The sequence below is a fragment of the Lynx rufus genome, unplaced genomic scaffold (genome assembly GCF_022079265.1).
Source record: "Lynx rufus isolate CCGP_SWC_20201006 ecotype Redwood Valley unplaced genomic scaffold, mLynRuf1.p SCAF_6, whole genome shotgun sequence".
NCBI classification, from domain to species: Eukaryota; Metazoa; Chordata; class Mammalia; order Carnivora; family Felidae; genus Lynx; species Lynx rufus.
This window is the reverse complement of record NW_025814878.1, coordinates 74,158,524-74,212,842: the sequence shown is the minus strand read 5'-3', so window position 1 is coordinate 74,212,842 and position 54,319 is coordinate 74,158,524. Positions and strand designations below refer to the sequence as shown.

General features: G+C 35.9%; 1 protein-coding gene across 1 annotated transcript; it reads left to right on the top strand.

Annotated features, from left to right (window-relative positions):
• The first annotated feature begins 13,879 nt into the window (after positions 1-13,879).
• Positions 13,880-52,549, top strand: TTK (TTK protein kinase). The gene is made up of 22 exons (XM_047102311.1): positions 13,880-14,051; positions 14,274-14,414; positions 17,788-18,010; positions 18,367-18,473; positions 20,892-21,035; positions 22,162-22,276; positions 22,438-22,510; positions 22,605-22,696; positions 24,396-24,486; positions 25,466-25,586; positions 29,742-29,890; positions 34,245-34,381; positions 35,943-36,072; positions 38,608-38,700; positions 42,956-43,113; positions 43,480-43,631; positions 44,952-45,076; positions 46,422-46,502; positions 49,744-49,920; positions 50,265-50,349; positions 50,719-50,816; positions 52,015-52,549. The coding sequence occupies exons 2-22, from the start codon at positions 14,276-14,278 to the stop codon at positions 52,099-52,101; spliced, it is 2,577 nt and encodes an 858-aa protein (XP_046958267.1). The 5' UTR covers positions 13,880-14,051; positions 14,274-14,275; the 3' UTR covers positions 52,102-52,549.
• The last annotated feature ends 1,770 nt before the right edge of the window (positions 52,550-54,319 follow it).

Genomic DNA, 54,319 nt, shown 5'->3' with positions numbered 1-54,319 from the left:
GAAAATATATGTAACATAATCATAATTTTTATATTTATTTTAATTTTGCTGAAAATATATTCAAATTTTGTACTCAATATAGTTGCAACTAATTTTTAATCTTTTCGCTCTTTACTGTCAATAGAACACAAATAATGTAAAAATCTTAATTAGAGTAACATAGTGAGTTACCTTTTTCTAATGAAAGTAAGAAAAATAAATGTATGGAATGAGTCAACTTATAAATGATTTATAAATTATATAGCTTTATGTTATTATTAATATAAACATCTATGACCCATCAACAAAAAAAATCCCTAAAAGGTAGTGTAATAATTAAACTCAAATGTCTTTTATGTTTTGCCAACTGTCAGTAACACCAGCCATAGCTTTAAACATGTATTTTATTTTTGTTATTATGAGTGTACTGCTGTTTCAGTAGGAGAGAACATATTTCATCTTATAACTTGTTAGCCTGACCTATATATAACATTTAAGTATTTAGATATATGGTCATGTGGACCTCTATTTGTACTCTTGCTGTGGAGCTTGCAAATGTTAGGGGTGGACCTTTTCTGATCATCCCAGGGTAACCAAGAATTTCTAAGTAAGCACGATATTCTCCATGGAACCACATCATGTGAAGCTTCCATGGTTTCCAGGGAAGCTTTAGAGCTGAGAACATTCGTTTGGCCTTCTCAAGGTCTTTGTGACCCAAATAGGGTGTCCAGCCTAACTCATCTGCACATTTACGCCTGGGCCTAGGTGAAAGGGGTGAATCTAAGAAATTGGTGGGGAAGAGAATAAACCTAACGATGTCTTTGCATATGTGTCTTCCTACTTTTGCCTTTTCCAGACTAAGTTAAATAGCCTGGTTGGCAATTGCTGAGACAGGTTTAAAGCCAATTCAGTATTTCTGAAATATATGCAATATCATGGCCGTGGTGCCAACTTTGGTAGAAACTGGGTCAAAGGGTGGAGTAGGAGGAAGGGATGTTCTTCAAATGGAACACTCAGCCGTCTGCCAACTAAGCTATGATTGAAGAGTAAGGTTCTTGGAGAACACAAAGGAAAATTGTGAGTGGTGTTGTTTATTAAGTTGATTCACATATTATTTTAATAATACATGAGAAGGGACAACCACAAAATGCATCAATCCAATACGAATAGAACTATGAATTATATCTATCCCTGAACAAGCTTTACTCAACTTTGAAAATTAGTAACTATTTTCAGTAACAAAAACTGTAGAATTATGAGTGGTCATTACGGCAGGAGTAAAAATGGACTTGGAAGCGGAAATCCAGAGTCCTAGTCCTACTTTTGCTATTTTCCAGTCATATAACTGAGGGTAAGTCACTAAACTGATCTAATCTTCAATCTCCTACCTGAAAAATGATGAAAAATATGTTATGCCTCTTTCGTAAACTGATATGAGGATCAAAATGAGACACTTTGAAAACTGTAAAGTTATTTACAAACAGAAAACATCATTTTTTGTTTCACTCTTGATATTTCCTTCAGGAATTGGGACTGATTTCTATAATAGCTATTATCATTACATATTGATATGAGTTTATTTAATGTGATTATATTGTAGGATATATTTTTTCCCAAATGACTACAATTCAGAACTCTAAATCACCAATTATTTTTTTTTAACGTTTATTCATTTTTGAGAGACAGGGAGAGGCAGAGCGTGAGCGGGGGAGGGACAGAGAGTGAGGGAAACACAGAATCCGAGGCAGGCTCCAGGCTCTGAGCTGTCAGCACACAGCCTGACGCAGGCTCAAACCCACAAACCATGAGATCATGACCTGACCCGAAGTCGAACACTTAACCAACTAAGCCACCCAGGTGCCCCTAAGTCACCAATTATTAAATATCCAAACTTTATTAAAGTATTATTCCAAATAAACTTATTTTTTTAACTTCATCAATTTTGCTAAGAGTGCTATATTCCCCCTTGAATTCCTATTTCTCTTTCCCTCTTATTTCATTTAAAAAAATCAGATGACTTATTTCCTATAAGATACTTATGTTGTCAAAAAAAATTACCATTTACCAATGTCTGCTTTTCTTCTGTCTCTCCTTCCTGCACTCATCTACAGTTGATGGGGAAGGTGTCTCCTAATTTTCTCATCTTGAGTGTTTTTACAGAAAGGGACTCTTGTGGCTCTCTTCTTCACCCTTGAACCATCTGTGGGTTCCACTCTGACAGGACTAGTTGGGCTGTTGGACACTCCCTGTGCAATCTTGCCCTATCAGATAAATCAGGGAGTGAGCCTCTGACAGGTACTGCTGTCACTATCCCGGGTGTCCATGGCGCAAAGTGGCACTCTAATCAGACCCTGCGTACACATGGTTGTGCAAGAGGCTATGGGTGGGTGACTTTTTCCTCGCCCCAGATAAATGCCTCACTGATTCTGTGTGCTCAGAGTCCATGAAATCCTTTCTTAAGATTTGAAATAAAAGAGAATGTTATGAAAATATTAAGGCATTACTCCTATCACTAATAGATAATAGCATTTAATTATGTAAGAAAACTTCAGGCAACCAAATATTAGAATAAAATAACGTATTAAATTCTTTTATTAAATGAGGAAAGCTCTTGGTCACTTTATGTATTCAGGTAATAAGTTAATTCAGGCTCCTCCCAGGCAATTCAATTAGAAGATAATTTTAAATAGGATGGGTAGATAGATGGATAGATAAGAAAAGACTTTAACCACTCTGTGCCTAATATAATAATTTAAAATAAGTTATTTTAGAATTTCAGAATACTGCTTATAATGTTGATTGTCACAGCTCTGTGTTACATAGTTAATTATATGTGTTTTAGTTGTTATAAATGTTCTGTAGTAATTCATGTTGATGACTTTTTTGGAATTATTTATTCCAAATAGGTGACCAGTCCCTTAGTATTTTCTTGCCTCAGAGGCAAGAGGTAGCAAGATTTCTAGAGGACCTGGTGTCTCTCTGGGGATACACAGAATGCTGTATCTTCAGCACAGATCCTTTAAGCCTTGCTCATGATTCCAGGGCCGTGAATGTGGACCAAAGCAGCAGATTCCCTGAAAATGTCCCAGCACTTCTCCAGTAATCACTATGAGCAAATGATTGATGATGACTGGAGCCTCCCAGAATCTTGGTCATACATGAGACACAGGTACAGCCCAATTGTTGCTGAATTTCCCACCAGCCTGTAAGAATAGGACATGGAGTTGGATTTCAAGTGATTTATAGATTATGAACAAATATGATAGTTCTTGCACTTTTGAATTTGTGAACTACGATTCTGCAATTCCTATGTTATGGCTTTTAGCATACACATTCATGAACTGAACAAGGGATTAGAGAGAATTAATTATTAATTCCTGGTTTGAACAAGAAGTTATTGTTGTGTCGATGATCTTAGAGTAACTAGGCTTACAGATATATGACAGTAATCTTCACTTATTCTTTGGCCCTTTAATTGTGTAAACACAGTAACAAACTATAAAAGCCAAACTTTATTTTGAAAAAGCACCACAATTCCATCATGCAAATAAAGCAACTGTTTTAATGCTGTGTATATCCTTCCAGTCAATATACGTATATATTAACAAGTAACCTGTGTTTCCAATTTGAGGAGTATCATGGAAGAATTTCAGCAAAATTGTTGAAAGCCCAAATTCCTTCCTGCCCTTGATAGAATATCCTTTGGTGTGATTGGCCTTTGTGTTCCCTTTGGTGGCCTTTAAATTGCTCTTGCTGCGGCCTGTGGCCTCTGTTGCTGCTGGCTGCTTTCTTACCAAGAGTGTGGATGGCTTTATGTGATATGAAAGCTTGCCACTGCTGAGTTCATTTAAAGATCTTCTTGTGCATCAGGATAGCAAATCTGGCGTGCAGCTCCCATAGGCTTATACCTGTTTGAGCATGTCTGGGAAATTTGTGAGCAGCCTACTTTCCCAGGGCCTGAAAAGCCTATGGAAAAATCTTGAGTTTTGTCTCCTGCTTGGACTACTCGGCATTTGGGGTAAATTATGAGATCTCTGACAGAAGTCCAATTAAAAGGGGGCTATAGTTACCTGGAAAAGAATTCATCCTAAGGTTGGAAGGAGGGAGACCTAATGAACTCCCCAGCATCAAACCCTGAGTCAACAGAGTTAGAGATTTTGATTATAGCTTTGTGAATGTCACATCTGTTCTCAGCCCAGTCCCATACATTCATGTCTGGGTCCTAGGCCAAATGAGGACTGTAAGTAAAAACTGAAAGAACATTTCCTGAACACTTCATGAAACATGAAGGTGTACACACATATGTACTGCATTGTTTTTGACCCCTCAGACTGAACGTTACAAGTTGGAGACAGACAACCCCAATTTGCCACAGGTCACCAAATTTTAGTTCTGCGAACTTTTAGGAACTGCAGCATGTTGTAACATCCTTTGTGCTCAGTGGAGTAGCAACAGGGTTTGCTGAAGAAGGAGATGCTTGGAGGAACAGGATCTGGAAAAGAAGTGGTGGCCGTCGGAGGAGAAATGTGGTATCTAGTAAGGCTAGATTTGTTTCTGATCACAAGTAAGACATCACTTATGACTCTGAGAAATGCTAAAGGGAACATCTTAGGGGTTGAGAACCAGCATTATGCAACTAGGGGTAATCATATCTGAGATCTGAGTAGTCTTCAAGTGATGCTATATGCACCTGTAGGCTGGCGAGATCCCTTCGGAGCTAGATAGTGGATCACAGTAACCACAGACGGAAGGTGCTGCTACGTTTAACTATGATCTTGTCAAAATGGCATAGGCTCTTAGGTTTTTAAGGGTTCCCCTTGACTTAGTATTTTTCTTTCCTTTTTATTCAGCACATATTATTAAGTATATCTTTTGCATAGGGTGATATAGTACACCATGTGCAAAACATATTTTAATCCAGTCCTTACAGACCTTGTAGCCTAGTGAGCAACACAGATTCATGTGTTCATTCATAACAATCTTTTTGAACTACCTACAATATGCTAGATATCATTCAATGTTTTTGACATAATAATGAACAAGTAAGCAAGGAAGGATTTTCGTTTCAAAATGCTAACTTGGTAGGAGTAGATAATAAACAAAAGGGTAATAAATTATAAACACGAACATTAATGCAAGATAAGTAATTGCAGATAGGGTGAAGTACAGGGAAAGGAATAAGCATAGTGATATGATGACAAACAATTGAAAGGCCTCACTGCAGAAATAACATTTGAACAGGGACCTAAAAGATGGAAAAGAGTCCACCACTGACGATCTACAGATGAGTGTTCCAGGCAAAAGCAACAATAAAAGGCAGGGCCCTGGGGCGAGAAGAAAGTGTTTGTTCAAGGAACTGAGGTGAGCTGGAGCTTAGCGAGAGGAGAAATTATGATGAGATGATTTTGGAGAATTAGGAAGGGCCAAATAATGCAGGGCCTTTGACTTTGCTCAGGAGCACAACTCCTTGCTTTAGTTACTAGGAAGGCTATGAACGTTATAAGCAGGGGACAATCATGATCTTAGCAATTACGGTAACAAGTGCTGAGATTTTTCATTTCCATCTTCTCACAGTACTCTCCCTCAATTCTCAAGAAACTTAAATTCTTAAGAGCTGGTCCTGAGAAAATGTAAGCTGGCACTGTTCAGTGACTTGCCACCAAGCTCATTCTTCACACTAATGTGTGCTGTCTCTGCATTGACTCAAATATCTGAACTCCAGCTTACTCTGTGCGACATAAGATGGGACACTCCCTGAGACACCAGAGTGGCTTTGGTTTCTTCCTCCCTGCTGGAGGAGTTCCATAGCAAAATTAACTATCTAGCAACTACCTCTTCCAGGAGGTTCATGGAGGTCAAACTTTTTTAGGCCTACCTTTCACATTACAACAGCCCTGTGTTGAGAAATTTGGCAACATACACATAAAACTTGAGATTTAATAGTCTTGATAATAGTAATGTCAGAGACGTCCTGCAGACCTGATAGGACCTTGGGAAGAGTGACTGAAGCAGCCAAAGGAAGACAATTCAAATACTACATGGTAGCTGCCTGTTCTTATATATGAACACATGTGCAAAACCCAAGGGACTGTCAGAGATAGTGGAGGAACGTGGATTTTTCAAAGGAACAGTAGGCTGAATTAGCTAGTAGAAAAGAGGGAGTCACCAATAGGCTAAAATATGAAACACCACTCCATTTTCAAAATATCTCCTAAACATTTTCAAAATATTTGGGACTTCCTGATGGAATTACTCATTGATGTTTATTTTGCTTTCATCCATTCACCCACCATTAAAGGAATCTGTGTGTGTATGTGCGCACGTGTATTTGCATATATATAAATGTATGGTTGCACAATTATATATATATATACATATATATACATATGGTTTTATATATAGTTGTAACTATATTCGTCACCATGTATGCTAATGTGTATGTATTATATATGGAATGAATGTTTGTTTCCCCCTAAAATTCATACGTTAAAATAAAAAATGTATATGGTCATCACATTAGGACACCCCCAATGTGATATGTTCTTATAAGACGAGACTTGCCTCTCTCTCTCTCTTTCTCAATCTGTATCCCAAAGGAGACCATTTGAGGGCATACTGAGAAGGTGGCCATCTGCAAGCTAACAAAGGAGACCTTCCTGGAAACCAACACTGTTAGGGCCTTGATCTTGGACTTCTAGCCTCCAGAACTGTGGGGAAACAAATTTTTGTTGTTTAATCCACTCATTTTCCTGATTCTTTGAATAACTGGGAATGTTTTTAATTAGATGCAAGACATTGTGAATTTCTATACATATTCTCAAGCTTTGGGGATGCAGTTAAATCACGTGGAAACAATAGGATCCTTTTAAGGCTTGCTCTTAAGCCTTGTTAAGCTGGAGCAGTGCAGTCTTTAGTATAGGGCTAGTTTTGTTCCAGTACTAAGGCAATATATGTCCTTTGCCTGATGCTCTGTGAGCATGAACTATCCCTTGCTTTTTATAGGCTCTAAAGATTCTCACTGATATTTTCAGCTATTATTTTCCACTGGCCTTGGAGGAAAATAAGACACATGTACTCATTGGTATTGAGCCAGAGCCTCAAGAGGCCTCTCTGTAGATTTCCAGAATTCTCTTTCTGTCCTTCTCTCCTCTGCCCTGTGAATGTTAGCTGCCTTGGCCATCCCAAACTCCATCTCCTCATTTAATTTTTTTAATGTTTTTATTTTATTTTTGAGAGAGAGAGACAGAGACAGAGAGACAGAGGCTGAATGCGAGCTGGGGAGGGGCAGAGAGAGAGGGAGATACAGAATCTGAAGCAGGCTCCAGGCTCTGAGCTGTCGGCACAGAGCCCCACACAGGGCTTGAACTCATGAACGGTGAGATCATGACCTGAGCTGAAGATGGACACTTAACCGACTGAGACACCCAGCCCCCCCCCCCAAACTCCATTTCTTTAACTTATGGAGAATGCCAGGGAATACGTGGCTTTCCCCTTCTTATACTGCATCTTGGAAACTCTCTCCAGACACTAATGTACAGACAATGTCAGGACTCATTTGTTTGTTTCCTTGCCTTCATGGATCCTTGTCTGGTGCCGTCTGGTGTCTAACGCTTGAAAATGCTTACATTTACTTTATGCAGTTTTTGTTATTTCCAGAGAATAAATCTGGACAGTGTTTCTCCATCTTGGCTGGACTCAACTTTGTATTTCAGAATTTTATTTTTATAAATCTAAATGTGTGGTTTTACATTTATCCCTATAAATTTTGTATTGTTAATTTAGTCCCTTTTAATTCTCTTCTAACATTTTGTGGTTTTTTTGTTTTAATTAGTATGTGAAAAATTAATAATCATTATTTCTATATGCTTGTCACACAGATAAAATACATAGTTTAGATTAAGACCAGGATAGATTTCTGAGGCCTTCCACTAGGGATCAACCTGAAATTCTCCTCAAACCATTAGGCAGTATTCTTTGACAATAATGGTCCATATATGAGTTGCAGAATCATCTCATATATGTAAGCACGGAACTTACATACCCATCTCCTACCCACAAAAACAATGAGTCTTTATCACTTTCTTCGCAAAAGTTAAGGTATTCTATATTTACTGCGTTCCCTAAATTTAGAAACTATCACAATGAGAGTTTAGTTTATGCTCTATGACTTTTTTCTTAATGTATTCATGTTGGTATCTGCAGATCTCTACTTCCAAACAATTATATAATTTATTCCAGAATTGAGCTAAAAATCCACAAGATTAAGTAGACCTATAGCTTCCAAATTTTACCTTTTCTAAAAAAGAGCCATTTGTCCATTTCTCATTTCCTATCCTTGGTCTTGTTTATCACGACTTTTCAGAAACTGCCAAAAATATTTTTGGGAGTATAATGCAAATTTTTTTTCAATATTCTGCTGATAATCACCAGTATATTACTCAGCTATGTGAAGTTCCTTCTATATAGCAGAGATTGAAAACATATGGCTAAAATTTTTAAAACATGATTGTCAGAAAATTTTGATGACATTAAAATGCCTTTCTTTAAAAAAATTTTTTTTACATTTATTCATTTTTGAGAGACAGAGAGAGACAGAGCACAAGTGGGGGAGGGGCAGAGAGAGAGGGAGACACAGAATCCGAAGCAGGCTCCAGGCTCTGAGCTATCAGCACAGAGCCTGACACGGGGCTCGAACCCACGAACTGTGAGATCATGACCTAAGCTGAAGCCTGATGCTTAACCGACTGAGCCACCTAGGCACCCCTAAATGCCTTTCTTATGTAGCTTCACCTGATAAGAGTTCTGACCATATTTGTTTTTAAGGTGTCAGTTTGAACACTATTATCCATGATGGAGAAAAAAGAAAAATAGGAATCTTATTTTTCTTCTGTGATTTGTTAACATGACCTGTTGCCTGGATAACTAAATAGTACCTGATATTCAAGCAGTGATCCTAAACTGTGACTGCTGTTTTCCCTGTTAGAACATTATCTAAACTGTCATTGCCATTTTTCTTCATAACCATGAAACACTTTGTTGGCTGCCCTTGCCCCCCCCCTTTTTTTTCTTTTTCTTTTGGAAAAGGGTTGGTCCATTCTGTGATATGTAGCTTTCCTGCTGTTATTTGTACAGGTTCTCACCGTCCTTATAGCTTCACACCATTCCTATATGCACCCAAATCAGGTATACTAATGAGTTTTTATTCCAGAATAAATCACTGTAAAGCAGTTCATAACCGACTACGTTCTGTAAAAACTTACAATTGATTAGAAATTTAGCTTCTGCACATGCACAAAGTAAATCCAACTATGGGAAACGGTTTCTGGAACCAAAGTTTGGGACTTAGTGAACTAACTCATGTAACAATGACTTCAATAACTGAAAGAAAAAAAAGTCGCCAGGCTCTGCGCTAACAGCATGGGCCTGGAGCCTGCTTCTGAGTCTGTCTCCTTCTCTCTCTGCCCCTCTCCCACTCATGCGCGTGTGCGATCTCTCTCTCTCTCTAATGTAAACAATGAACATTAAAACAACAAATAAAAGGAACTGTGCTAACAGAAAATCATCAGATTAGCAGAAAAGTGACATGATGATAATGGCAAAGTTACGTGGTCCAAATTTTTATTTGTGTCAAAAAAAAACCAACAAAAAACTGAAGCTTTGCATCTTAAAGTCATAGCCTCTCGGTGAATTGTATTGTTTTGTGGAAGGCTTGACTCTGAAAATAAACAAGTTTATTCACTGTCAGATGAAGTTGGTTTTCAGACAAACTAGTGATTGTGGTATGTTATCTTGACTGGAAAAACCTCATTTCTTCACTCATCTTTGGAGGTGGCTCCTCATTGGTCTGTGATTCCAATGGATGAACAACAGTTAAGGATCAAAATTTATTTGGATACGTGAGTCAGAAACATTGAATCTGGGTAAGGTAGGAGAGCCACAGACACCCTCATACGTAAATGTATAAATACTTCAGTGGAATTATTCATCCCCAAATGGTACATTGTTACATGCCTCCCATGAAAACAATCAGTAAAATATTTAGCCAAGAATGGTACCCACTTTTATTTCTGAATAGCTTGTTATGATAATCTGTAAATGAATAGTTGCTGAGAATTGTGTAGAACACAGTACAAAGGTTCTTCAAGCACTTACAGGAAGTTTACATGGTTACTTTCCTGTCCCCAAAAAGTCTACAAGTATAGTAGGAGAAATAGGAATCTGAGACACCCCAATGGTTGTGTTATTATTTAGCTAGCATTTATTGAGTGTCTACAATGTACCAGATACCATTCTAAGCACTAAGGATACTGTAATGAACAAAGTAGACAAAAATTCCTGCACTTATGGAGTTTACATTCTAGTGGGTAAGGGGTGGAGAGTCAGAAAATAAATAAGCTAAATAAGTGGGTCAGATAAGTAAAACTATAGGATTTTTTTAGACCACTGATGGAAATACAGTGTAAACCACATATGTAATTGTCAATTTTCCATTAGCCATATTTAAAAAGAAGCAGGTGAAATTAAATTTCAATAAATTTTTTATTTTGGAAAAAATTTTGGTTTACAAAGGTTGCACGTGTAATCCAGAAAGTTGGTGTATAGGTTTCACTCAATTTCCCTACTGTTAATATTTTATATTACCGTGGTATATTTCTTGAAATTAAGACACCAACACAGATACATTACTATTAACTAAATCACAGTTATTATTTGGATTTCATCAGTTTGTCCATTAATGTCCACTTTCTGTTCCAGGATCCAATCCATGCTACCATATTGCATTTAGTTGTCATGTCAATCTCCTCTAGTCTGTTACAAGGGATACTAATTTTCATAATATATTTTATTTAATACAATATATCAAAAATATCACTTCAGACAGTGATCAATATTTTTTACATTATCCACAATACATTTTACATTATTTTTTCATAATAAGTCTTCAGAACCCAGTGTGTATTTACACTTACGACATATAAGCACTTTCGTTGAAAGTACTTAATCTGCATTTAGATCTCACAAGATTTACAGGTGAACAAGTAGATTCACATACTCAGGTTCTAAACATACTTAAAAGTCTTCTAATGCACTGAATATCAGTTTTTAAACTTAAATTAATTAGTTTCATTAATTAAAAAATTCAGTTCCTCAGCTGCACTAGCCACATTTCAAGTGTTCAATAGCCATATATATGTGGCTAACAGCTACCATATTGAATAGTGCAGCTCTAGACCACTGTAAGGATCTTTGGCTTTTATTCTGAGTGAGACAGAGAGCTCTGAGGGGTTTTGAACAAAGGAGTGATATGATGTAATTTAAGAATATTTTGCTGTGCTGGAAAATAAATTGAAGTGAGGCAAAGGCAGAAGCAAGGAGATCAGCCAGGAAGATATTGCACAAATCCAGGTGAGTGATGGACTACGGTGGTAGCAGTAAAGGTGGGGAGAAGTGGTAGGATTCCAGGAGTACTTTGTTGGACCTAACACAATATGCTCTTAGATTGGATATGGGGTCATGGATGACGCCAATGATTTTGGCCTAAAAATTAGGACAATGAGATTGTCTTTTACAGAGATTTTGTAAGCAGCAGGTTTGGGGGGTAAAGGAGAAGACCGGGGGCTCAGTTTTGCAATTTTGAGTCTTAGGTGGCTGTGAGACATTTAAGTGGAGATGTTAAGTAGGCAGTGAATATAGGAGTCTGGAGTTCAGGGAACACAGTTCAGCTGGACATATACATTTAGCATATAGCTGATATTTAAAAATTAAGACTAGAGATCACGAAAGGAATAAGTGTACAGAAAGAAGTATTAGGGTGAGGTTATTCAGCAGCTGTATTTTTAGGAAAATGAAGTTTTGAAATCAGGCCCTAAGAGATCAACAAGAATTGGTGGAATAATCAATTCCTTGCAATTAAAAAATTCCTTGCAATGATGCAAAGGTAACGATTAGCCAACCATGCTACAACAGATGATTTTGCTCAGCTGAAGTAAAATCACACAGCCAGTAGATATGGAAAGATGCATTAAACAAGGAAAGGCTTTCTTGCTGGCTAAGTGGTTAGCAGACCCGCGAATGTGAGGATTCTAAGGACAGCTTTGGAGTTACGTGACAGCTGTAGTTAGTTTCTACACACACACAAAATCAACCAGCCTGTTCGACCATACAGCATATGTCCTAATGCTGGTACAACAAAGACACCTCTCCCATTGGCAGAGAAAAGTGTTATCTTGGATCACAACCCCACTTCAGCACAGAGGTCTAGCACGGGTAGATTACTAGGGAGGTGCCCTTTCCCTGAAGGCACCTGAACTCTTAAATGTGACAAATTCGGAGGCAGGGGGCTGATCGGGCAAATTCAGACGCAGCAATCCCGTCGGCTGGTGAATTCTGTGCGGAATTCTGACAAAGAGGAAGGCCTTGGCTTAAAGAGGAAGTGCGGAGTTACTTATTTTAGGATAGTGGAAAAGCGTTTAGTTGAAGCTCAAGGACAATAAGCACTGAGATTCTCGAGCTGGTCGCAGGGCTGAAAGTAGCTCTCCGAACGACCCTTTCTTGCCATCTTCTCCCTAAGCCGGGCAGTGAGGCGCGTGAAGGACACAATCGCGTGGCAGTGCGGCGGAAAGGGGCGGAAAGGGGCGGAAAGGGGCGGAATGGGGCGGAATGGGGCGGAATGGACCGATTCACAGGGCATCTTTTAGATCCCAAGCAACGTCCCCGTCGCTATTTTCCTCTCATCAGGTAGCTCCGCCCAGAGGCGGTTCGCTCCCCGGCAAAAATTTGGCCTGGTTAAACAGGGAAGTGCAAGAAAGCTAGCTCAAAAACACCTCCCGAACGTGCATGGAAATCGAGCACCTCGCTACCGCAGGCGCCCCGCCCAGGGTTAGAGTGTGAGACACTCCCAAGACGCACTCCGCGGATCACTGGGGGCGGGCATTGCCTACGCACTCGAGCCAATCAGAGAAGACGTTTTCACGTGACGAGAACTGAGCAATAAGCAGACGCGAAGATAGCGGCGGGGAAATTCAAACGTGTTTGCGGAGAGGGATTTGGGTTCCATCTTTTCTTCCCTTCTCCGCTTTCTGGCGGTGAGTTCTTCCTTGGGGGCACACCGAGGAACGGCAGCGGCCCGTGTGTAGGCTGTTTAGCCGCGAGGGTCGGTGAGTGGTGAGGGCGAGGCAGGGAGGACTCAGAGCCTGGTAGGAGACGTGGGGCGCGGCTAAACGAACTGGAGGGGGAGGGGAGGTCTCGCTGCTTCCGCCAATCCAGTGGGTGATGAGGGAGGTTTTGTTGACCCTGGAAGCCGGAGGTGGGTGTGTGCATCGGGTGTGGCACCTGGGGAGAGTTTGGGGGACAGGAAATCCTCTCCCAAAAGGCACGCCCTCTCGTCAGGTTTTTTAGAAGAGAGCGAGGAGATGGTGGCCCCTTTCTGACAGTTACCTTTTGAACCTGACTTCAAATAGTGGTTTCTAGATGCCTACTTTATCACCCCTTTTCATTGTCAAACTCGAGGTCAGGAGCGGCATTGATATCAGTTACCCTGGGTTACTAGGTATTAACCTTGAGAATCACAAACCTGAGAATGATAGGAAGAACGACTGCAGACACTTTGCACCATCACCACCATGCAGATGAGCAAGTGCTCAGTAGTGTAAGAATACAGTAGATTCTTGGTTTTAGAACGATTGAGATAGCAAAGCATAATTATGCCAGACACGCATAAGAACAAGCCTGCTGATATCCCATTTATCAGTAAAGGGTTATGATGTTGTTCATGTTCTGCTTTGGAAGCACTTTCAGTGTGCAGGTTTACTGGCATACAGAGAGTGAATAAAAGAATGGTTATTTTCGTTACCAAAAATATTATGTCTATATGTCATTACCAGAATCCAAGCAAGCATTCCCTCACATTAAAAACATAATAATAAGTGAATTTGCAGATGGCCCAGAGAAAATAATTCTGGAGAAAGAGTGAAAGGAAATTGTGGAAGAAAAATGGAAAGTTTGAAAGCAAGGAGGGGTAGCAACGTCTGTGTTGTGCAATGACTTCGTTGAAGTTCTTTTGGGAAGAAAAGGTATATGTGGCCTATTGGAAACCTTGCTGGACAAATTACAAGGATGTGCTGTTGTTTTTATCCACATAGCTTCACAAATACTCTAATTAATCTGTTTAGATGTGTTCGTATAACTAATGCTATAGTCTTCTGGGTAAAAAAAAGGCTAGTTGAGACATCTTTTTTTTCTTTAATACTAGTGAAAAGGAATGATATGACCAGTTTACTTTTTTTATGCCTTAGAAATGGAGGCGGAGGATTTAAGTGGCAGAGAATTGACAATTGATTCTATAATGAACAAAGTGAGGGATATTAAAAATAAATTTAAAAATGAAGACCTTACTGATGAGCTAAGCTTGAATAAAGTCTCTGCTGATACTACAGGTGAGTTCCTTTTCTTTGAATGCCCTCTAATGTAAAGGAATGAAGTGTTAACCTTGTGTATTCACAATTGTAATTTCCTCAGTAATTGTTCTTTACCAGTTAGACTACAGACACTTTATAATTTAACCCTGCTCTTTGGAAACGTTCCCACAATTTTCTGCTTTCTTAAAAATGGAAACTTAATATAATTTATTACAGTGTGCTCTTAACTCTTCCATTATTGTCAGCCGTTACTTCTGCTGATACACATGCCAGCAGTAGATATGCCATTTTTTTCCATTCCTTTTTTTCTGTAAACTGAGAAGATCTCACCAATTGCAATGAAGTTATGTATAAACTTAAAGTCAAACACTCAATTTTTGAAGGGGAGAATCTTCCTATTACTACCCCTTTTCTCCTTTTCTTCCTTGTTCACTCTGTTCCAGCCACAATGGCTTCCTTGCTGTCTCTACTATATACTAGACCAGCTCCTACCCCAATGCCTTTGTTCTTGCTCTCTGCCTTAAACGCCACTCCCCAGGTAACTGTCTACCTTTTCCTTTTCCAGGTCTGTTCAAAGGTCCTCTCATTGATGCCTTTCCTCACCTACCTATTTAAAATAGCAACCTGCTGGTGTGGGCACGTGACACCTCTCTTCCTTCTCTGTATTGTATTTCTCCATAGCACTAATCATCTTGTATCTAATTTACTCATGAATTTGTTTATTGTCTGTCTCTTCCACTAGAATGTGAGCTCCATGAGGGCATGATTTTTATCTGTTTTGTTATATCTATAGAGCTTGGAATGCTGTCTGACATGCAATATGTACTTAAATATTTATTGGATGATTAATGAGTAGAATGTGCCCAAAGTTTAATACCCTAGCTTTATGAAAAGTTAGCTTACAAGCCTAACTCTTTCTATATTTCACACTGTTGAGGTTGTTTGGAAAGTGACCTTTGAATAAGTTTGTTATATGTATACTGACCATTAAATGAGTGAAGGATTGAAAATAAATGGAAGAACCTGAAGTCTAGTCAAGATGGCAGATCATATTCACTTGAAACAACCTAGAAACTGATCGTTTTGGTGTTAAACAAAATCTTAGGAGAGTATCACCATACTTTATTAAATGTATTTAAATAATGTTAACAAAGCTTGAACACCAAGATGAGTCTTTATTTAAAATCCTTCGGTCATGGGGCGCCTGGGTGCCTCAGTCAGTTAAGCATCAGACTTCAGCTCAGGTCATGATCTTGCGGATTGTGACTTTGAGCCCCACGTTGGGCTCTGTGCTGACAGCTCAGAGCCTGGAGCCTGCTTTGGATTCTGTGTCTCCCTCCTCTGTCTGCCTCTCCCCAGCTTGTGCTCTGTCTCTCTCTCAAAAATAAATAAACATGAAAAAAAAATTTTTTTTAAATGTCCTTAGCTCACTCAAACATGTAAATACTTTTTTTTTTTTTTTAAAGTTTATTTAACACTGTCAGCACAGAACCCAACATGGGGCTTGATCTCATGAACTGTGAGATCATGACCTGAGCTGAAATCAACAGTTGGTGGCTTAACTAACTGAGCCACTGAGTCAGGGGCTCCAAGACTTTTTTTTTTTTTTTTTTAAAGTTCATTTATCTTGAGAAAGAGTGTGCGTGCGTGTGAGCTGGGAAAGAGCAAGGTGAGAGGGAGAATTAGAATCCCAGACAGGCTCCATGCTGTCAGTGCAGAGCCCAACTCGGAGCTCGATCCCACAAACAGATTATGACCTGAGCCGAGATCAAGAGTTGGATGCGCAACGGACTGAGCCACCCAGGTGATCTCCAAACTTGTAAATACTTAACATATATGGGTAACTGGGACATAAGACAGTATCATAAGTATCAAAGATGCTTAAAACCATGATTTATAGATGGGAAGAGTATGCATCCACTACACTGCATTGTAAAATATGTTTGTCATCAAGTGAACACTAACAATATAAAGATACAATTTAAGTTCTGAATCGAAGGAGAATGGTACTCAGAGGCATGGGGAATACATTTACAAACACAGTGGTTTTTAGACATCTTGTAGACTAATTTGCTAGGACAACAATGGAAGGGAAGTAAAAACTGGAAAGTGAAATTAATATCAGTCCAAAGTAAATTAAAAAAAAAATTTTTTTTAATGTTTATTTTTGAGGGAGAGAGAGCAAGCATGGCAGGGGCGGAGAGAGAGAGGGAGACAAAGAATCTGAAGCAGGCTCCAAGCTCTGAGCTGTCAGCACGGAGTGTGATGCAGGGCTCGAACTCACAAAGTATGAGATCATGACCTAAGCCAAAGTTGGACGCTTAACTGACTGAGCCACCCAGGTTCCCCCGTCCAGAATAAATTTAAAATAAAAAAGCAGAGTTAAAGTTATGTTTTAGTAAAACAGAAACTGTAATTTTGTTTATAAAAGCATAGATTTGGCTCTTATTGAAGGTAACCAAAACTTACAGAAAGAATGATAGTTTCTCTGGGAAATCTGTGTTTAATAATATTTAGTAATCCTGAACAGGAGACTGACATTAATTCAATTTGTCTTTTTAAAACAATTGACAGTAAAGAAAGTAAGAAAATAAATTACAATCTTTATGGAGAAATATGGGTAACTTGGAGGGAGAAGAAAATAACCATACCAGTTACTTATCTTTTATAAATTGATTTTGTTTAATTGGATTAAAGGTAAGTTTGAAGTCTATGGAGATAATGTTGGATGGATGAAGTTGTAAAGATTATGTTAGGAGAAATAAGGTGATACGTTTAAAAATTTTTAACGAATAAGTCATTGATGAATTTTCTGACAAAGTTGTTATAGGTGATAGTGGGGGAGGTTTAGGTTTTCTTTGGGTAGTTAGGGGGATGAAATAGAATTATGCTGCTACAAGATAAAATTTTTTTAGACTACATAGGGTTGTTTTTTTTTTTTAATGTTTATTATTTTGAGAGAGAGAGAACACATGCAGGTTGGGGAAGGGTAGAGAGAGAGGGAGAGAGAATTCCAAGCATGCCCTGCTCTATGATGAGGGCTCTGTCTCACAAACCTGTGAGATCATGACCTGAGCTGAAATCAACAGACGCTTAACTGACTGAGCCACCCAGGTGCCCTTACATATGGTTTTTTAAAAGCTATAAAAAACTAGCTTACTTCCAAAGTTTTTCTTTCCTTCAGAATATGTAACTTTTGGAGTAAAATAAACTCTTACGAAGACATATATGCAGGAAATATGTTGCTTACATTTATATGAATTGTTAAGGTTTTTAAAATAATTTAAGGAGTTTATGTATATTTATATTAAGAATATAAATTACTAACTTTAATTTGAAGAAAAAGTGCAATTTGGCATTTCTTGTGGCATATTTTCTTCCTCTAATTCAGATAACTCGGGAACTGTCAACCAAATTATGATGATGGCAAACAACCCGGAGGACTGGTTGAATTTGTTGCTCAAACTAGAGAAAAACAGTGTCCCTCTGAATGATGCTCTTTTAAATAAATTAATTGGTCGTTACAGTCAAGCAATTGAAGCACTTCCTCCAGATAAATATGGCCAAAACGAGAGTTTTGCTCAAATTCAAGTGAGATTTGCTGAATTAAAAGCGTAAGTATTCACTTTTGAATTATGTTTAACTAACTACATTACATAGTACACAACTACATTATAAAAGATATGTTGTTAGTATTAATTGTAAGAAAATTAGTATTTTTTAACCAAATCCTTCTGTTTATAATTAACAAATGAATATTGTAAACTCTGTTTACTATGTATATATTTCCACAAAAGTTATGTATTCTGGACTCTGCCTAGAAAGATGTTAAAAATTAACTTATTAGTATTTAATTTTACACAGAAAAAAACTAGAATCCCATGTCCTTTGGAAAATTGAATAAGGAGTTATCAAACTTAGGTAGCTGTGCCCTTTTTTCTAAAATTTGACTCTGAAATCTTTTTTACAGTATTCAAGAGCCAGATGATGCACGGGACTACTTTCAGATGGCCAGAGCAAACTGCAAGAAATTTGCTTTTGTGCATATATCTTTTGCACAATTTGAATTATCACAAGGTAATTTGAAAATGTCAAGTCCAAATTTGAAAAATGTTAACTTCGTGCTGTAACTCACATTCTAATATTAAATCATACATATGAAGTAAAAATTTGAGGCTAAAGGCATGAAAATTGATCAGGTGAGAGTATGGGGGAAGAATGCCACCAAAGTGTAAATGTAGAGAATGTTTGTTATACTAGCTTTTCTACTTGTAACAGATAATCCAGAGATGTAAGTGAACATCGTGTTTGTGCCATTAATTAGATTCAGGAAGTGTCTAAAGGAAAGTGGCTTTTTCATTGAGTATTTGTGCGAGAGAAGCATATAAGATACTTAAGTTAGTGCTTAGATAAGCTTTCCTTATACTATGGTTTCACAGTACTAAAATATATACACCAAAATAAAATTGTAGCATTAATTGGTAGTTCTTCTTTTTAATTAAAAAAAAAAAAAAAGGAAACTGCTGTGGAAGTTTTTATTTCTTGTTCTTTTGATTCTTCATAGTCTTGAGTTTTTGGATAGAACTATGGCAATGTCTTCCTCACATTTTTAGCCTGCCCATTCCTTAGTCTTTTCTTTTTCTAATTTTCTGGGGCTTTTGGATCCATGAGGGTTTCAGTCTGCCCTCTGGCCACATGTTACTGTTTCCCTCTGTCTTGTTTCTGCTCCAACCCTAATCCCGTTTGTTACCTGTGATGCACACATTATTGCTAGTGGTTTGGTTCAGCCAGAGTTTCCATCACGGTGCCCAAAGCAGGGCTCAGTCACTGGCATGTATTTCCCAGGATTGAGGTTAGAGAAGAGCACTGTAACAGCTCAGGAAATGGTTTGAGAACCGTTAACTTTTACGTGTTTACATGATTTCTGAGTCCTAGTTATCTGAATCACCTCTAATCTATCCTGTGCACTGTCAGGTGACTTTTAAAAAAACCATTCCTTTTCTGCCTAGGAACATTGATTCCTCCTTGCTTGTTCGAGGAAGTTTGGCAAGGCCTTTAGTACCCTCTCTCTTCATCATTCTACTTAAAGCATTTGTTGAAGTATTGTGGCCTATCAATAGCAACTACAAGTTTTGTATCTTTAGAACACACAAATATTGAAAACCTCCAATTTTGTTATCTGTAAAAAAATAAATTTTATCACTCAAGGTCAAAATTGCAGTTATTTTGGACAAGATTATGAATGGGTTTTTAGGAAGTATGCACATCTCTGAAATTCTATGTGCAGTTTGGTGTGTATGGTTAGAGGACAGTTGGTATTTTTTTATCAGACTCTCAAAGGGGTCTGTTACTTTATTAACCTCCCTAATTACTAGTTTTTATCTAAGCCTACCTTCTTTTGCTGCCCTAAAGTGCTTAAATTGTGAAATACCACTACTCTGAATAAATGTATACTTAGCCACTATCAGATATGTTTAAATTCTTAAAATTTGTAAACTGTCAAAAGATAGAGATTTCCTAATCATTTTTAAATCCTAAGTGCCCAAGTGTGTAGCATAGCTGAGTTGCTCCCAGAAATGCTGATAACACATTCCATTGATACATGATGTACACATTTGACATTTTAAATCAAATTCTAGACAAAATATATTGAGTAAGTTGGCAATTGAAAGAAAATTTGGTGGTTTATCTGTAGTCAGAAAAATAATTATGGTGGTGTCAGTTATTTTACATTTGAGGGCGGTATAGCTAAGTCTGATAGCTAAACACTAGTCTTTTTTTTTATTGATTGATTTATTGATTTATTTTAATGTTTGTTTATTTTTGAAGGAGAGAGAGATAGTGTGGGGCGGGGGGGACAGAGAGAGAGGGAGACACAATCTGAAGCAGGCTCCAGGCTCTGAGCTGTCAGCACAAAGCCCGTCATGGGGCTCGAACCCACAAACTGCGAGATTATGACCTGAGCTGAAGTCGGACGCTCAACCGACTGAGCCACCGAGGCGTCCCTATTACTATTTTTTAAAATATGAATCTTTTGATGGAGGATTCCCTTTAGCAAAATATGTCATCCTTAATAACTAAATGTTGTTATGAATGATTATTATACTGCATTGTAACAGATTGATGCTCTTGGGACTGTAGTAACATCTAGAGCTTAGTTTTCCTTTTACTACATCCCCTAAGTTTCTATTTTATTTAGTTTTTGCTGCCCCCCACTTTATATTGCTTTGTTATATTTCTTTTCTGAAAATGGGCAGTGTTGCTAAAATGAATGCATAATTATGTTTACTACTTACTATATAAGTAAGCTATTTGACAAGAATTCTTACCAGAAGAGAGAAATTGCTTTTATTTGCTTATGAAATAAGGTATGTGAATCTTGGAATAAATATTTTTACCTAAGCCTTTTAAATTTTTTCCCTAGGTCCTGATGAATAAGTATCTGGGGAATGAAGATTGTTGCATTTAAATGACAAAATTTTTTTACTTTGTTAGGTAATTTCAAAAAAAGTAAACAACTTCTTCATAAAGCTGTAGAATGTGGAGCAGTACCACTGGAAATGCTAGAAATTGCCATTCGGAATTTAAACCTTCAAAAAAAGCAGCTGCTTTCAGAGGAGGAAAAGAAGAGTTTATCAGGTAAGGGTATTACTGTGTGCTACTACTTTTCTGTGGTAGATTGTCCGGCAAGAAAGAGTTCAGGATAACATTTTAAAGAAAAATACCATCTGTGTAGAATGATCAAAATCTCAGATTAAATTTCAGATGTAAAGGAGGTGTAGGGCTTTTAGAAGTACCAAAATCTTTATTAACCCTGTTGGAATTTTTTTTTTTTTTTTTTTTTTTTTTGCTAATCAAACTCATTAGTAAATTAAAAAATTCAGTCTAAGCAAGAGAATGACTTTTTTTTATATGAAATTTATTGTCAAATTGGTTTCCATACAACACCCAGTGCTCATCCCAAAAGGTGCCCTCCTCAATACCCATCACCCACCCTCCCCTCCCTCCCACCCCCCATCAACCCTCAGTTTGTTCTCAGTTTTTAAGAGTCTCTTATGCTTTGGCTCTCTCCCACACTAACCTCTTTTTTTTTTTTTTCCTTCCCCTCCCCCATGGGTTTCTGTTAAGTTTCTCAGGATCCACATAAGAGCGAAAACATATGGTATCTGTCTTTCTCTGTATGGCTTATTTCACTTAGCATCACACTCTCCAGTTCTATCCACGTTGCTACAAAGGGCCATATTTCGTTCTTTCTCATTGCCATGTAGTACTGCATTGTGTATATAAACCACAATTTCTTTATCCATAAGAGAATGACTTTTTAGAAATAAGGAATATACCTTTATTCTGGGGAAACAATTATGTAATTTTGAAACTATTACATGTATACTTAGAGAATTATCTTCACAACATCTTCATGTCTGCATATCTTATTTGGGGACAAATGTTTACTATGAATTATCTTTTTTTTTTTTTTTTTTTTGAGAGAGAGAAAGTATAATGGGGGAGGGGCAGGGAGAGAGGGGGACACAGAATCCCAGAATCCAAAGCAGGCTCCAGGCTCTGAGCTATCAGCATAGAGCTTGATGTGGGGCTCGAAATCATGAACCACGAGATTGTGACCTGAGCTGAAGTCAGACTCTTAACTGACTGAGCCACCGAGGTACCCCTGAATTATCTTTTTAAGTATTCATATTTGTGAGGTTACTTTTTGTGTATTTCTTATGTCTTTATAAATTTAATTACAATTTAAATTTTTTTATAGCATCTACAATATTAACTGCTCAAGAATCATTCCCCAATTCACTTGGACATTTACAGAATAGGAACATCAGTTGTGATTCCAGAGGACAGACTACTAAAGCCAAGTTTTTGTATGGGTAATGAAACTGAATCTGTTTTTTAAATGTTCATCATACATTTATGTTATTTATACATCTACATCTGTATTTTAGTGTTAGAGTAATAACATTAGCAGTTAATGGCAATTCCTATGTTAATATTATTCTTTTAAAAATTGGGGTATTTTCTTCCTGTATAGAGAAAACTTGCCCCCTCAAGATGCAGAAATAGGTCATCGAAATCCCTTGAAACAAACAAAGAAAGCTAAACGGGTAAGTTATTTCTAATGTACCTTGATTAAAGTGATAGTGGTGAGGTTTATACTTATTTCCTAGTTGGTTACTTAATCTTTCAAAACATTTCTAGTCATGCCCTTTTGGAAGAGTCCCAGTTAACCTTCTAAGTAGCCCGGATTATGGGAAGACAGATGATTCAGTTGTACCAAGTTTTACAAAAAGGTATGTTTGAATTTTAATTTTTTAATTTGTTTTCAATACTTAAAGATTGATGACAGAACGGTCACAAAGTTTTTTATTGCATAATAGTAATTATGATTAAGTATTTTTACTTAGTATTAAAGGTTAGGGACAAAGGAATGAGTGGGGAATGTGACTTTATTTTGCTTTTCACTCATTAAAAATTAAATGGGGGCACCTGGCTAGTTCTGTTGGTGGAACATGTGACTCTTGATCTAGGTAGGGGTTGTGAGTTTGAGCCCCATGTGAGGTGTAGAGATTACTTAAAGGTAAAAATCTTAAAAAAAAAAAAAAAAAGGAATGGTTAACAAATTATGTAACATGGAGGAAAAAATATTAAATCAACATTAAGCTTAAAAGATATATGCAGACATCTTTGAGGTAAAAACTCCTAGTATCTGGGCATTTCTCGCTTATGGGTAGTTTCTCTGGTAAGAATCCGTTTCTTATGTTTGTGAAAGTCTTCATAGCAGGGGTGGAAGGAGGTCTAGGAACAATTTCTTTGCTAACAAGTTCAAGGAAAAGAATAGCTATCAGTGGGAAAGATGATTAATTCATTCATTTGCTACAGAGCCCAGGGCATCAAGAGGTGGGGCAGAGCAGGTAGAGATGAAATATTGTTCATCACGTCCAATGTGTTCTCCTTTCTTCAACCTGGATATTTATCCCCTTAAAAGAAGTAGGAATCTAGTTTTCCAACTTAGCTAAGGGAATTGTTCTGGTCTGTTCTTAACTCTAAGCATTCTTGATAACCTTATTTCTATTAGAAAAAGCCCCTTGGATTCCAGAGAATCATTTTGCAAATAAACTTCAGAAATACAACAGGTTCTTTTTATTATTTATTTATTTATAAAATGTTTGTTTATTCATTTTTGAGAAAGAGAGCGAGCACACGTGTGTGCACAAGCAGGAGAGGGTGAGGGGCAGAGAGAGAGGGAGACAGAAAATCCCAAGCTGGCTCATGCTGTCAGCACAGAGCTCAATGCAGGGCTCAAACCCACGAGCTGTGAGATCATGACCTGAGCTGAAATCAAGAGTCATTGGATGCTTAACTGACTAAGCCACCCAGGCGCCCCTGATTGTTTTTAGTTGGCATCTTTAATTAAAATTCTGTTATACTTAGCACTTGACTAAAGATAGATACTAAGTGTATTTTGGTTGTCCAGAATCTTATGAGATGACTTTTTTCTTGTCTCCATTTTAAATACCTCTCCGAATAATAAAAGGAGACTTTCTCCCATTATAAAAAAATAAAAATAAAACAAAACCAGCCATTTTCTTGGTGCTTGCCATGATACACTGTATGGTTGACACTGTGGAGGCCTATGGAAAGGTTTATACTCTAGTCCTTTTCCTTAAGCTGCTTGCATTTCGAAGTGTGGTTTCACCTACATACTGCTGTCCCCTTCTTTACTACATTCCTACTTAGCCCCAATTGTTACTTATTACGTTATGAAGTACACAATCACCTACCACTTATCTGTCCTTTTCGTCATTGCCCAGCACCTAACTTCATTACATTTGTACTACAATCATGTTATTTTTAAAAATAATTTTTCAAGAGATCTTTCCAATTAAAAAGTGTATATATTGTTAAGAAGTCAATTTTAAAATGGAAAAAATAGCACATTAAAAAGATTAATTTTAAATTAAGCATTAAAACTATTTTGGTTTGTGGTAGCAGACAGACCTCTGGATCAGAACGCCAAGATATGATTGTACCTGGATCTAAATCAAGTGGAAATGATTCCAGTGAATTGAGAAATTTAAAGGTATTTTAATTTTTAAATCTTTATATGGAGCAAGGTTTCCTGATCTAGGATCCATGGAGTTTTTCCCGGGGAAGGGGTCCAACAGTGTTCCTGAAGCCCCAAGAGATACAGGACCACTAGTGGGAAGTGGTACAGAAGTCCTAAACTGTTCCTCCAAAGTTGACGAACATGTACATTTCATGTAGAGAAATGATCAATGATCTCCTGGGATAACTTTGACATAATACTTATCATGCTTATATTTAAACAGATTACTTGGGTTTGGGAATAGCTAGGGGAGTCATTCCCCCCAAATTCTGTTTCTTGGTTGGTGTGTTTAATCATATGTTCTGACAGGACATCTTATATAGCAATGAGAGTAAATTGTGATGTGTCTTTGTAAATGCAAAGACTGGAAACAGTTTTAGTCTCATACTGTTCTTATTGTACTTGAGTTCAACCCCTGGCCTCACAATGTGGGTCTTTTCAAGTTTATATTTTTTGTAATTCATCTTTTTCATGGTCTATGCTTATTATTTTAACTGATCATAGCTACCTTAGAGAATAGTGCATAGTTGTTTAAAAAGTTTACTTTTTGGATTTTAGAATAACTACTGTTTTAGACTTATGCAAATCTTAATTTTCACTAATGTTATTTTGGGGATAAAATACCATCATAGTCACAAAATAATGAGGCATGTCTTATGTTATATTCAAATTTTCAACCTCTCTTTTTAAGTGATTATATTTTATGAGTTGATTATGTCCATTGAAAGCACATTGGCCACATTTATGGTTATGGCCAGTTCCACTGTTCTAGTCAATAATTCAAGAAGTTAATCCTTCCTCAGTTTGTGAGTCTATATCTGATTATAGTAGATAATTTTCTTAGCAATCTTTTCACATAGATGAGACTTTAGTCTATTGAACACTAAGACAAATTAGTACTATTACTGTTTATGAGACTTTATTATTTTTATGTCTTATTCTTTTCATGTAGTCTATTCAAAATATCCATTCCAAGGAACCTCTGATGTCGGATGAGAAGAGTTCTGAACTTATTACAGATTCAGTAACCTTGAAGAATAAAACTGAATCAAGTCTTGTATCAAAATTAGAAGGTAAGAGAGACAAAATAGGCTTTTATTAATTAAGAATAGCACTCTGGTGCTTGTGAAAGTTGACCAGCCATCTACAAATTACAATGTAAGACTATATGTCCCTTTATCTTGTATGTCAATTGAATTATATAGAGTCTATGAAAAGTGTTGAATTCTGTAGCAGTGGAAGTTTATTTGGCTAAAAGCTGTGTAAAAGCAAGAGTGGAGGGAAAGTACATTGGGGCTGAGTTAGGTTTTTCAGTTGGCTTGACAAATACTTTTCTGGAAAAAAACACAAGCTGTATCTTTATGATAATTCTCTTTTTTATCAGACATTTGATTTTCTACTATATGAGTAGTATGATATGTTCTAAGGGGATATAAATGAATGAAACAGTCCCAAGGAGATTGCCATCCAGTGTGGGAGACAGACTGATAAATATAATGCTGTGTAGAATTTTAGAGGGTATATTGAGAAGCACATAAATAAAATGCTGTGAGAATTCAGAAGAAGGAGAAATGTGAGGAACTATTTGGTTTAGGGTAAGAACATGTTTTATGGAGAAGAAAGGTGAAGAACTATTTGGGTTTAAATAGGAAGAAATGGCAGTGATAGAGTATTTCAAATGGAGGAAATAATGAAAACAAAAGAATAAAATATTTTAGGAACAAAAGATAGTCTATGCAGAAAACTATAACAGGTCATACAGAAATAAAAGGTAAAACTAGGTAAACTGAACTCCACGCTTACATTTTTTTTTTTTTTTGTAGATATCAGAGTACCATTAGAGATTTTTGAACAAGATCATGAATTGGATGATCCTTGTCCAAACAAAGTTTACCAGATTGACTAATGTTTTTCTTTAATTGGACTGAAGAGGAAAACTGGGACATACTAGGCTTGTTGAGACTCTTTGGTTTCCAGACTGGAACTTCCCTGGTGTTACCCCTGAAAAGTTCTATATATAGCAGAATGACTGTCAGTTCCCAGCAAACTGAGACTGTTATTCACCCTAGAATGGTCTATTTGCCATTATTTTGATTTGGAATAGATTCCTTTTCCTAGTATTTGAAGGATATTTTCATGGCATGTATCATAAACTGGTATCACTGAAAAATCATCTTTACCAAATATGCTTGTTAATAATACTAATCTTATACCTAATTTAATGTTTTTCAGTAAATACTTGTTGAGTACCTATACAGTGCCAGTAATACTTTATTATATAGTAAAACTGCCAATTACAAAATCACCCAAATCATGAGAGTACAGTCTGTTGAAATATCATTCCATTCATGCACGTTTCTTTTGAGTGTATCCAAAGAGTGGGGTTGTAGGGTCACAGAATGTGTGTATGTTCAACTTTGGCAAATAGTGCCAGTTTTCTAGAATGGTGGTCCCTTTGACCAGCAGGGATGTTGTTCTTGCTCCATATTAGTCCCAATTGTTTTATTGTTGGTTTTTAATTTTAGACATTTGGATGCTGCTAAGTGATATCTTACTGTGGTTTTAATTTGCGCTTCTCTGATGGCTTATGATGTTGAACATCTTTTTTTATGTTTATTGGCCATTTGGATATTCTCTTGTGAAGTACTTGTTTGAAACTCTTGCCAATTTTTCTATTGGGTTTTCTTTCTTTTTCTCATTGATTTCTAGGAGATATTTATATCATCTAGATACATATCCTTTGTTGGATATGTGTGTTACAAGTAATTTCTCCATTATGTACTGAAGACTTTTTAGGAAAAGAAATTCTTAATTATTATGCATTTTAATTTATCAGTCTTTTCCTTTGTGGTATTTCCTATGTCTTTTAACAAATCTATGCCTGCTCCAAGATTGTAATGATATTTCTGCATATTTTAGATGATTTATCATTTTGCCTTTCACATATGGACTTACATTCTAACTGAATTTAATATTTGTGTATAAGTAAGATGACGTATCAAGATTCTGTTGTTTTTTTCCCTCATGTGGATATCCAGTCGGTCCAGCATCATTTATTGAAAGGACCCTCTTTTCCCGTCAGTGAATTATAATGTTTATTTATTTTTGAGAGAGAGACAGAGAGTGAGCAGGGGAGGGGCAGAGAGAGATGGAGACAGAATCCTGAGCAGGCTCCACGTTGTCAGCACAGAGCCTGACCTAGGACTCAAAACTCATGAACCATGAGATCATAACCTGATCCAAAAGAGTCTGATGCTTAACTGACTGAGCAACCCAGGCGCCCCTCCCTTAGTGAATTATAAATTAGATATCCTGTGATATCTGGTTTTGGATTCTTCTCTGTTCCATAGATCTTTGTGCCAATACTATCTTATTTACTGCAATCAATTGAAAATCTTCCAACTTCATTCATCTTCAAGGCTGTATCAGCTATTGGGCCTTTTGGGTTTCCATATAAATATTAGAATCTACCAGATTCTTTTTTTAAAATGGGATTTTTTTATTGAGATCCTAATGGGACAGGTTGGCATTTAGCAGATAGGTTTTCTAATCCACTAATCTGGCATATATCCCTTCATTCATTTAAGTAGTATTTAAGATGTTATCGAGAACTATTTTCTGTTAGAGGTTTTTCTTCTCTTTTGCTAGAGTTCTTGCTAGATACCTGGCATTTTCAATGCTGTGATGGTGAATGGAATATTTTTAAACTATTTTTTCATCTTCTACCTTGTTGCTGGTATATAAAAATACAAATACAACTGGTTTTAGCTATTGATCTTAGATATAGTCAGTGAGTTACTAAATTCACGGAATAATTCTAACATTTTTCTATGAATTCTTTCATAGAAAGAAAATGATTTAACATTTTTTCCTTATCCTTTTAACCTTCATTTTTTTCTTTGTATTGCATGTAACATCATAATGAATAGAAGAGATGATAGGTGGGCAATCTTATTACTTATTTTAGAGGGAAGATTTCCATATTTTACCTTTGTATGAAATAATTGCTGTAGATTTTTTATCTACTCTTAATCAAATAACAAAACAGTGAATTTTGCTTTATACCTAGATTATCATTAGATATTTTTTGTGACTGTTGAATCTTGTCAAATGCTTTTTCTGCATTTATTGAGTTGATCATGTATTTTTCTTCTTAGTCCTGTTATTATGGCAAGTTAAATTGATTTTCACATGTTAAGCAAACTTCACATTTAAGAGTAAACATAACTTAGTCATAATTCATTATCCCTTTTATCTATCCGTTGTACATACTTGTTTAGGATTTTTGCACTATGGTGATAGTGAATATTGATATTCATAGGATAGTAACTATAGTGTTGAGACTTTTTTGTTGGGAGACCATTAAGAAAATAAATTACAGGCTAGTTTAATGTAAAATTTTTGTTAAAAAACTAAAGATCTATGGATACCTTGATGGCTCAATCGGTTAAGCATCTGACTTTGGCTCAGGTTGTGATCTTGCGGTCCGTGAGTTTGAGCCCCACGTCGGGCTCTGTGCTGACAGCTCACAGCCTGGAACCTGCTTCAGATTCTGTGTCTCCCTGTCTCTCAGCCCCTCCTCTGCTCATGCTCTGTCTCTGTCTCTCAAAAATGAATAAACATTAACAAAAAATTAAAATACTAGAGGTCTATGTAAAGTGGTAAATTAGCTTCTCTTTATTAGTAAGACTTTATGATATATGTGTTTTTGAATTTTTATTTATTTATTTGGTGTTTTCTGGTGAAGACCCAGAAGTATTTAAATTCAGAATGTTCTCTGATAAAGCTCTAGGTAGCAACTTAGGAACATGACTGTGTTATACCTTAGTAAAATGACTTATTAAAAGCCAGTTGTCAGCAGCTGGCTTAATGTTTTTAGTTTCTCTCTTTGTTTTTTTCCTAATTTTTTTTTTTTTTTTAACGTTTATTATTGAGAGACAGAGAGACACAAAGCGTGAGCAGGGGAGGGGTAGAGAGAGGAGGAGACACAGTATCTGAAGCAGGCTCCAGGCTCTGAGCTGTCAGCACAGAGCCTGATGTGGGGCTCGAACTCACAAACTGCTAGATCGTGACCTGAGCCTAAGTCGGTCACCTAACCAACTGAGCAACCAAAGCACCCCTTCTCTCTTTGTACTAATATAGTTTGTAACATGTTTCGTATTTCAGATTTAATTTTATTATCAAATATTCTTTCCTTTTGTTGATAACAACAACAAATGCAATTTCAGAAATTAAGGAACATCAAGAACCAAAGGTTCCAGAGAGTAACCAGAAACAATGGCAGTCTAAGAGAAAGTCAGAATGTATAAACCAGAATCCTGCTGTATCTTCAAATCAGTGGCAGATTCCAGACACAGCCCAAAAAGTTGATACAGAGGTAACTTTCTTTTCCTCTAAAGTGTAACATTGCCATTATTTGTAATGTGATGGTCATGTTAAATTTTTTTCTTTTATTAAATCCTTATGTACCATTTTTAGTGGAATAGTTTACTTAAAGGATGTTTCTTATTATTCACAAAACAATGATCACTACTAGTGACAGATTCAGTAAAAGTATATGTCAAGCTGAAGTCTTTTTTTATTTTCAGTGGTGCTTTTGGATTTCTGGTAGACTGGTGCAGGGGTCAGCAAACTACAGCCTATCGGTCAAATCTAGTTCTCAGCCTGTCTGTAAAGTATGTTTTACTGGAAGACAACCATCCCCATTTATTACTGTCTAGGGCTGCTTTTGAACTGTAACAGCAGAATTGAGTAGTTGCAACAGAGACTCTGCCTTAAAAAGCCCCATATGTTTACTACCTTGCCCTTTACAGAATACAATATGCTGACCCCTGAACCAGTGCAATGCTGTACCAAAAGATTTGATAATTTCCTATTATCCCATGGATAAAATAGAAAAATATAGACTAGACACTGTATGTGAATTTATAACAGGTTGAATGATCATTCCCAATGGTCAAAGGTCATTTCAGAAGGAATGATCTGGTAGGCTACTAGAGAGTCATACTGTATATAGTCCATGGCTATACTGTCCTCACTACTTTCAGTTATATTCTAACTCAGTGGGTTCTCACATGTTTTTGTGTTGGGATCCTCTTTACACTCTTCATTATCAAGACCATGAAAGAGCTTTGTTTATGTAAGTTATATTTATCTGTATTTACTGTATTAGAAAGTAAAACAGACATTTTAAAAATATTTATTAACTTACTAAAAATAACAATAATAAATCATCACATGTGAATATAGATATTTTATGAAAAATAAGTATTTTTGTGTTTTATTGAGGCGTAATTGACATATAACATCAGTTTCAGGTGTACAATCTAACTCAATATTTGAATTATGAAGTGATCACCATAATAAGTTCAATTAACATCTGTACCCATACAGCTACACAATTTTTTTTCTTATGGTGAAACTTATAAGATTTACTCTCTTAGCAATTTTCAAATATGCATATAGTATTAATAAATATAGCCACCATGCTACACATGCATCCTCATAACTTATTTTGTAACTGGAAATACCTTTGTATGTCTTTATTTAATGTTTTTTTTTTTTTTTTTAATTTTTTTTTTTCAACGTTTACTTATTTTTGGGACAGAGAGAGACAGAGCATGAACGGGGGAGGGGCAGAGAGAGAGGGAGACACAGAACCGGAAACAGGCTCCAGGCTCTGAGCCATCAGCCCAGAGCCCGATGCGGGGCTCGAACTCACAGACCGCGAGATCGTGACCTGGCCGAAGTCGGACGCTTAACCGACTGCGCCACCCAGGCGCCCCTATTTAATGTTTATTTATATTAGAGAGAGAGGCACACAGAATCTGAAGCAGGCTCCAGGCTCTGAGCTGTCAGCACAGAGCCTGCCATGGGGCTCAAACTCATGGACCGCCAGATCATGACCTGAGCCAAAGTCAGATGCTTAACAGACTGAGCCACCCTGGTACCCTATCTTTGTATCTTTTGATCCCTTTCACCTGTTTCGTCCACCACCCATCCCCACCGCTGTCAACCATTAATTTGCCCTCTGAATCTATGAAGTCGTTTTTTTGTTTGTTTGTTTGTTTGTTTGTTTTAATTCATATGTAAGTGATATTATGCAGTATTTGTCTATATCTGGCTTATTTCACTTAATGCCATCAGTGTCCATCCATGTCACAAATGGCAAGATTTCATTCTCTTTTATGGCTAATACTCCACTGTATACTATGTATATATACACACACCATATTTTCTTTATCCGTTCATCCATCAGTGGACACTTAGGTTGTTTCCATGTCATGACTATAGTAAATAATGCTGCAGTGAACATAAGATTGTATCTTTTTGAGTTAGTATTTTCATTTTCTTTGGATAAATACCCAGAAGTGGAACTGTTGGATCATATGATAGTTCTATTTTTAATTTTTTGAGGAACCTTCCTACTGTCTTCTATAGTGGCTGCACTGATTTACATTCCTACCAATATTGCACAAGAATTCTCTTTTCTCCACATCCTTGCCAACACTGTTAGTTTTTGTCTTTTTGACAAAATTCTAACAGGTATGAGGTGGTATCTCAATGTGGTTTTGATTTGTATTTCCCTGATGATTAGTGATGTTGAACGTCTTTTTCTCTACCTGTCGGTTATCTATATATTTTTGGAAAAATATGTCTATATGTTTAGACATATTTACATATTCTGCCCAATTTTTAATTGGATTGTTTGCTTTTTTGCTATTGAATTGTAGGGGTTCATTATATATCTTGGATATTAACCCTTATCAGATACATGATTTGCATATATTTTCTCCCATTCAGTAGTTTGCCTTTTCATTCTGTTAATGATTTCCTTTGCTGTGCAGAAGCTCTTTAAGTTCAATTATTGCCCCACTTACTTATTTTGCTTTTGTTGCCTTGTTGCCTTTGCTTTTGGTATCACATCCAAAAAAATCCTTGCTAAGACTCCTGTCAGGGAGCCTACTGCCTGTGTTTTCTTCTAGAACTTTTATGGTGTAGGGTCTTACATTCAAGTCTTTAATCCATTTTGATTTAATTTTTGTATATAGTGCAAGAAAGTGGTCCAGTTTCATTCTTTTGCTTGTTGCTGTCCAGTTTTCCCAACACCATTTACTGAAGAGACTTTATCTTATTTAATTAAAGATCTAAGTAATGAAGTAAATAATAAATATTAGATGGGAAGAATCCTGATAGGTTAAATCATGGATCATATGAAACAGCATCTTTTCTTTTTTCTTTTTGAAACTTGAAAGTCAATAGCAGGGTGAGAGGACTCAAAACCATTTATTTGTCATTAGGGAAATGCAAATCAAAACCACAATGAGATACCACTGCATACCCACTAAGATGGCTATAATTTAAAAGAGACAATAACAAATGTTGGTGATGAAGTGGATAAATTGGAACCCTCATGTACTACTGGTAAGAATATAAAATGGTGTAGTTACTTGGAAAATGGTATGGCAGTTTCTCAGAAGGCTAAATATAGAGTTATCATATGATCTAGCAATTCTACTTATAAGTATATACTCAAGAAAACTGAAAATCTATATCCACACAAAAACTTGTACTTGCATGTTCATAGCAGCATTATTCATAATTGCCAAAAGTGGAAATAATCCCGAATATCCAACAGCTGGTGAGTGAATAAACAAAATGTGGTACTCTAATTTCATTATTTCATTTTATTATTCAACAATGAAAGGTAATGAAGTACTAACAAATGCTACAACATGGATGAACTTTAAAGACATGCTAAGTGAAAGAAATCTGTCACAAAAGGCCACATATTATGTGATCCCATTTATAAGAAATGTCCAGAATAGGCAAATCCATATACAGGCAGAAAGTAGATTAGCGGCTGCCAGAGACTGGGAAGAGTGGAGAACGGAGGGTGACCACTAATGGATATGGAGTTTCTTAGGATGATGAAAAGGTTCTGTAATTAAATAGTGCTGATTGTGTACTCTTGTGAACATACTAAAATCCACTGGATAGCATACTTATGAAAAGAAGAAAAAGGAATTAGGTGGTTTCCTGAAGTCACTGCTTCTCCAGCAGCCCTCTCGAGTAGAGATTGTTTTTACTTCACATCTCACTTACCTTATAGCTAAAAACTCCCTGTAGCTATATCCAGATCATTTCTTCTCTTACAGAGCCCTGACCTTTTGAGGCTCCTGTTTTTTGGATATACCATCCTGTTCCTTGCTCATTGCTATCATCTCTGGACATCCTAGTGACTCCCCATCATTCCTTGAGGATATTAGGCTCTGGATAACTTCCACCTACTTCTGATTAATAATTTCTTCCTCCCTTCTGACCATTTCCTTAATTGCACTTTAGCTACCCATTCCTATATCCCGTATACTGTGGTTTTATTGATTAAAGGAAGCTAAGTTTTCAGAAGTACAGAGTACTTATTTAGATTATAGAAGTTCAGTAATGGTTATAGTAGTCCTGATGGCAGAGGATATTAGATCCTGTTTTGTTAAACAATACCATGAGTCTTCCCTCTCCTTGTAATCCTTTTGAAGAAAATATAATAGGCTTCAGAACTTACAGTGAAAGCTATACTAAAAAGTTATTGGAAGTCTGGAATACATATGTTTACTTATTTTAGCATGTTTGTGTATTACATTATTTTTTCTTTTAGAAATTAAAATGTTTGTAAAGCTATTGAACAGGTGTCTAAAAACTGTAAATCGTGATTTATTTATTTTTTTTTTTAGCAGAAACAAACCACTTTTGAGCAACCTGCCTTTTCAGTTTCAAAGCAGTCACCACCAATATCAGCACCTAAATGGATTGACCCAAAATCTGTTTGTAAGACACCCAGTAGCAGTGCCTTGGATGATTACATGAGCTGGTAATTACTTTTGGCATTCTAGTTTGGCACAGTGGAAATAACATGGTCTTCGGGGTTAAATAGATCTGAAGTTGAATCCTGCTCTGTTACTTTAAAGAGTTTCCAAATTTATATTATTTTTCTGAGCATCAGTTATTTCACCTGTAAAAAGGGAGGGGAAGGTGGCTACAATACATTTTTAAGGATTGTTTTGAAAGTCTCTGTCCTATTGTAATTTGTACCAACAATCTATAAATACTCTAAATATGTAAAACTTCTTGGTAATTACACATTGCTACATGGATATCTTTGTGTAACTGAGAGAGGTATTTTAAAGGTTAGCATTCTTATACATGATAAACGGTAGCTACATTTTACAGCAAAGGAGGGTTTTTAATTGGAATGTGATAGTTTCTGAAAGAAGTTGGTTGTATAGGTCACATAGTTCTGGGAGTGTTCAAAGGTAAAAGACTTGAGTGTATGGGAATGAGGGATGAGTAAAGAAACTGGATGGTCAATTCTGATTGATAGGAAACAGGGATATTGCAAAAGCAAATTAATGACATTTCAAAGAAAGAATAAAGGAATGTGGCACATCATATCATCCAACTAGTAGCTATATTTTTAATGTCTTAGAGGATAACTTAAGTCCATGATGCCTTTTGTTTTTAATTTTCATAATGTAATCTTTGATTTTAATTAGAACTGGCCTTAGAAGTTTCATAACCTGGGCTCTTACCAATTTAATATAGTTTTGCTATATATTACTTCATTTTATTATATGTGGAATATTTTAATTTTTTTTTAAGTTTATTTATTTATTTTGAGAGAGAGAGAGAGAGCAGGGGAGGAACAGAGAAAAGGAGAGAGAGGGGATCCCAAGCAGGCTCTCTACAGAGCCTGATGTGGGGCTTGAACTCATGAACTGCGAGATCATGACCTGAGCTGAAGCCAAGAATTGGATGCTTGACCTATTGTGCCACCTAGACACCCCATATGTGGAATATTTTAAAGAAAGTTGATAACTAGAATAGTGATATAGTTATTTTTTGTGAAGTTAGGTTATATATTGTCAACAAGTATTTGAACTCCTTTGTGCCAAGCACTCTTCTAGGTGTTGAGGATGTGATAGTGAATAAGTTAAGCAAAACACAAATGTGAACTCAACAGCTTTAATCTCAAAAGTCCAAACTCCTGTAATGTAATTGGCTTTCTGATATTTCTAGCATGCTGTTGTAGAGCACTATTGTTAAAAAGCACTCGTATGCCATAGGCTGACCTTTGCATTGGCTAAATTCTTCTAATAACCCCAACTTCACTTTTAAATGCCATCTTATTAATTTTACTAGTAAGGATTTCTTGTCTAGGGACAAAAAATTACTTTCAGAAAGAATTTCCTCAAAATGAAATTTCTGGTGATAGTATATCTAGAATAAATAACTTAGCTATATTATGAAAACTGATGTGGATTCTGTTTGATGTAATACATTTAAGTTTATATGCATCTTTTAAAATCACACACTGAGTCAGAATCTTCTTTCTACATTTTTCATGTTTTAAATTAAAACCATTTCTTTCCTAGTTTTAGAACTCCAGTTGTAAAGAATGACTTTCCACCTGCTTGTCAGTTGTCAACACCTTATAGCCAACTTGCCTGTTTCCAGCAGCAGCAGCAGCAGCAAATACCTGTTACTCCACTTCAAACTTTACAGGTTTGATAAATTTTATTTATGATGGTATATGTTTAAGGTATGATCCAAAGATTTTATTTTCATAACATCTAGTTGTTAGGAAAGGCCTTAAGAACTTGTCCATTCTTAGGCAAAACTCTTAATAGGGAAAACCTATTAAGGGTGCCTTGTGACTTTGAGAGATTAGTTATTGAAGAAACTAATGAAGCTTTTTCATGAACTAGGCCAAAAGATCCAGTTTGAATAGCTAGGCAAAATTTGTCTTGTAATTTAGGTAACTTTTTATTCTGTTTCACTACTTAAGCCTACTATTAACTGTGCAGCCTCATTTCACTGGCTGATTAATATGCAGTTAAGTTTTCAAGAATATCAGAATAGCAATATAAGATGCTACTAAAATATAAAGTAATTATAAAAATAGGAAAATTTTTGCTGGTGAGGCAATTGTATTGTCATCTGGAGAAAAAATACTGATATCAATACTATTAAAATTAGTTTCTAATAACTATCTGAGTGGCCACTAAATACTGGTGGAAAGCATGAACTTTGAAGAGAGGCTTTCTGGCCATGAATCTTGGCCTCACTACTTACCAACTGTGTGACCTTTTGTAAGTTACTTAAATTTTCTGTGGCCATTTCATCATCTATAAGGTGGGGATAATAAAGATACCTACCATAGAGGATAATTGTGAAGATTAAATTAGTTAACATATATGGAACTTGTACAGCGGAGCCTGCTACTTAGTAAAGAAAAGATAGCAGCAATTGTTATTTAAATAAAACAGCAAAACACACACACACACACACACACACACACACAAACAGGTAATTAGCTATTACATATTGAGAGATTAAAAAAAAAATTAGCTAACAAAAAGTGGAACAATGGTCACCAGTGTCTAGAGGGAGGGAGGAGTGAGGAGTTACTGTTTAATGGGTGTAGAGTAAAATGCAAATTTTTGTTATGTATATTTTGCAATTAATAAAGAACAAAAAAGCTGACAATAGATTATCCTATGGAAAGAGAAATAGTATTTTGAAGATTGAAGCAGAATAATAAATTACTAAGGAGAAAAAGATGATCAGTTTTGTCCATACATTGATTCAAAACATTTGTTGAACTCTTCCTCATGTCAGACCCTGTTTGAGTTGATATCTAGAAGTCAAGTCATGACCAAATGAATGGGCCAGGAGCCTTCTAGAAAAGGCCAGTGTCAGGAGGAAACTAAAAAGAGTCCAAGAGGGACGAGGTGATCCTTAGGATTCCTCTGGGCCCTTTGAACTTTACCCCAAGAGGGATAAGAAGCTGTGTAACAGGTTGGAGCAGGAAAGTGAAGTGATCTTATTTGCATTTTGAAAAAAATTACTCTGGCCACAGTGAGGAGGATGGGCTAAGGGGGATGTGGAATGTTCTATGTAGGAAACTGAACTTCACATTAGTATTGAGTCAGAAATAAGTCAGAATTACTTACTCTAACAACTGTCAGCAGTTAGGGGGCAAAAACATTGAACTGCTTTCTTCCCTCTCAGAAGTTTTCAGTTTAAGTGCGAGAAGATGCTCCAAAAGGAAGAGGGGTGGGAGTAGGTAGTGAAAAGCCTTTCTGAAATTATAACTGAATGAAAAATAACAGGTACATATTTCAAAGCCTAATACTTTCTTACAGAAAACATATTTCATGACTCAATAGTGTTTTTTAACCCCTGAGGTTAAAAGGTAAAGAAAGAGATTACATGAGAGAGTTCTACCATTTGGGATTTAAATCAGGACTTGGTTAAATTGAGGTTTATTCAGACAGACCCGTTTCAACTTAGTAAATCAGCTAATCAGATGCGCTTTGTGTCTCCAGCTTTCTTGTCAGCTTGGAATGGGTCCTCTCACTGCACTCCCATCTGTGCAAAGCATTTATAGATCCTCTGAGAGCTCTGGCATAAGGGAAGGGAAATGGGGTCTGTTGCAATAGTACATCAGCTACAAGTTTGCCAAGGTAGATGCTGAAGTTCAAATTAACTAACTTGTTGAACATCATTCAGCAGAAAGGGGGCATTGCTGAAATTTGCATTTGTCTCATTGACTCTGGAGCTAGCATACCGCTTCCCTTATAATGTAGTGCTAAATGAGGAAAAAGAATTTAGATGTAATTATTTATGCATGTGTGTAAGTGAAGAGGGATATATAAGAAAAAAGAATAAGGTGAAAAGTAATAGCTTGTGAGTTTGTGTATTGGCATTGTTTTCTCCCCTGAATCTTCTATTTATTTATGTTAAGAAGTAAAGGTGAACATTGTATGTCAACTATACTTAAATTTAAAATTTTTTTTTTTTAAATTAAGTAAAGGCAAGTTAGAGGGAGACCTTGGAAGTCTATCTATATATTAGTAAGTTTATTAATTTGACTAAAATATGTAAACTTCCTCTTTAAAATATTGTGACTAATATCTAATTACTTGAAATTTAAGATAATTTAAAAATTGGAAACATTTCACTGTACTAAATGCAAGCTAGTTTCTCAGGCATATTCTTTGCACCTTTGAATCTTTACATATTTTAATTATTTAGATTTCAGCATCCTCTTCAACAAATGAATGCATTTCAGTTAAAGGAAGAATTTATTCCATATTGAAGCAGATAGGAAGTGGAGGCTCAAGTAAGGTAAGTATCTTAAATATTTAAGAAAGAAAAATATTTTCAGCTTTCTTTTCTTTGTCTTTTTACCCTTTGGGGCTCTTTTTTCTTAACATCTAGGGGCCCATATTGCTTTTGAGCCAAAAATATCCTTATTCCCTGCTCCCATTCCCTCTTTCCAACAAATGACATATCTCTTTAGACCTATCTCCTAATTCTAATTCTCTGTTCTTCCCTCTGATGTCCTATGCCTCTAGATTTCTTCTCTAGATGACATTAACATGGATTTGGGGTGGCAAATGAAGCTATGTATTATCATAAAAGAATCTTTCTAAACATCAGGTAGGGCATGTTGTAAATGATATTTTAGGATGATTCAGCAAGATATATGATTAATATTTTGAGTTGTTTGAGTTTTTCATTTCAAAAACAGTTTAGTAATGAGAGTTTCTGGAATTAGACTAGATCATTTTCTAAATGTATTTGAGCTCTAAATTTACATGGTTCTGCTTTTCTGGGTGGAAGGCATCTCAAAAGATCTGTCTAAACTTACCATCTTTAGTTCTTCTCATTCGGCTCTCTTAAATCCACTTCAGTCAGATTTTTACCTTTATCACTTAGCAAAACAATCGCTATCAAGATCACCAGTGATCTCAATGTTTTTATTAAATCTAATTCTTTGCTTTAATTTGGGTTACTTAGCATTTGGGAGAGTTGATTGTTCTTTTCTTATTGGAACTTTTTTTTTATTCCCACTTGGCCTCCCTCAGTTTTCCTCTTCTCCAATTGGCCATTCCTTTTAAGTGTTCTTGTCCCCCATCCTAATGGTGCAACCCTGGTGCACCCCCAGGGTTTAGTCCTTGACCTCTTTTCTTCTCTTTCTAAACTCACTTCACTCCTTTGGTGTTGTCCAGACTCATGGTTTTAGATACCATGTATATGCTGACAGTTCTTAAACATCTTTCTAGCTTAGACCTCCCACTTGAATTCCAGACTTGTATATCCAGTCTCATTGCTCACTATCTCTCCTTGGGTGTCTACTAGATATTTAAAACTTAATATGTCCCAAACATAACTCTGGCTCCATAGTCTTTCCCAGTTCAGTAAATGGCAACTTCATTCTTCCACTAACTAGGCCAAAAACTCTGAAATCATAATTAACCTCACTTTCTCTCACACATACACCCAGTCAGTTGGTAAATCTTGTTGGTTCTACCTCAAAGCATATCTAGCATTTGCCTATTTCTCACCACCTCCACTACTATCATTTTGTTCAAAACAACTGCCATCTTTTCACTTGGATTATTATAATAGTCGTATACCTAGTTTCATTGATTTAATCCTTGCTTTCCTGGTGTATTTTAACGTAAGAGTCAGTTTTCCTCTAGATCTCCTCATGTCTTTGCTCAAATATCTTCTCAATCAGGCCTTCCTTGGCCACACTCTTTAGTACCACAACTCTTAACCTTCCAGTCACTGGTGAGCTCCATTTCCTTCTTTATTTTTCTCTGTAGCCCATCCTCTGTGCTTTGTAATTTACTTATTTGGTTTGTTGTTTGTGTCTTCCTGAACTTGAATATAGTTCCATCAAGATAGGGATGTTTGTCTGATTTGCTCAACAGTGTTTGCTCTGTTATCTAGAATACTACCTAGAACATGACAGAGTGAAGTTATTTGTTGAATGAATGTCCCTTCTCAACTGTTTTGCTGTTATAAGTTGTTAAGGATGATGTATGAAGCACAGCCTGTTGGGTTTAAGTTTTACTGTATTTTCTAAGCCAACTAACAATAGCTAGATTTGTTTAAGATGGTCTTGTTAACTTATTATAAAAAAGGTGTGTACATTACTATGAGTAGCAGTTCAATAATATTCATTCCTTTTTTGTATACATTTTCTTCTTTCCCTTGTCTCAGATTTCAGGCATGGGAATAAAGGGACAATTGATTTTTATCAATATACTTGAATTATCTGATTTAGTTGCTTTAATAGAAATTCTTTTGTTAACCTTTATTACTTTAGCTATAGTTGAATAGTGTCCAGGTGAGATACTTATTTAGTGGCATGTTTTCAGAGGATGTAAAATAATCTTGACGGTGTTTTAAACATTTTTTCCTTGGAGCATAATGAAGATGTTAGCTTAAGTGAAGGGTCAGATGATAAAGACATGACTGGCCCATATTTTTTTTAGTGTGATTATATTATCATTTTTTAATTTAATTATTATGGTGGAGTTGACAAAATCAAAGTACCTCAGGGAAAGAGGGTAACATGCTTTGTGAAACTAGCCATTTATGCTCTATTCTAGAGTTTAGGCAGTGGCCAACTTATACAGTATTAAGAACATTTAGGAAGGTCATGGAGGCTAATAGGAATAGTCACGATACTAGCTTGTCTAGTTCTTTCACCAGCTTCCCATGAAACTGAAAATTATAACTCTGATACTATCTCTATGAGATCGAAGTAGAGGCTATTTAATCATCAGTTATTGCAAGAATTTTGCCAGAAGAGGGGCAGTAGGGGAGTAAAAGCACATACTTGCAAAAAGTTGATTGAAAAGTTTTTATTTCCTTCAAAACTTTGAGATCTTATTATATAGTTTTAATATCTTGCAAATCTCTTTTTCTGATATACCCGACAACTTCAATAGGTTTTAAAATGTCCACTTCATTCTGTCCTAATTGTCCTTAATGATGGTAGCTAACTTTGCTACATTCCAGACACATCCATCTTGGTCATCCTTCCAACCCTGTGTGGTAGGAACTACTAACAACATTTTAATTCTACTAGAGTGGTAGGTACTCTCAATTCTCTGAGGTTTAGAAGGCTGTTTACCATATACAAAGTGGCTTTACACTGTTTTAAAATTCCTTTTATCATCCTTTGCTCTTTTCTGCGGTCTCTTGCCCTATCACTGTTTTAATGCCTCTCTTTGTCTAATTTGCTGTGTGTGCAAATAAAACCAGTAATACTTTTGTTATTTTTATATTTAAAATTTTTAAGTAACTATACCTGACTGCTTGATAGACTGTCCTTATTAGTACAGTTGTAAATGCATGAATCTCATATACACATTCGTTCTCTTCTTATCCTTGCCCCGACCTGGTCAAGGTTAAATGGTTTTTAAATAAATGATATTTTACTTCATTTTGTCAAAAGGGATGAATGAATGTAATTTTTCTTGCTTATAATGGCATTTGTATTTGTATACTTGCATTTTAGAAGCCTCATGCCTCTTGCATGTTTTCTGAAAGTTGGACACATTAACAGTATTTTCTACTTTTCAAAATGTATTTATTATCTGCCCTATTGCTTAGAAGTTGACTGTCATTATAGCCAGAGCTGTTTGACCCATACCTGACAGTGGGCTTATAGGAACATCTTGTTCTTGTCAACTTGATTTTGAAAATGGGACCTAATCTGGGGCGCCTGGGTGGCTCAGTCAGTTAAGCTACAGATTCTTGATCTCAGCTCAGGTTTTGATCTCAGGGTGTGAGTTCAAACCCCACATTGTGCTCTGAGCTGGGTGTGAAGCCTACTTAAAGAAAAATTCATAAACTTTGATCTAATCTACTTTTCACAACTGAATATACAAATAGCTTACAATTATTACATATTTTAAAATACCACATGAATGAGATGCCAATTCCAGGCACAGTGGAAAAAAACACCATCTGTGAAATGAATTGACTCTTTATGAAAGCCCTTAGTAGTTCTTAACATTTTATTGAATTATTTATTTATTTATTTAATTCATTTATTTATGAAAGAGAGATCATGTGCATGAGTGCAAGCAGAGAAGGGGGCAGCAGTGGTGGGAGAGAGAGAATCTTAAGCAGGCTTCACATTCCCTGCTGAGTTCCATCCCGTGACTTTGGGATCACGACCTGAGCCAAAACCAAGAGTCAGACACTCAACCAATTAAGCCACCCAGGCACCCCTCTTAACATTTTTGAATGTCTTTTGCTTTAGGTTATTTTTTTGGTCAGGGCAACCCAACAGTGTTATGAATAGATATGAAATTTAAATAATCTTTCTTATATGTTGTTATAAAAACTTTTTATGTTTATGCCTTTGTGTTATTGAATGCCCATTGTCATAGGTAGTTGAGAATGGTCTGTTAACTCTCCTAACATATTTTTTTTCCCTTCAATACTCAGAATAAGCCCAGGCACGTTTAATTATTCGTATCGGTATTTCTCAACCTAAAATTCTAATAAATTTAGAGATATTGTGATAGTGTAAAAGTAGTGCATTCTAAACTTTTTCTTTTGTTCTATATAGGTATTCCAGGTATTGAATGAAAAGAAACAGATACATGCTATAAAGTATGTGAACTTAGAAGAAGCAGATAATCAAACAATCGATAGTTATCGGAATGAAATTGCTTATTTGAATAAATTACAACAACACAGTGATAAGATCATCCGACTTTATGATTAGTAAGGATATTTTTTTAATATAAAAAGAACAGGGGTGCCTGGGTGGCTCGGTTGGTTAAGTGTCCGACTTCGGCTCAGGTCACGATCTCGTGGTCCGTGAGTTCGAGCCCCGCGTCGGGCTCTGTACTGACAGCTCAGAGCCTGGAGCCTGTTTCAGATTCTGTGTCTCCCTCTCTCTGCCCCTTCCCTGTTCATGCTCTGTCTCTCTCTGTCTCAAAAATAAATAAACGTTAAAAAAAAAAAAATTAAAAAAAAAAAGAACACTATTTTTGCTATAATTCTACAGATAAAAAAGATAAATACTTAGTCTTAATAGTGTAAGCTAACCATGTATTTTTTTGTTGTTGTTTTTGTTTTTAATGGCAGTGAAATCACGGACCAGTACATTTACATGGTAATGGAATGTGGAAATATAGATCTTAATAGTTGGCTCAAAAAGAAAAAATCCATCAATCCATGGGAACGTAAAAGTTACTGGAAAAATATGTTGGAGGCAGTTTACACAATTCATCAACATGGTATTTTAAAACTCGTTATATGCTGAGTTACAATAATCATTAATAGTGTCATCTTACGATTTTTAGGTATTTGTTATTGGCACCTCTAGACTAGATAAACTAAATATTTGGACACTCATTTAAAGATGAAGGCACATTGGGGCGCCTGGGTGGCGCAGTCGGTTAAGCGTCCGACATCAGCCAGGTCACGATCTCGCGGTCTGTGAGTTCGAGCCCCGCGTCGGGCTCTGGGCTGATGGCTCGGAGCCTGGAGCCTGTTTCTGATTCTGTGTCTCCCTCTCTCTCTGCCCCTCCCCCGTTCATGCTCTGTCTCTCTCTGTCCCAAAAATAAATAAAAAACGTTGAAAAAAAAATTAAAAAAAAAAAAAAATAACTGCTAACCTAGATTAATTGTAATTTTTCTCCTCATGTCTCCCTATAAGTTAAAAGGTAATTCAGTGATTAAGATCAGGGCTGTAGGGATAGAGGTGTCAGGAGCATTAGGGTCTTCCATCTGACAATATAATTTATGATGTTATCTAGTGGGTGGTGAAGATCATAAACTCTGAAGCCAGAGTGCCTGGGTCAAGTCGTGGCCCTGTCACTTAGGTTTTATGACCTTGAGCAAATTACTTAATCTCTGTGCCTTAGTTTTTTCACTTAAAAGGATAATATTAGTATAGTAATTACCCCAGTTCTGGTGTGAGGATTAAATGATTCAAGATAAGCAGCAAACTTAGAATAGTGCTTGGTACATTGCCGGTACTATATCTTTTTAGAAAATATTAAAAATGAGGAGCTCCTGAGTGGCTCAGTTGGTTAAGTGTTTGACTCTTGGTTTCGGCTCAGGTCATGATCTTACGGTTGGTTGAGATGAGCCTTGCGTCAGGCTCTGAGCTGACAGTATGGAGCCTGCTTGGGATTCTCTTTCTGCCCCTCCCCAACTCACATGCTCTCTTCTCGCTCTCAAGATAAATAAACATTAAAAGAATTTTATACATGAGCATTTACTTTGACCAAAGGAATCAACTAGGCCAGTAGATTGTGAAATTTCTTTTTTTTTTTTTTTAACATTTATTGATTTTTGAGAGAGAGAGAGAGAGACAGAGTGAGCGGGGGAGGGGCAGAGAGAGGAGACACAGAATCCAAAGCAGGCTCCAGGCTCTGAGCTGTCAGTACAAAGCCCGATGCAGGGCTCTAACTCACGAGCCGTGAGATCATGACATGAGCAGAAGTCGGACACTCAACCGACTGAGCCACCTAGGTACCCCATTGTGAAATTTCTTTTATACTTAGAATGTTTTACATTGTCTGATATTACAATGGATTTTTATTTTGAAGGCATCGTTCACAGTGATCTGAAACCTGCTAACTTTCTGATAGTTGATGGAATGCTAAAACTAATTGATTTTGGGATTGCAAATCAAATGCAACCAGATACAACAAGTATTGTTAAAGACTCTCAGGTAAGACTTAACGAATGGTTGGTTACTACCCACTACGGTTCAGTTCCACTTCACCTGTAAAGTATTTTGCTAATGGAGATTTTATTTTTCCTACCTCATTCTTCAAAGGATTTGAAACCTTTGTATTAAGAATAGATACTATAAGAATAAAAACCATATTTAATACACTTTAGAGAGTCAAGATCAGGTAGAAATAAATCTGGCACTTTTAAATGATTTTCCTATAGCTGAGGTAGAGAAGCATAATGCCTGTCTTGGAAATCACCTTTGTCATGATCTTGAGTTCACCTGAAACTTTGTCTCAGAGATTCCTGGTAGCAACCAAAGAGGGAATTGCAGTTACATGTTTTTTTTATTGTCCATGAGGTAAGTAAGATTATTTCATTCTTCTGGAGAAGTAAAGCTTTTCCTATCACTTGCATTTGAAAAAAAATTCTTAAGTGGGCCTTCATATTGGAAACAACCATAATATTGTACTCTACTGCCTTTTTCTAACAGGATATGCAGTTACAAACTTAATAAATTTGTCTCCATAAAAACTGAGGTGATAACACCAAAGAATAACTAAAAATAATCCTGCTTGAAGTCAAGATGATGTGTTCTATGTATGCAGATTTTTGGTGTGGATGTGCCATAATCCTAGAAGTAAAACTAGACTATTTTTAGGAGGAATAGATGAACAGCATGCCTTTGAAACAATTCTATTTGATAATAACTTCTCTTTGTATCAAAAATATGGCTGAACATGTAAATCAACTTGAAGATTCCCTCTATGGCAAGGCCCTAAAGTACAGGTATTCAGTGCTTGAAAACAGAACCACTTATTTTAGACTAAAATAAATGCCTTTTAAGGTTGGCATAATCTGACTGTGAAAACTCTTGCATGATTTAGATTCCTGCCCCATCTCACTCTGGACATGGGCCCAGGGAATACTTGGAGACATAGCTAGATTTTTGATTGGTTGGTTGGTTGATTTTTTTTTTTTTTTTAAAGCATTCTAGGCCTGTTCCAGCACAGAGAAATGAGTGATATCAATTCCTCAAGTTTATGGCCATTAATATAATTTTAGCCTCTACAGTTTTATGGTAGTTGCCCATCATAATCATAGAAAAAGCTTAGCACTCTGAAAGGAATAACTTTTCTGATTATGGACCCAATTTATTTTTCTGGAGTTGTGAAGAAACTTATGTCCTAATATCATTGTCAGTTACTTGATTTTTTTAAATATATTACTGAAATATGTAGTTATTCAAGTTTCTAAGAATCTGACATTTGTGTTTTAAAAAATCTAAAGCAGAATAAAATATTTTCATTGATTAGTGTTTTCTGTGCTTTGGCATACAGGTTGGTACAGTTAATTATATGCCACCAGAAGCAATCAAAGATATGTCTTCCTCAAGAGAGAATGGGAAATCCAAGTCAAAGGTATTATGAAGGTTATTTAGATCCCATTTATCTGGCATCAGAAGGGAATGGACTATTCTCTGATTAAACCTAACAGATAACTGAAAGTTGCTTAAGTTCTAAAACTTTTCAGGCCATTTTAGAGACCTTGCTTTCTTTGGCAAATGGTCATGGGATTCAGTTTTACAGTTATTGATTTGAGACTGTTCTTTTAATATTGTGCTTTTAATACGGGATGTCTCAACAATGTGCTCTAACAAAAAACGTACCCAGGGTATTTTTTTTCAGTTTCAAAATGAAAGGTAGAAATTAAGACTAAATTAGCTCAGAGTTAAGCACATTAAAATGATCTTTGAAGTCTTTTGTTTCCTCTTTGGTTCTTACATTTTATCTCTTACCATTTATTCATTTGTGAATTCTACATTTCCAAGTACAATTCTAATAGGCAGTTTTTTCCCAGCCTGCCACAGCTACTTTCCCACTTGCCTTATTTTACCACCTTAGTGAACTTTGTGTTAGCCTCATTGGTGTCTCTTCTTGGGCTCATTTTGCTTGCCTGGATGCCTCTGGCTCCCGAGCTAATCCTTCGTTGCTCTATAGCAGTGTAACCAAGTGCATGTAAGCATTACATTGTTGTCCAGGGACCTGCATTCAAGTAATAGACCTGCCTCTTTGTTAACAACCATCTTTATGAATTAACTTGCCTGGTTTCTTCATCTATAAATTCAGCTTATAAACAGTACCTGTTTTAAAGGTGAGGATTAAATGATAAAGAATATAAATCACTTAATACATTGTCTAGCCCTAAATAATTACTTGATAAATATGTGCTTATTTACTAATTATATTTTCCTTCCTAGAAAATTGTGGCTTCTAAATTTCTTCTCAAATAACTGACATAACATTATGTCAAATAGTCTCTTATAAAATTCTTTTTATTATTTGTTTAGCTTCCCCTTTTCTTTTAATACTTAGATTTGTTGTCTTTTTTCTTTTTCTTGGTTAGACTTTCCAAGGTTTTGTTAATTTTAAAGAACCAAGTCTTCATTTATTAATTCTATTTTCATTTGCTCTCTAATTTCTGCTTTTATCTTTATTAATTGTATTTCCTTTAGGTTTCTTTTTTTTCTAGTTTCTGGATTTAGATAATTGCCAATTTAATTTTTGTATTCTTTCTTAATGAAAACATTAAAACTGAATTTTACTGAGTTTTACTTTAACTTCTACTTCCACTTTTTTGTAGTATTAATTTTCATTAATTCTAAAGTTTTCAGTTGCAGTTTTAAAATACTTTGAAATAAGATTTATTTTGAATTGCTTGTAGAGTTCAGATTTTTTCAGTTTTCAACTCAGTGCTTTAATATTATGGGTAAATCTCCATTCCATGTAATCACCTGCTAAACAGTGGCCTTAATGATTCTGAACAGAAGACAAATTTTTTATCCCACCATGTAAGATAATCCCTGCTTGTGAAAAGCTCAAACCCTTCCCAGTCTAGCTCTGTTTGCAAATTACTTTCCAATGAACATCTGTTGGCTATTCGGAGTTTCTATTCTGAGGTCTATTGGGCACATTCACTATTTCCCTCTGCTTTCTGTTTCAAATGCCTCTACTATACACGACTTGTGGCTGTTGGTAGTTTGTGTCTCTTCGTATTCTGGGGTTTTGGGGTATGGCTTTTCACTTTGTTTTGTTGTAAATCTTCTCCATATGTCTATGGTTTTGCTACAGGCTTCTCTGTCTGTCTTATCTGGGGATTTGGACAGACTGAAAAACTGTGCTGCAATCTAAAATGCAAAACAAATAAAAAGCAGAAACAGACTCCTAAATACAGAGAACAAACTGATTGTTGCCAGAGGGGAGGGAGGTGGGTAAGAGATCTGGCAAAATAGATCTCCAAAAGAGGAGTGGGAGGTACAGGCCTCCAGCTCTGGAATGAGTCAGTCATGGGATGGAAGGTACAGCATAGGGAATCTAGTCAATGGTATTGTAATAGTGTTGTGTAGTGACAGACAGTAGCTATACTTGTGGTGAGCATAGCATAGTGTATTGAATTGTCAAGTCACTATGTTGCACACCTGAAACTAATGTAACATTGTGTCAGCTATACTTTAATTAAAAAAGTAAATAAGAAAAACTATGCTGCCACAGCCACTGCTATTTTTCTAGAATCTGAAATCCTTTTTTAATCCATGATTTGTGTAGAAATGGATTTAATTTCCAGATGGTTAAGTTGGAGGAAGAGGAGTATTTTCATTAATTTTTAGTTTTCTTTGTGTTCGGCAATGGGGTCTGTTTTATCTGCCGTTTTCTGAAAGGTGTGCTAAAATCTCTCTACCCTTCCAACCAAAAGAATTTATTGTAGTTTTTACTCAATATAGTTCTATTAAATGTAGTTTCAGTGCAAAGAAGTTCATGACCATCTTCTTGGTTGGTTGTACCTCTTATCATTATAAAATGCCTTTCTTTCTTCTGTTAAAAGTATTTTGTTATGTTCTTGTTCTCCTTTCCTAATGTCAACACTGCTATTCTGCTTTCTTTTTTTCTTTCTCTCTCTTAAAGTCAAAATGGTAATTATGTTATAATACTGCATTGTTTCTAATGAGATTGTTTAATACAAAGAACATGTTATGATAAGTAATATTTTTGAGAACTTACTATAACCGGAAATTATTCTTTATGCTTACCCATATCTCATGGTTACATCATTTAATGCCCATGACAATGTACTTTTATTATTTCTGTTTTAGGGGTGAGGAAATGGAGATACATAGAATTAGCTAATGATAAGGCCAGGATTCAAATGCAGCCCAGCCTGGCTCTATAATTTGCATTCTTGGGTTTAGGATAGTTCAACTTAACATTTTTGAAATCTATGCATATTTACATATTATTAATTTTATATACAAATTTATTATAATAAAATAATTTTTGGAGAAAAATAAATTTAAAATTTGCAGTTAATGTTTTTTAGTTTATATTGTCGCAAGCTGACAAGAACATAATATATGTTTTGGTTGAAATATTTTAATTACAAGTTTGTTGAGAGACTTAAAGCTCATTTCTTGGTAAAATAACCAAATATAGCAAAAACTAGAGAAAGATGTTTTTTTTATGTAAACTTAATCTAGTATTTGCACATTCCTTGAGGTTTAGTTATGATTTTAAATGGCAGGGAATATATGTTTACATGTGTGTATATAAAATACTCTTACATTTAATTTTATGTTAAAATATTTTTTTTTTTTTTTTTCTGAATTAGATAAGCCCCAAAAGTGACGTTTGGTCCTTAGGATGCATTTTGTACTATATGACTTATGGGAAGACACCATTTCAACATATAATTAATCAGATTTCTAAATTACATGCCATAATTGACCCTAATCATGAAATCGAATTTCCTGATATCCCAGAGAAAGATCTTCAAGATATGTTAAAGGTAACATTAATAGTATATGGATATAGAAGAATGATTTCATATACTTAAATTGTTTGCTTAGAAGAAATCATTGAAATCTGGCATAGGTAGATATAACTAGTCTATTGGAGGGAATTATTGAATGACTTAGCTTTTTAAGTCATGTTAAGTTTATTTTGAAGGTATTTTTAAAAAGCTTATGAATACTTGGGAATTTTGCAAGAATGACTTATGGAATCTTGTCATTTCTGAGTGGGCTATCTAGAAAGCAACTTCTGTAGTATGGTGCAATCTTGAAAAACACTTTATATCAATATTACATAAGAAAACTTGATGTTTAAAAAAATTAATCCTTATTTTTATAGTGTTGTTTAATAAGGGACCCTAAACAGAGGATATCCATTCCTGAGCTTCTGGTGCATCCATATGTTCAAATTCAAACTCATCCAGGTATTTCTTTGAAAATCAGTTTATTAGATTACTAATTCATTACTAAGTAATTACACTAATTATACTAAGTAATTATGCTAATTACTAATATAAACAGACTTTTAGCTATAACAAAACCAGAATTTGAATGGGCTACTTCCAGATTTCCTCCTTCCTTAAGGAAGTTTCTTTTATTCTAAAATACTAAAATAAATGAAATCGCCTTTTTTTTTTTTTTACTTGCATTCATTTTCACTTATCCTTGGTAAGTAGCTTTGATCAATGATAAATTACATAAAGCCAGCCATTGTGCTGTTAAACAGAATGTATTTGTGTATTTTATATTTTTTTAATGGTACCAGTAGGTTATTGATTATATTTTTATTACAGGTAATCAGATGGCTAAGGGCACCACTGAAGAAATGAAATATGTTCTGGGCCAACTCGTTGGTCTGAATTCTCCTAACTCCATTTTGAAAGCTGCTAAAGTAAGAATGTCTGTTCTCTATCTACATTACTTTTAATTGTTTTGTATAGTTTAGTGAATTAGATGCTTAAACAGGTACTCCAAAGAAAACTTGGTCCAATCATAAGACGACTATGAAATATATTTCGACATTTAGATACTTGTGCTTTTTGACAAAATAGACTTACTTGATTTACATTCTTACTGTACAGATAGCACAATTGAAAGTGAATTGTCATACAAGGTGCATACCTAAGATTGCAGTCAGGTCTCAACTGGATAAATTTAAAAAGCAACCTGTCTTTTGAATCAACAATATTCTTAACACAGCTTTTGAATTCATTTCTTCTAGCCATTTTTTTCTTAAACCATCTTCGAGAAGTCTCAGTATTTGTTACATGTAATGACTTACAGCTGTGTACAGCAGTCAGACCACTTCTCAAAGTGAATGCCTCAAACCTTTCAGCCTCCCAGTGTTGGTTTATGTCTGTGCCACCATTTTTTGGATCTCATTGCCATCAAACACCTTGTCGTTTCTAGAACCCTATGTATGTTTATTGCCCACTGGTTTAGTTAACCAAGCAGTTACTAATTATTTATTTCAGTAATAACATCTTCATGTTTTAAATTTCTACCAGTGTATTATTTAGAGCCTTTTATAAATAGAGATGAATTAGTTTCCTTTATCACTAAGGTTATGTGTTCTCCAAGACAGAGATGTCTGTCATCTTCATAAATTAGATGTTGGTTTAGTCTTGAATCCTTTAAGAAATATGTAGATTTTAATATAGCTGATTATGCCTATTTATATAATAATTTGTATTATTTTTTTTAATGTCATCTGTTTATTAGTTGAAATATCATCTGATAGTCTATTTCCTGATGAGGGTATTTTAAAGTGTAGCAATTTATCTAAGACTAGCTTTATTTAAAAAAAATATGGGAGACTAAAAAGGGCTTGAAGGTGCATATGTATGCTTATTAGTAGCTATGGCACATTTCTTTTACAGAAATATTGAGCTGTATCTTTTGATAGATTTTTAGGCCAAGCTAGGTGTTTACAATTCTTAATTATCTTCAATAGTTTATAAAATAATTTTGTAGTTATAAGAACAAGAGAGAAATTCATTTCATGTCAGAATATGTTTAGTTATCTTTATTAATCTGATAATCCATTGAATTTAAAAAGTTACAAAACAGGTGTGTGTTTTTAATTTCAGACTTTATATGACCGATATAGTAGTGGTGAAGGTCATGATTCCTCTTCATCATCCAAGACTTTTGAAAAAAAATGGGAGAAAAAATGATTTGCACCTACTCACAAACTGTCAAATATCAACTGTAAAAATATATTGGACTGTTATACTCTTGATTCTCTGTGGAAACTGCTCTTAAGGACAACTTAATCCTGAAATGTCAATGGCAGAAAAATTCAGTGGATTATTCTCAAAAGAAAACTGTAAAAATAATAACCACTAATGATACCATATATATTAAGTTGTAGAATTGTTCTCTCTTATGCTTTCCTGCAAATCTACTCTATTTGATATCATATCACACTTAGAATAGTGGATGGACAACTGAAATATATTCTGAAGAACTATGTAAATAAAGCTTTGTAGCATAAAATGACACTAAAATGTAAAAAAATGTATGGTTATTTTCTTTAAGCTAATGCACTGCTGGTGTGGCAGCAAAACACTTTAAAAAAATTGAGTTAAGAGAAGACACAAGAGTCTTCAAGAAGAAAATTCCAAAGGGTTTGAATTCTAAAATAGATTTCCTGATTGCTTTATGGCACTGATACAGTCCAGAGTTTTAGAGCTGCACTGGTTCTTTTAATTCTCCCTTTGATTCTTCATAATACCGATTGTTTTTGGTGTTTAGAGTATCATGCTGGCTTCTGTGGTATAAGTTGTATAGGGCGTGCCCTCAGTGTATGACTTGCTTGGTAATTGGTAATTACCAATGTAGTCTTAGAATCTTTGGGACTAAATCTAATACATTCTCCCTCCATCTTATCTTTTCTTTTTTTAGATTTCATTAGACTTTTTTTTTTTTTTTAAGTTTATTTGTTTTGAGAGAGAGCGTGAGCAGGGGAGGGGCAGAGAGAAAAAGAGAGGGAGAGAATCCCAAGCAGGCTCAGTGCAGAGCCTGACTCTGTCAGTGCAGAGCCTGACTCGGGCTCAATCTCACAAACTGTGAGATCATGACCTGGGCTGAAACCAAGAGTTGGACATTCAATGGACTGAGCCACCCAGGTGCCCCTCAATAGACTTTTTTAGATCTTTTTTAGATCAGTTTTAGGTTCACAGAAAAATTGAGGGGAAGGTGCAGAGATTTCCCATATAGGCTTTGCCTTCACACATGCACCATCTCCCCTATTATCAACATCCCCCACCAGATTGGTACATTTCTTAAATTTAATGAACCTACATTGGTACACCATAATAGTTGTCTGAAGTCCGTAGCTTACATTACAGTTCATTCTTGCTGGTGTACGTTCTGTGCATTTGGACAAATGTATAATGAGAATACAGAGAATTTTCATGGCCCTAAAAATTCTCTGTGCTCCTCCTATTCATCCCACCCCTACCCCATAATCCCTTGGCAACCACTGATTTTATTGTGTCGATAGTTTTGCCTTTTCCAGAACACCATGTAGTTGGGAGTTGTACAGTTGGTAACCTTTTCACATTAATTTCTTTCACTTAGAAAAGGTTCCTCCAGGGGCACCTGGGTGTCTCAGTCAGTTGGGCGTTCGACTTTGGCTCAGGTCATGATCGAACAGTTCGTGAGTTTGAGCCCCACATTAGCTCTGTGCAGACAGTTTGGAGCCTGAAGCCCACTTTGGATTCTGTGTCTCCCTCTTTCTCTGCCCCTTCCCCACTTGCGCTCAGTCTCTCTCTCAAAAATAAACAAACATAAAAAAAAAAAAAAAGGTTCCTCCAGGTCTTTTCAGTGCCTAATGATATTCCATTATGTGTATGTACTGCAGTTCATCCATCCAACTACTGAAGGTCATCTTGATTGCTTCCAAATTTTGACAATTACGAATAAAGCTGCTATAATCTGTGTGCAGGTTTTTGTGTGGACGTAAGTTTTCAACTCTTTTGTGTAAATACCAAGGAGCATGTTTGATGGATTGTATGTAAAGAGTATGTTTAGTTTGGTAGGAAACTGCCAAACTGTCTTCCAAAGTGGCTGTACCATTTTGCATTCCTTCCAGCAGTGAATGAGGGTTCCTGTTGCCCCACGACCTCGCCAGCATTTGGTGTTGTCAGGATTCCAGATTTTGGCCATTCCAATAGTGGTATCTCATTGTTTTTTTATTTTGCATTTTCCGGCTGACACATGATGTGGAGCGTCTTTTAATATGCTTACTTACCAACTGATACCATCTTTGGTTAAATGTCTTTGGTTTATTTTTTAGATTGGGTGGTTTGTTTTCTTAAGGTTAAGTTTTAAGAATTCTTTGTGTATTTTGGATAGCAGTCCTTTATCAGATATCTTTGCAAATATTTT

Coding starts and splice junctions, on each gene's coding strand:
- TTK (XM_047102311.1), top strand. CDS start 14,276: ATGGAGGCGGAGGATTTAAGTGGCAGAGAATTGACAATTGATTCTATA. Junction 18,011..18,366: donor AGATTTGCTGAATTAAAAGC/GTAAGTATTCAC, acceptor TCTTTTTTACAG/TATTCAAGAGCCAGATGATG. Junction 29,891..34,244: donor CCCAAAAAGTTGATACAGAG/GTAACTTTCTTT, acceptor TTTTTTTTTTAG/CAGAAACAAACCACTTTTGA.